The following is a 72089-nucleotide window of genomic DNA, read 5'->3' on the forward strand; positions in this document are numbered from 1 at the left end:
TATAGGGCACGTACAGTGAGCTAGCTCAGAACAAAAGAACTGTGCTTCCTACACAAACGGGGCATATCTAGTTCAACTCAGTTTTGGAAACTGAGTAAAACAGGACCTTCTCTTCAGTCCAATACACTGTACTGGCTGGGAACAGACACGAATGCTATTTGCACTGTATATGGCCAGAATAGCACAAGTGTGCTGTTCTTAACCTGAATGAACACTTGCTGCTAGAACTTGAATCTCAACGTGATTCAACTCCGTTAAGGAAGTTTAATTGAACCCTAGTTGCCATGCAAGAAAAACACTCTGTTTTAGAGAAAACAGCATTCTTGCACTCTACTGTGTTTCCTATAGTGCCCGTACAGTGAGCTAGCTCAGAACAAAAGAACTGTGCTTCCTACACAAACAGGGCATATCTAGTTCAACTCAGTATTGGAAACTGAGTAAAACAGGAGCTTCTCTTCAGTCCAATACACTGTACTGGCTGGGAACAGACGCGAATGCTATTTGCACTGTATATGGCCAGAATAGCACAAGTGTGCTGTTCTTAGCCTGAATGAACACTTGCTGCTAGAACTTGAATCTCAACGTGATTCAACTCCGTTAAGGAAGTTTAATTGAACCCTAGTTGCCATGCAAGAAAAACACTCTGTTTTAGAGAAAACAGCATTCTTGCACTCTACTTTGTTTCCTATAGGGCCCGTACAGTGAGCTAGCTCAGAACAAAAGAACTGTGCTTCCTACACAAACGGGGCATATCTAGTTCAACTCAGTATTGGAAACTGAGTAAAACAGGAGCTTCTCTTCAGTCCAATACACTGTACTGGCTGGGAACAGACGCGAATGCTATTTGCACTGTATATGGCCAGAATAGCACAAGTGTGCTGTTCTTAGCCTGAATGAACACTTGCTGCTAGAACTTGAATCTCAACGTGATTCAACTCCGTTTAGGAAGTTTAATTGAACCCTAGTGTGCCATGAAAGAAAAACACTCTGTTTTAGAGAAAACAGCATTCTTTCACTCTACTTTGTTTCCTATAGGGCCCGTACAGTGAGCTAGCTCAGAACAAAAGAACTGTGCTTCCTACACAAACGGGGCATATCTAGTTCAACTCAGTATTGGAAACTGAGTAAAACAGGAGCTTCTCTTCAGTCCAATACACTGTACTGGCTGGGAACAGACGCGAATGCTATTTGCACTGTATATGGCCAGAATAGCACAAGTGTGCTGTTCTTAGCCTGAATGAACACTTGCTGCTAGAACTTGAATCTCAACGTGATTCAACTCCGTTTAGGAAGTTTAATTGAACCCTAGTGTGCATGCAAGAAAAACACTCTGTTTTAGAGAAAACAGCATTCTTGCACTCTACTGTGTTTCCTATATGGCCCGTACAGTGAGCTAGCTCAGAACAAAAGAACTGTGCTTCCTACACAAACGGGGCATATCTAGTTCAACTCAGTATTGGAAACTGAGTAAAACAGGAGCTTCTCTTCAGTCCAATACACTGTACTGGCTGGGAACAGACGCGAGTGCTATATGCACTGTATATGGCCAGAATAGCACAAGTGTGCTGTTCTTAGCCTGAATGAATACTTGCTGCTAGAACTTGAATCTCAACGTGATTCAACGCCATTTAGGAAGTTTAATTGAACGCGAGTGTGCCATGCAAGAAAAACACTCTGTTTTAGAGAAAACAGCATTCTTGCACTCTACTGTGTTTCCTATAGGGCCCATATAGTGAGCTAGCTCAGAACAAAAGAACTGTGCTTCCTAAACAAACGGGGCATATCTAGTTCACCTCAGTATTGGAAACTGAGTAAAACAGGAGCTTCTCTTCAGTCCAATACACTGTACTGGCTGGGAACAGACGCGAATGCTATTTGCACTGTATATGGCCAGAAAAGCACAAGTGTGCTGTTCTTAGCCTGAATGAACACTTGCTGCTAGAACTTGAATCTCAACGTGATTCAACTCCGTTTAGGAAGTTTAATTGAAACCTAGTGTGCCATGCAAGAAAAACACTCTGTTTTAGAGAAAACAGCATTCTTTCACTCTACTGTGTTTCCTATAGGGCACGTACAGTGAGCTAGCTCAGAACAAAAGAATTGTGCTTCCTACACAAACGGGGCATATCTAGTTCAACTCAGTATTGGAAACTGAGTAAAACAGGAGCTTCTCTTCAGTCCAATACACTGTACTGGCTGGGAGCAGACACGAATGCTATTTGCACTGTATATGGCCAGAATAGCACAAGTGTGCTGTTCTTATCCTGAATGAACACTTGCTGCTAGAACTTGAATCTCAACGTGATTCAACTCCGTTTAGGAAGTTTAATTGAGCCCTAGTGTGCATGCAAGAAAAACACTCTGTTTTAGAGAAAACAGCATTCTTGCACTCTACTGTGTTTCCTATAGGTCCCGTACAGTGAGCTAGCTCAGAACAAAAGAACTGTGCTTCCTACACAAACGGGGCATATCTAGTTCAACTCAGTTTTGGAAACTGAGTAAAACAGGAGCTTCTCTTCAGTCCAATACACTGTACTGGCTGGGAACAGACACGAATGCTATTTGCACTGTATATGGCCAGAATAGCACAAGTGTGCTGTTCTTAACCTGAATGAACACTTGCTGCTAGAACTTGAATCTCAACGTGATTCAACTCCGTTAAGGAAGTTTAATTGAACCCTAGTTGCCATGCAAGAAAAACACTCTGTTTTAGAGAAAACAGCATTCTTGCACTCTACTGTGTTTCCTATAGTGCCCGTACAGTGAGCTAGCTCAGAACAAAAGAACTGTGCTTCCTACACAAACGGGGCATATCTAGTTCAACTCAGTATTGGAAACTGAGTAAAACAGGAGCTTCTCTTCAGTCCAATACACTGTACTGGCTGGGAACAGACGCGAATGCTATTTGCACTGTATATGGCCAGAATAGCACAAGTGTGCTGTTCTTAGCCTGAATGAACACTTGCTGCTAGAACTTGAATCTCAACGTGATTCAACTCCGTTAAGGAAGTTTAATTGAACCCTAGTTGCCATGCAAGAAAAACACTCTGTTTTAGAGAAAACAGCATTCTTGCACTCTACTGTGTTTCCTTTAGGGCCCGTACAGTGAGCTAGCTCAGAACAAAAGAACTGTGCTTCCTACACAAACGGGGCATATCTAGTTCAACTCAGTATTGGAAACTGAGTAAAACAGGAGCTTCTCTTCAGTCCAATACACTGTACTGGCTGGGAACAGACGCGAATGCTATTTGCACTGTATATGGCCAGAAAAGCACAAGTGTGCTGTTCTTAGCCTGAATGAACACTTGCTGCTAGAACTTGAATCTCAACGTGATTCAACTCCGTTTAGGAAGTTTAATTGAAACCTAGTGTGCCATGCAAGAAAAACACTCTGTTTTAGAGAAAACAGCATTCTTTCACTCTACTGTGTTTCCTATAGGGCACGTACTGTGAGCTAGCTCAGAACAAAAGAATTGTGCTTCCTACACAAACGGGGCATATCTAGTTCAACTCAGTATTGGAAACTGAGTAAAACAGGAGCTTCTCTTCAGTGCAATACACTGTACTGGCTGGGAGCAGACACGAACGCTATTTGCACTGTATATGGCCAGAATAGCACAAGTGTGCTGTTCTTATCCTGAATGAACACTTGCTGCTAGAACTTGAATCTCAACGTGATTCAACTCCGTTTAGGTTTAATTGAGCCCTAGTGTGCATGCAAGAAAAACACTCTGTTTTAGAGAAAACAGCATTCTTGCACTCTACTGTGTTTCCTATAGGGCCCGTACAGTGAGCTAGCTCAGAACAAAAGAACTGTGCTTCCTACACAAACGGGGCATATCTAGTTCAACTCAGTTTTGGAAACTGAGTAAAACAGGAGCTTCTCTTCAGTCCAATACACTGTACTGGCTGGGAACAGACACGAATGCTATTTGCACTGTATATGGCCAGAATAGCACAAGTGTGCTGTTCTTAACCTGAATGAACACTTGCTGCTAGAACTTGAATCTCAACGTGATTCAACTCCGTTAAGGAAGTTTAATTGAACCCTACTTGCCATGCAAGAAAAACACTCTGTTTTAGAGAAAACAGCATTCTTGCACTCTACTGTGTTTCCTATAGTGCCCGTACAGTGAGCTAGCTCAGAACAAAAGAACTGTGCTTCCTACACAAACGGGGCATATCTAGATCAACTCAGTATTGGAAACTGAGTAAAACAGGAGCTTCTCTTCAGTCCAATACACTGTAGTGGCTGGGAACAGACGCGAGTGCTATATGCACTGTATATGGCCAGAATAGCACAAGTGTGCTGTTCTTAGCCTGAATGAATACTTGCTGCTAGAACTTGAATCTCAACGTGATTCAACTCCGTTTAGGAAGCTTAATTGAACGCTACTGTGCCATGCAAGAAAAACACTCTGTTTTAGAGAAAACAGCATTCTTGCACTCTACCTTGTTTCCTATAGGGCCCGTATAGTGAGCTAGCTCAGAACAAAAGAACTGTGCTTCCTACACAAACGGGGCATATCTAGTTCACCTCAGTATTGGAAACTGAGTAAAACAGGAGCTTCTCTTCAGTCCAATACACTGTACTGGCTGGGAACAGACGCGAATGCTATTTGCACTGTATATGGCCAGAAAAGCACAAGTGTGCTGTTCTTAGCCTGAATGAACACTTGCTGCTAGAACTTGAATCTCAACGTGATTCAACTCCGTTTAGGAAGTTTAATTGAACCCTAGTGTGCCATGCAAGAAAAACACTCTGTTTTAGAGAAAACAGCATTCTTGCACTTTACTGTGTTTCCTATAGGGCCAGTACAGTGAGCTAGCTCAGAACAAAAGAACTGTGCTTCCTACACAAACGGGGCATATCTAGTTCAACTCAGTATTGGAAACTGAGTAAAACAGGAGCTTCTCTTCAGTCCAATACACTGTACTGGCTGGGAACAGACGCGAATGCTATTTGCACTGTATATGGCCAGAATAGCACAAGTGTGCTGTTCTTAGCTTGAATGAACACTTGCTGCTAGAACTTGAATCTCAACGTGATTCAACTCCGTTTAGGAAGTTTAATTGAACCCTAGTGTGCCATGCAAGAAAAACACTCTGTTTTAGAGAAAACAGCATTCTTTCACTCTACTGTGTTTCCTATAGGGCCCATACAGTGAGCTAGCTCAGAACAAAAGAACTGTGCTTCCTACACAAACGGGGCATATCTAGTTCAACTCAGTATTGGAAACTGAGTAAAACAGGAGCTTCTCTTCAGTCCAATACACTGTACTGGCTGGGAACAGACGCGAGTGCTATATGCACTGTATATGGCCAGAATAGCACAAGTGTGCTGTTCTTAGCCTGAATGAATACTTGCTGCTAGAACTTGAATCTCAACGTGATTCAACGCCGTTTAGGAAGTTTAATTGAACGCGAGTGTGCCATGCAAGAAAAACACTCTGTTTTAGAGAAAACAGCATTCTTGCACTCTACTGTGTTTCCTATAGGGCCCGTATAGTGAGCTAGCTCAGAACAAAAGAACTGTGCTTCCTAAACAAACGGGGCATATCTAGTTCAACTCAGTATTGGAAACTGAGTAAAACAGGAGCTTCTCTTCAGTCCAATACACTGTACTGGCTGGGAACAGACGCGAATGCTATTTGCACTGTATATGGCCATAATAGCACAAGTGTGCTGTTCTTAGCCTGAATGAACACTTGCTGCTAGAACTTGAATCTCAACGTGATTCCACTCCGATTAGGAAGTGTAATTGAACCCTAGTGTGCCATGCAAGAAAAACACTTTGTTTTTTAGAGAAAACAGCATTCTTTCACTCTACTGTGTTTCCTATAGGGCCCGTACAGTGAGCTAGCTCAGAACAAAAGAACTGTGCATCCTACACAAACGGGGCATATCTAGCTCAACTCACTATTGGAAACTGAGTAAAACAGGAGCTTCTCTTCAGTCCAATACACTGTACTGGCTGGGAACAGACGCGAATGCTATTTGCACTGTATATGGCCAGAAAAGCATAAGTGTGCTGTTCTTAGCCTGAATGAACACTTGCTGCTAGAACTTGAATCTCAACGTGATTCAACTCCGTTTAGGAAGTTTAATTGAACCCTAGTGTGCAATGCAAGAAAAACACTGTTTTAGAGAAAACAGCATTCTTTCACTCTACTGTGTTTCCTATAGGGCACGTACTGTGAGCTAGCTCAGAACAAAAGAACTGTGCTTCCTACACAAACGGGGCATATCTAGTTCAACTCAGTATTGGAAACTGAGTAAAACAGGAGCTTCTCTTCAGTCCAATACACTGTACTGGCTGGGAACAGACGCGAATGCTATTTGCACTGTATATGGCCAGAATAGCACAAGTGTGCTGTTCTTAGCCTGAATGAACACTTGCTGCTAGAACTTGAATCTCAACGTGATTCAACTCCGTTTAGGAAGTTTAATTGAACCCTAGTGTGCCATGCAAGAAAAACACTCTGTTTTAGAGAAAACTGCATTCTTGCACTCTACTGTGTGTCTTATAGGGCACGTAGAGTGAGCTAGCTCAGAACAAAAGAACTGTGCTTCCTACACAAACGGGGCATATCTAGTTCAACTCAGTATTGGATACTGAGTAAAACAGGAGCTTCTCATCAGTCCAATACACTGTACTGGCTGGGAACAGACGCGAGTGCTATATGCACTGTATATGGCCAGAATAGCACAAGTGTGCTGTTCTTAGCCTGAATGAATACTTGCTGCTAGAACTTGAATCTCAACGTGATTCAACTCCGTTTAGGAAGCTTAATTGAACGCTAGTGTGCCATGCAAGAAAAACACTCTGTTTTAGAGAAAACAGCATTCTTGCACTCTACCTTGTTTCCTATAGGGCCCGTATAGTGAGCTAGCTCAGAACAAAAGAACTGTGCTTCCTACACAAACGGTGCATATCTAGTTCACCTCAGTATTGGAAACTGAGTAAAACAGGAGCTTCTCTTCAGTCCAATACACTGTACTGGCTGGGAACAGACGCGAATGCTATTTGCACTGTATATGGCCAGAAAAGCACAAGTGTGCTGTTCTTAGCCTGAATGAACACTTGCTGCTAGAACTTGAATCTCAACGTGATTCAACTCCGTTTAGGAAGTTTAATTGAACCCTAGTGTGCCATGCAAGAAAAACACTCTGTTTTAGAGAAAACAGCATTCTTGCACTCTACTGTGTTTCCTATAGGGCCAGTACAGTGAGCTAGCTCAGAACAAAAGAACTGTGCTTCCTACACAAACGGGGCATATCTAGTTCAACTCAGTATTGGAAACTGAGCAAAACAGGAGCTTCTCTTCAGTCCAATACACTTTACTGGCTGGGAACAGACGCGAATGCTATTTGCACTGTATATGGCCAGAAAAGCACAAGTGTGCTGTTCTTAGCCTGAATGAACACTTGCTGCTAGAACTTGAATCTCAACGTGATTCAACTCCGTTTAGGAAGTTTAATTGAACCCTAGTGTGCCATGCAAGAAAAACACTCTGTTTTAGAGAAAACAGCATTCTTTCACTCTACTGTGTTTCCTATAGGGCACGTACAGTGAGCTAGCTCAGAACAAAAGAACTGTGCTTCCTACACAAACGGGGCATATCTAGTTCACCTCAGTATTGGAAACTGAGTAAAACAGGAGCTTCTCTTCAGTCCAATACACTGTACTGGCTGGGAACAGAAGCGAATGCTATTTGCACTGTATATGGCCAGAAAAGCACAAGTGTGCTGTTCTTTTCCTGAATGAACACTTGCTGCTAGAACTTGAATCTCAACGTGATTCAACTCCGTTTAGGAAGTTTAATTGAACCCTAGTGTGCATGCAAGAAAAACACTCTGTTTTAGAGAAAACAGCATTCTTGCACTCTACTGTGTTTCCTATAGGGCCCGTACAGTGAGCTAGCTCAGAACAAAAGAACTGTGCTTCCTACACAAACGGGGCATATCTAGTTCAACTCAGTATTGGAAACTGAGTAAAACAGGAGCTTCTCTTCAGTCCAATACACTGTACTGGCTGGGAACAGACGTGAGTGCTATATGCACTGTATATGGCCAGAATAGCACAAGTGTGCTGTTCTTAGCCTGAATGAATACTTGCTGCTAGAACTTGAATCTCAACGTGATTCAACGCCGTTTAGGAAGTTTAATTGAACGCGAGTGTGCCATGCAAGAAAAACACTCTGTTTTAGAGAAAACAGCATTCTTGCACTCTACTGTGTTTCCTATAGGGCCCATATAGTGAGCTAGCTCAGAACAAAAGAACTGTGCTTCCTAAACAAACGGGGCATATCTAGTTCAACTCAGTATTGGAAACTGAGTAAAACAGGAGCTTCTCTTCAGTCCAATACACTGTACTGGCTGGGAACAGACGCGAATGCTATTTGCACTGTATATGGCCAGAAAAGCACAAGTGTGCTGTTCTTAGCCTGAATGAACACTTGCTGCTAGAACTTGAATCTCAACGTGATTCAACTCCGTTTAGGAAGTTTAATTGAACCCTAGTGTGCCATGCAAGAAAAACAATGTTTTAGAGAAAACAGCATTCTTTCACTCTACTGTGTTTCCTATAGGGCACGTACAGTGAGCTAGCTCAGAACAAAAGAACTGTGCTTCCTACACAAACGGGGCATATCTAGTTCAACTCAGTATTGGAAACTGAGTAAAACAGGAGCTTCTCTTCAGTCCAATACACTGTACTGGCTGGGAACAGACGCGAATGCTATTTGCACTGTATATGGCCAGAATAGCACAAGTGTGCTGTTCTTAGCCTGAATGAACACTTGCTGCTAGAACTTGAATCTCAAAGTGATTCAACTCCGTTTAGGAAGCTTAATTGAAAGCTAGTGTGCCATGCAAGAAAAACACTCTGTTTTAGAGAAAACAGCATTCTTGCACTCTACCTTGTTTCCTATAGGGCCCGTATAGTTTGCTAGCTCAGAACAAAAGAACTGTGCTTCCTACACAAACGGGGCATATCTAGTTCACCTCAGTATTGGAAACTGAGTAAAACAGGAGCTTCTCTTCAGTCCAATACACTGTACTGGCTGGGAACAGACGCGAATGCTATTTGCACTGTATATGGCCAGAAAAGCACAAGTGTGCTGTTCTTAGCCTGAATGAACACTTGCTGCTAGAACTTGAATCTCAACGTGATTCAACTCCGTTTAGGAAGTTTAATTGAACCCTAGTGTGCCATGCAAGAAAAACACTCTGTTTTAGAGAAAACAGCATTCTTGCACTCTACTGTGTTTCCTATAGGGCCAGTACAGTGAGCTAGCTCAGAACAAAAGAACTGTGCTTCCTACACAAACGGGGCATATCTAGTTCAACTCAGTATTGGAAACTGAGTAAAACAGGAGCTTCTCTTCAGTCCAATACACTGTACTGGCTGGGAACAGACGCGAATGCTATTTGCACTGTATATGGCCAGAATAGCACAAGTGTGCTGTTCTTAGCCTGAATGAACACTTGCTGCTAGAACTTGAATCTCAACGTGATTCAACTCCGTTTAGGAAGTTTAATTGAACCCTAGTGTGCCATGCAAGAAAAACACTCTGTTTTAGAGAAAACTGCATTCTTGCACTCTACTGTGTGTCTTATATGGCACGTACAGTGAGCTAGCTCAGAACAAAAGAACTGTGCTTCCTACACAAACGGGGCATATCTAGTTCAACTCAGTATTGGAATCTGAGTAAAACAGGAGCTTCTCTTCAGTCTAATACACTGTACTGGCTGGGAACAGACGCGAATGCTATTTGCACTGTATATGGCCAGAAAAGCACAAGTGTGCTGTTCTTAGCCTGAATGAACACTTGCTGCTAGAACTTGAATCTCAACGTGATTCAACTCCGTTTAGGAAGTTTAATTGAACCCTAGTGTGCCATGCAAGAAAAACACTCTGTTTTAGAGAAAACAGCATTCTTTCACTCTACTGTGTTTCCTATAGGGCACGTACAGTGAGCTAGCTCAGAACAAAAGAACTGTGCTTCCTACACAAACGGGGCATATCTAGTTCAACTCAGTATTGGAAACTGAGTAAAACAGGAGCTTCTCTTCAGTCCAATACACTGTACTGGCTGGGAACAGACGCGAATGCTATTTGCACTGTATATGGCCAGAAAAGCACAAGTGTGCTGTTCTTAGCCTGAATGAACACTTACTGCTAGAACTTGAATCTCAACGTGATTCAACTCCGTTTAGGAAGTTTAATTGTACCCTAGTGTGCCATGCAAGAAAAACACTCTGTTTTAGAGAAAACAGCATTCTTTCACTCTACTGTGTTTCCTATAGGGCACGTACAGTGAGCTAGCTCAGAACAAAAGAACTGTGCTTCCTACACAAACGGGGCATACCTAGTTCAACTCAGTATTGGAAACTGATTAAAACAGGAGCTTCTCTTCAGTCCAATACACTGTACTGGCTGGGAACAGTCGCGAATGCTATTTGCACTGTATATGGCCAGAAAAGCACAAGTGTGCTGTTCTTAGCCTGAATGAACACTTGCTGCTAGAACTTGAATCTCAACGTGATTCAACTCCGTTTAGGAAGTTTAATTGAACCCTAGTGTGCCATGCAAGAAAAACACTCTGTTTTAGAGAAAACAGCATTCTTGCACTCTACTGTGTTTCCTATAGGGCACGTACAGTGAGCTAGCTCAGAACAAAAGAACTGTGCTTCCTACACAAACGGGGCATATCTAGTTCAACTCAGTATTGGAAACTGAGTAAAACAGGAGCTTCTCTTCAGTCCAATACACTGTACTGGCTGGGAACAGACGCGAATGCTATTTGCACTGTATATGGCCAGAAAAGCACAAGTGTGCTGTTCTTAGCCTGAATGAACACTTGCTGCTAGAACTTGAATCTCAACGTGATTCAACTCCGTTTAGGAAGTTTAATTGAACCCTAGTGTGCCATGCAAGAAAAACACTCTGTTTTAGAGAAAACAGCATTCTTTCACTCTACTGTGTTTCCTATAGGGCCAGTACAGTGAGCTAGCTCAGAACAAAAGAACTGTGCTTCCTACACAAACGGGGCATATCTAGTTCAACTCAGTATTGGAAACTGAGTAAAACAGGAGCTTCTCTTCAGTCCAATACACTGTACTGGCTGGGAACAGACGCGAATGCTATTTGCACTGTATATGGCCAGAAAAGCACAAGTGTGCTGTTCTTAGCCTGAATGAACACATGCTGCTAGAACTTGAATCTCAACGTGATTCAACTCCGTTTAGGAAGTTTAATTGAACCCTAGTGTGCCATGCAAGAAAAACAATGTTTTAGAGAAAACAGCATTCTTTCACTCTACTGTGTTTCCTATAGGGCACGTACAGTGAGCTAGCTCAGAACAAAAGAACTGTGCTTCCTACACAAACGGGGCATATCTAGTTCAACTCAGTATTGGAAACTGAGTAAAACAGGAGCTTCTCTTCAGTCCAATACACTGTACTGGCTGGGAACAGACGCGAATGCTATTTGCACTGTATATGGCCAGAATAGCACAAGTGTGCTGTTCTTAGCCTGAATGAACACTTGCTGCTAGAACTTGAATCTCAAAGTGATTCAACTCCGTTTAGGAAGCTTAATTGAAAGCTAGTGTGCCATGCAAGAAAAACACTCTGTTTTAGAGAAAACAGCATTCTTGCACTCTACCTTGTTTCCTATAGGGCCCGTATAGTGAGCTAGCTCAGAACAAAAGAACTGTGCTTCCTACACAAACGGGGCATATCTAGTTCACCTCAGTATTGGAAACTGAGTAAAACAGGAGCTTCTCTTCAGTCCAATACACTGTACTGGCTGGGAACAGACGCGAATGCTATTTGCACTGTATATGGCCAGAAAAGCACAAGTGTGCTGTTCTTAGCCTGAATGAACACTTGCTGCTAGAACTTGAATCTCAACGTGATTCAACTCCGTTTAGGAAGTTTAATTGAACCCTAGTGTGCCATGCAAGAAAAACACTCTGTTTTAGAGAAAACAGCATTCTTGCACTCTACTGTGTTTCCTATAGGGCCAGTACAGTGAGCTAGCTCAGAACAAAAGAACTGTGCTTCCTACACAAACGGGGCATATCTAGTTCAACTCAGTATTGGAAACTGAGTAAAACAGGAGCTTCTCTTCAGTCCAATACACTGTACTGGCTGGGAACAGACGCGAATGCTATTTGCACTGTATATGGCCAGAATAGCACAAGTGTGCTGTTCTTAGCCTGAATGAACACTTGCTGCTAGAACTTGAATCTCAACGTGATTCAACTCCGTTTAGGAAGTTTAATTGAACCCTAGTGTGCCATGCAAGAAAAACACTCTGTTTTAGAGAAAACTGCGTTCTTGCACTCTACTGTGTGTCTTATATGGCACGTACAGTGAGCTAGCTCAGAACAAAAGAACTGTGCTTCCTAAACAAACGGGGCATATCTAGTTCAACTCAGTATTGGAAACTGAGTAAAACAGGAGCTTCTCTTCAGTCCAATACACTGTACTGGCTGGGAACAGACGCGAATGCTATTTGCACTGTATATGGCCAGAAAAGCACAAGTGTGCTGTTCTTAGCCTGAATGAACACTTGCTGCTAGAACTTGAATCTCAACGTGATTCAACTCCGTTTAGGAAGTTTAATTGAACCCTAGTGTGCCATGCAAGAAAAACACTCTGCTTTAGAGAAAACAGCATTCTTTCACTCTACAGTTTTTCCTATAGGGCACGTACAGTGAGCTAGCTCAGAACAAAAGAACTGTGCTTCCTACACAAACGGGGCATATCTAGTTCACCTCAGTATTGGAAACTGAGTAAAACAGGAGCTTCTCTTCAGTCCAATACACTGTACTGGCTGGGAACAGAAGCGAATGCTATTTGCACTGTATATGGCCAGAAAAGCACAAGTGTGCTGTTCTTTTCCTGAATGAACACTTGCTGCTAGAACTTGAATCTCAACGTGATTCAACTCCGTTTAGGAAGTTTAATTGAACCCTAGTGTGCATGCAAGAAAAACACTCTGTTTTAGAGAAAACAGCATTCTTGCACTCTACTGTGTTTCCTATAGGGCCCGTACAGTGAGCTAGCTCAGAAAAAAAGAACTGTGCTTCCTACACAAACGGGGCATATCTAGTTCAACTCAGTATTGGAAACTGAGTAAAACAGGAGCTTCTCTTCAGTCCAATACACTGTACTGGCTGGGAACAGACGTGAGTGCTATATGCACTGTATATGGCCAGAATAGCACAAGTGTGCTGTTCTTAGCCTGAATGAATACTTGCTGCTAGAACTTGAATCTCAACGTGATTCAACGCCGTTTAGGAAGTTTAATTGAACGCGAGTGTGCCATGCAAGAAAAACACTCTGTTTTAGAGAAAACAGCATTCTTGCACTCTACTGTGTTTCCTATAGGGCCCGTATAGTGAGCTAGCTCAGAACAAAAGAACTGTGCTTCCTAAACAAACGGGGCATATCTAGTTCAACTCAGTATTGGAAACTGAGTAAAACAGGAGCTTCTCTTCAGTCCAATACACTGTACTGGCTGGGAACAGACGCGAATGCTATTTGCACTGTATATGGCCAGAAAAGCACAAGTGTGCTGTTCTTAGCCTGAATGAACACTTGCTGCTAGAACTTGAATCTCAACGTGATTCAACTCCGTTTAGGAAGTTTAATTGAACCCTAGTGTGCCATGCAAGAAAAACAATGTTTTAGAGAAAACAGCATTCTTTCACTCTACTGTGTTTCCTACAGGGCACGTACAGTGAGCTAGCTCAGAACAAAAGAACTGTGCTTCCTACACAAACGGGGCATATCTAGTTCAACTCAGTATTGGAAACTGAGTAAAACAGGAGCTTCTCTTCAGTCCAATACACTGTACTGGCTGGGAACAGACGCGAATGCTATTTGCACTGTATATGGCCAGAATAGCACAAGTGTGCTGTTCTTAGCCTGAATGAACACTTGCTGCTAGAACTTGAATCTCAAAGTGATTCAACTCCGTTTAGGAAGCTTAATTGAAAGCTAGTGTGCCATGCAAGAAAAACACTCTGTTTTAGAGAAAACAGCATTCTTGCACTCTACCTTGTTTCCTATAGGGCCCGTATAGTGAGCTAGCTCAGAACAAAAGAACTGTGCTTCCTACACAAACGGGGCATATCTAGTTCACCTCAGTATTGGAAACTGAGTAAAACAGGAGCTTCTCTTCAGTCCAATACACTGTACTGGCTGGGAACAGACGCGAATGCTATTTGCACTGTATATGGCCAGAAAAGCACAAGTGTGCTGTTCTTAGCCTGAATGAACACTTGCTGCTAGAACTTGAATCTCAACGTGATTCAACTCCGTTTAGGAAGTTTAATTGAACCCTAGTGTGCCATGCAAGAAAAACACTCTGTTTTAGAGAAAACAGCATTCTTGCACTCTACTGTGTTTCCTATAGGGCCAGTACAGTGAGCTAGCTCAGAACAAAAGAACTGTGCTTCCTACACAAACGGGGCATATCTAGTTCAACTCAGTATTGGAAACTGAGTAAAACAGGAGCTTCTCTTCAGTCCAATACACTGTACTGGCTGGGAACAGACGCGAATGCTATTTGCACTGTATATGGCCAGAATAGCACAAGTGTGCTGTTCTTAGCCTGAATGAACACTTGCTGCTAGAACTTGAATCTCAACGTGATTCAACTCCGTTTAGGAAGTTTAATTGAACCCTAGTGTGCCATGCAAGAAAAACACTCTGTTTTAGAGAAAACTGCATTCTTGCACTCTACTGTGTGTCTTATATGGCACGTACAGTGAGCTAGCTCAGAACAAAAGAACTGTGCTTCCTAAACAAACGGGGCATATCTAGTTCAACTCAGTATTGGAAACTGAGTAAAACAGGAGCTTCTCTTCAGTCCAATACACTGTACTGGCTGGGAACAGACGCGAATGCTATTTGCACTGTATATGGCCAGAAAAGCACAAGTGTGCTGTTCTTAGCCTGAATGAACACTTGCTGCTAGAACTTGAATCTCAACGTGATTCAACTCCGTTTAGGAAGTTTAATTGAACCCTAGTGTGCCATGCAAGAAAAACACTCTGCTTTAGAGAAAACAGCATTCTTTCACTCTACTGTTTTTCCTATAGGGCACGTACAGTGAGCTAGCTCAGAACAAAAGAACTGTGCTTCCTACACAAACGGGGCATATCTAGTTCAACTCAGTATTGGAAACTGAGTAAAACAGGAGCTTCTCTTCAGTCCAATACACTGTACTGGCTGGGAACAGACGCGAATGCTATTTGCACTGTATATGGCCAGAATAGCACAAGTGTGCTGTTCTTAGCCTGAATGAACACTTGCTGCTAGAACTTGAATCTCAACGTGATTCAACTCCGTTTAGGAAGTTTAATTGAACCCTAGTGTGCCATGCAAGAAAAACACTCTGTTTTAGAGAAAACAGCATTCTTTCACTCTACTGTGTTTCCTATAGGGCACGTACAGTGAGCTAGCTCAGAACAAAAGAACTGTGCTTCCTACACAAACGGGGCATATCTAGTTCAACTCAGTATTGGAATCTGAGTAAAACAGGAGCTTCTCTTCAGTCTAATACACTGTACTGGCTGGGAACAGACGCGAATGCTATTTGCACTGTATATGGCCAGAAAAGCACAAGTGTGCTGTTCTTAGCCTGAATGAACACTTGCTGCTAGAACTTGAATCTCAACGTGATTCAACTCCGTTTAGGAAGTTTAATTGAACCCTAGTGTGCCATGCAAGAAAAACACTCTGTTTTAGAGAAAACAGCATTCTTTCACTCTACTGTGTTTCCTATAGGGCACGTACAGTGAGCTAGCTCAGAACAAAAGAACTGTGCTTCCTACACAAACGGGGCATATCTAGTTCAACTCAGTATTGGAAACTGAGTAAAACAGGAGCTTCTCTTCAGTCCAATACACTGTACTGGCTGGGAACAGACGCGAATGCTATTTGCACTGTATATGGCCAGAAAAGCACAAGTGTGCTGTTCTTAGCCTGAATGAACACTTGCTGCTAGAACTTGAATCTCAACGTGATTCAACTCCGTTTAGGAAGTTTAATTGTACCCTAGTGTGCCATGCAAGAAAAACACTCTGTTTTAGAGAAAACAGCATTCTTTCACTCTACTGTGTTTCCTATACGGCACGTACAGTGAGCTAGCTCAGAACAAAACAACTGTGCTTCCTACACAAACGGGGCATATCTAGTTCAACTCAGTATTGGAAACTGAGTAAAACAGGAGCTTCTCTTCAGTCCAATACACTGTACTGGCTGGGAACAGACGCGAAAGCTATTTGCACTGTATATGGCCAGAAAAGCACAAGTGTGCTGTTCTTAGCCTGAATGAACACTTGCTGCTAGAACTTGAATCTCAACGTGATTCAACTCCGTTTAGGAAGTTTAATTGAACCCTAGTGTGCCATGCAAGAAAAACACTCTGTTTTAGAGAAAACAGCATTCTTTCACTCTACTGTGTTTCCTATAGGGCCCGTACAGTGAGCTAGCTCAGAACAAAAGAACTGTGCTTCCTACACAAACGGGGCATACCTAGTTCAACTCAGTATTGGAAACTGAGTAAAACAGGAGCTTCTCTTCAGTCCAATACACTGTACTGGCTGGGAACAGTCGCGAATGCTATTTGCACTGTATATGGCCAGAAAAGCACAAGTGTGCTGTTCTTAGCCTGAATGAACACTTGCTGCTAGAACTTGAATCTCAACGTGATTCAACTCCGTTTAGGAAGTTTAATTGAACCCTAGTGTGCCATGCAAGAAAAACACTCTGTTTTAGAGAAAACAGCATTCTTGCACTCTACTGTGTTTCCTATAGGGCACGTACAGTGAGCTAGCTCAGAACAAAAGAACTGTGCTTCCTACACAAACGGGGCATATCTAGTTCAACTCAGTATTGGAAACTGAGTAAAACAGGAGCTTCTCTTCAGTCCAATACACTGTACTGGCTGGGAACAGACGCGAATGCTATTTGCACTGTATATGGCCAGAAAAGCACAAGTGTGCTGTTCTTAGCCTGAATGAACACTTGCTGCTAGAACTTGAATCTCAACGTGATTCAACTCCGTTTAGGAAGTTTAATTGAACCCTAGTGTGCCATGCAAGAAAAACACTCTGTTTTAGAGAAAACAGCATTCTTTCACTCTACTGTGTTTCCTATAGGGCCAGTACAGTGAGCTAGCTCAGAACAAAAGAACTGTGCTTCCTACACAAACGGGGCATATCTAGTTCAACTCAGTATTGGAAACTGAGTAAAACAGGAGCTTCTCTTCAGTCCAATACACTGTACTGGCTGGGAACAGACGCGAATGCTATTTGCACTGTATATGGCCAGAAAAGCACAAGTGTGCTGTTCTTAGCCTGAATGAACACTTGCTGCTAGAACTTGAATCTCAACGTGATTCAACTCCGTTTAGGAAGTTTAATTGAACCCTAGTGTGCCATGCAAGAAAAACAATGTTTTAGAGAAAACAGCATTCTTTCACTCTACTGTGTTTCCTATAGGGCACGTACAGTGAGCTAGCTCAGAACAAAAGAACTGTGCTTCCTACACAAACGGGGCATATCTAGTTCAACTCAGTATTGGAAACTGAGTAAAACAGGAGCTTCTCTTCAGTCCAATACACTGTACTGGCTGGGAACAGACGCGAATGCTATTTGCACTGTATATGGCCAGAATAGCACAAGTGTGCTGTTCTTAGCCTGAATGAACACTTGCTGCTAGAACTTGAATCTCAAAGTGATTCAACTCCGTTTAGGAAGCTTAATTGAAAGCTAGTGTGCCATGCAAGAAAAACACTCTGTTTTAGAGAAAACAGCATTCTTGCACTCTACCTTGTTTCCTATAGGGCCCGTATAGTGAGCTAGCTCAGAACAAAAGAACTGTGCTTCCTACACAAACGGGGCATATCTAGTTCACCTCAGTATTGGAAACTGAGTAAAACAGGAGCTTCTCTTCAGTCCAATACACTGTACTGGCTGGGAACAGACGCGAATGCTATTTGCACTGTATATGGCCAGAAAAGCACAAGTGTGCTGTTCTTAGCCTGAATGAACACTTGCTGCTAGAACTTGAATCTCAACGTGATTCAACTCCGTTTAGGAAGTTTAATTGAACCCTAGTGTGCCATGCAAGAAAAACACTCTGTTTTAGAGAAAACAGCATTCTTGCACTCTACTGTGTTTCCTATAGGGCCAGTACAGTGAGCTAGCTCAGAACAAAAGAACTGTGCTTCCTACACAAACGGGGCATATCTAGTTCAACTCAGTATTGGAAACTGAGTAAAACAGGAGCTTCTCTTCAGTCCAATACACTGTACTGGCTGGGAACAGACGCGAATGCTATTTGCACTGTATATGGCCAGAATAGCACAAGTGTGCTGTTCTTAGCCTGAATGAACACTTGCTGCTAGAACTTGAATCTCAACGTGATTCAACTCCGTTTAGGAAGTTTAATTGAACCCTAGTGTGCCATGCAAGAAAAACACTCTGTTTTAGAGAAAACTGCATTCTTGCACTCTACTGTGTGTCTTATATGGCACGTACAGTGAGCTAGCTCAGAACAAAAGAACTGTGCTTCCTAAACAAACGGGGCATATCTAGTTCAACTCAGTATTGGAAACTGAGTAAAACAGGAGCTTCTCTTCAGTCCAATACACTGTACTGGCTGGGAACAGACGCGAATGCTATTTGCACTGTATATGGCCAGAAAAGCACAAGTGTGCTGTTCTTAGCCTGAATGAACACTTGCTGCTAGAACTTGAATCTCAACGTGATTCAACTCCGTTTAGGAAGTTTAATTGAACCCTAGTGTGCCATGCAAGAAAAACACTCTGTTTTAGAGAAAACAGCATTCTTTCACTCTACTGTTTTTCCTATAGGGCACGTACAGTGAGCTAGCTCAGAACAAAAGAACTGTGCTTCCTACACAAACGGGGCATATCTAGTTCAACTCAGTATTGGAAACTGAGTAAAACAGGAGCTTCTCTTCAGTCCAACACACTGTACTGGCTGGGAACAGACGCGAATGCTATTTGCACTGTATATGTCCAGAATAGCACAAGTGTGCTGTTCTTAGCCTGAATGAACACTTGCTGCTAGAACTTGAATCTCAACGTGATTCAACTCCGTTTAGGAAGTTTAATTGAACCCTAGTGTGCCATGCAAGAAAAACACTCTGTTTTAGAGAAAACAGCATTCTTTCACTCTACTGTGTTTCCTATAGGGCACGTACAGTGAGCTAGCTCAGAACAAAAGAACTGTGCTTCCTACACAAACGGGGCATATCTAGTTCAACTCAGTATTGGAAACTGAGTAAAACAGGAGCTTCTCTTCAGTCCAATACACTGTACTGGCTGGGAACAGACGCGAAAGCTATTTGCACTGTATATGGCCAGAAAAGCACAAGTGTGCTGTTCTTAGCCTGAATGAACACTTGCTGCTAGAACTTGAATCTCAACGTGATTCAACTCCGTTTAGGAAGTTTAATTGAACCCTAGTGTGCCATGCAAGAAAAACACTCTGTTTTAGAGAAAACAGCATTCTTTCACTCTACTGTGTTTCCTATAGGGCCCGTACAGTGAGCTAGCTCAGAACAAAAGAACTGTGCTTCCTACACAAACGGGGCATACCTAGTTCAACTCAGTATTGGAAACTGAGTAAAACAGGAGCTTCTCTTCAGTCCAATACACTGTACTGGCTGGGAACAGTCGCGAATGCTATTTGCACTGTATATGGCCAGAAAAGCACAAGTGTGCTGTTCTTAGCCTGAATGAACACTTGCTGCTAGAACTTGAATCTCAACGTGATTCAACTCCGTTTAGGAAGTTTAATTGAACCCTAGTGTGCCATGCAAGAAAAACACTCTGTTTTAGAGAAAACAGCATTCTTGCACTCTACTGTGTTTCCTATAGGGCACGTACAGTGAGCTAGCTCAGAACAAAAGAACTGTGCTTCCTACACAAACGGGGCATATCTAGTTCAACTCAGTATTGGAAACTGAGTAAAACAGGAGCTTCTCTTCAGTCCAATACACTGTACTGGCTGGGAACAGACGCGAATGCTATTTGCACTGTATATGGCCAGAAAAGCACAAGTGTGCTGTTCTTAGCCTGAATGAACACTTGCTGCTAGAACTTGAATCTCAACGTGATTCAACTCCGTTTAGGAAGTTTAATTGAACCCTAGTGTGCCATGCAAGAAAAACACTCTGTTTTAGAGAAAACAGCATTCTTTCACTCTACTGTGTTTCCTATAGGGCCAGTACAGTGAGCTAGCTCAGAACAAAAGAACTGTGCTTCCTACACAAACGGGGCATATCTAGTTCAACTCAGTATTGGAAACTGAGTAAAACAGGAGCTTCTCTTCAGTCCAATACACTGTACTGGCTGGGAACAGACGCGAATGCTATTTGCACTGTATATGGCCAGAAAAGCACAAGTGTGCTGTTCTTAGCCTGAATGAACACTTGCTGCTAGAACTTGAATCTCAACGTGATTCAACTCCGTTTAGGAAGTTTAATTGAACCCTAGTGTGCCATGCAAGAAAAACAATGTTTTAGAGAAAACAGCATTCTTTCACTCTACTGTGTTTCCTATAGGGCACGTACAGTGAGCTAGCTCAGAACAAAAGAACTGTGCTTCCTACACAAACGGGGCATATCTAGTTCAACTCAGTATTGGAAACTGAGTAAAACAGGAGCTTCTCTTCAGTCCAATACACTGTACTGGCTGGGAACAGACGCGAATGCTATTTGCACTGTATATGGCCAGAATAGCACAAGTGTGCTGTTCTTAGCCTGAATGAACACTTGCTGCTAGAACTTGAATCTCAAAGTGATTCAACTCCGTTTAGGAAGCTTAATTGAAAGCTAGTGTGCCATGCAAGAAAAACACTCTGTTTTAGAGAAAACAGCATTCTTGCACTCTACCTTGTTTCCTATAGGGCCCGTATAGTGAGCTAGCTCAGAACAAAAGAACTGTGCTTCCTACACAAACGGGGCATATCTAGTTCACCTCAGTATTGGAAACTGAGTAAAACAGGAGCTTCTCTTCAGTCCAATACACTGTACTGGCTGGGAACAGACGCGAATGCTATTTGCACTGTATATGGCCAGAAAAGCACAAGTGTGCTGTTCTTAGCCTGAATGAACACTTGCTGCTAGAACTTGAATCTCAACGTGATTCAACTCCGTTTAGGAAGTTTAATTGAACCCTAGTGTGCCATGCAAGAAAAACACTCTGTTTTAGAGAAAACAGCATTCTTGCACTCTACTGTGTTTCCTATAGGGCCAGTACAGTGAGCTAGCTCAGAACAAAAGAACTGTGCTTCCTACACAAACGGGGCATATCTAGTTCAACTCAGTATTGGAAACTGAGTAAAACAGGAGCTTCTCTTCAGTCCAATACACTGTACTGGCTGGGAACAGACGCGAATGCTATTTGCACTGTATATGGCCAGAATAGCACAAGTGTGCTGTTCTTAGCCTGAATGAACACTTGCTGCTAGAACTTGAATCTCAACGTGATTCAACTCCGTTTAGGAAGTTTAATTGAACCCTAGTGTGCCATGCAAGAAAAACACTCTGTTTTAGAGAAAACTGCATTCTTGCACTCTACTGTGTGTCTTATATGGCACGTACAGTGAGCTAGCTCAGAACAAAAGAACTGTGCTTCCTAAACAAACGGGGCATATCTAGTTCAACTCAGTATTGGAAACTGAGTAAAACAGGAGCTTCTCTTCAGTCCAATACACTGTACTGGCTGGGAACAGACGCGAATGCTATTTGCACTGTATATGGCCAGAAAAGCACAAGTGTGCTGTTCTTAGCCTGAATGAACACTTGCTGCTAGAACTTGAATCTCAACGTGATTCAACTCCGTTTAGGAAGTTTAATTGAACCCTAGTGTGCCATGCAAGAAAAACACTCTGTTTTAGAGAAAACAGCATTCTTTCACTCTACTGTTTTTCCTATAGGGCACGTACAGTGAGCTAGCTCAGAACAAAAGAACTGTGCTTCCTACACAAACGGGGCATATCTAGTTCAACTCAGTATTGGAAACTGAGTAAAACAGGAGCTTCTCTTCAGTCCAACACACTGTACTGGCTGGGAACAGACGCGAATGCTATTTGCACTGTATATGTCCAGAATAGCACAAGTGTGCTGTTCTTAGCCTGAATGAACACTTGCTGCTAGAACTTGAATCTCAACGTGATTCAACTCCGTTTAGGAAGTTTAATTGAACCCTAGTGTGCCATGCAAGAAAAACACTCTGTTTTAGAGAAAACAGCATTCTTTCACTCTACTGTGTTTCCTATAGGGCACGTACAGTGAGCTAGCTCAGAACAAAAGAACTGTGCTTCCTACACAAACGGGGCATATCTAGTTCAACTCAGTATTGGAATCTGAGTAAAACAGGAGCTTCTCTTCAGTCTAATACACTGTACTGGCTGGGAACAGACGCGAATGCTATTTGCACTGTATATGGCCAGAAAAGCACAAGTGTGCTGTTCTTAGCCTGAATGAACACTTGCTGCTAGAACTTGAATCTCAACGTGATTCAACTCCGTTTAGGAAGTTTAATTGAACCCTAGTGTGCCATGCAAGAAAAACACTCTGTTTTAGAGAAAACAGCATTCTTTCACTCTACTGTGTTTCCTATAGGGCACGTACAGTGAGCTAGCTCAGAACAAAAGAACTGTGCTTCCTACACAAACGGGGCATATCTAGTTCAACTCAGTATTGGAAACTGAGTAAAACAGGAGCTTCTCTTCAGTCCAATACACTGTACTGGCTGGGAACAGACGCGAATGCTATTTGCACTGTATATGGCCAGAAAAGCACAAGTGTGCTGTTCTTAGCCTGAATGAACACTTACTGCTAGAACTTGAATCTCAACGTGATTCAACTCCGTTTAGGAAGTTTAATTGTACCCTAGTGTGCCATGCAAGAAAAACACTCTGTTTTAGAGAAAACAGCATTCTTTCACTCTACTGTGTTTCCTATAGGGCACGTACAGTGAGCTAGCTCAGAACAAAACAACTGTGCTTCCTACACAAACGGGGCATATCTAGTTCAACTCAGTATTGGAAACTGAGTAAAACAGGAGCTTCTCTTCAGTCCAATACACTGTACTGGCTGGGAACAGACGCGAATGCTATTTGCACTGTATATGGCCAGAAAAGCACAAGTGTGCTGTTCTTAGCCTGAATGAACACTTGCTGCTAGAACTTGAATCTCAAAGTGATTCAACTCCGTTTAGGAAGCTTAATTGAAAGCTAGTGTGCCATGCAAGAAAAACACTCTGTTTTAGAGAAAACAGCATTCTTGCACTCTACCTTGTTTCCTATAGTGCCCGTATAGTGAGCTAGCTCAGAACAAAAGAACTGTGCTTCCTACACAAACGGGGCATATCTAGTTCACCTCAGTATTGGAAACTGAGTAAAACAGGAGCTTCTCTTCAGTCCAATACACTGTACTGGCTGGGAACAGACGCGAATGCTATTTGCACTGTATATGGCCAGAAAAGCACAAGTGTGCTGTTCTTAGCCTGAATGAACACTTGCTGCTAGAACTTGAATCTCAACGTGATTCAACTCCGTTTAGGAAGTTTAATTGAACCCTAGTGTGCCATGCAAGAAAAACACTCTGTTTTAGAGAAAACAGCATTCTTGCACTCTACTGTGTTTCCTATAGGGCCAGTACAGTGAGCTAGCTCAGAACAAAAGAACTGTGCTTCCTACACAAACGGGGCATATCTAGTTCAACTCAGTATTGGAAACTGAGTAAAACAGGAGCTTCTCTTCAGTCCAATACACTGTACTGGCTGGGAACAGACGCGAATGCTATTTGCACTGTATATGGCCAGAATAGCACAAGTGTGCTGTTCTTAGCCTGAATGAACACTTGCTGCTAGAACTTGAATCTCAACGTGATTCAACTCCGTTTAGGAAGTTTAATTGAACCCTAGTGTGCCATGCAAGAAAAACACTCTGTTTTAGAGAAAACTGCATTCTTGCACTCTACTGTGTGTCTTATATGGCACGTACAGTGAGCTAGCTCAGAACAAAAGAACTGTGCTTCCTAAACAAACGGGGCATATCTAGTTCAACTCAGTATTGGAAACTGAGTAAAACAGGAGCTTCTCTTCAGTCCAATACACTGTACTGGCTGGGAACAGACGCGAATGCTATTTGCACTGTATATGGCCAGAAAAGCACAAGTGTGCTGTTCTTAGCCTGAATGAACACTTGCTGCTAGAACTTGAATCTCAACGTGATTCAACTCCGTTTAGGAAGTTTAATTGAACCCTAGTGTGCCATGCAAGAAAAACACTCTGCTTTAGAGAAAACAGCATTCTTTCACTCTACTGTTTTTCCTATAGGGCACGTACAGTGAGCTAGCTCAGAACAAAAGAACTGTGCTTCCTACACAAACGGGGCATATCTAGTTCAACTCAGTATTGGAAACTGAGTAAAACAGGAGCTTCTCTTCAGTCCAACACACTGTACTGGCTGGGAACAGACGCGAATGCTATTTGCACTGTATATGTCCAGAATAGCACAAGTGTGCTGTTCTTAGCCTGAATGAACACTTGCTGCTAGAACTTGAATCTCAACGTGATTCAACTCCGTTTAGGAAGTTTAATTGCACCCTAGTGTGCCATGCAAGAAAAACACTCTGTTTTAGAGAAAACAGCATTCTTTCACTCTACTGTGTTTCCTATAGGGCCCGTACAGTGAGCTAGCTCAGAACAAAAGAACTGTGCTTCCTACACAAACGGGGCATACCTAGTTCAACTCAGTATTGGAAACTGAGTAAAACAGGAGCTTCTCTTCAGTCCAATACACTGTACTGCCTGGGAACAGACGCGAATGCTATTTGCACTGTATATGGCCAGAAAAGCACAAGTGTGCTGTTCTTAGCCTGAATGAACACTTGCTGCTAGAACTTGAATCTCAACGTGATTCAACTCCGTTTAGGAAGTTTAATTGAACCCTAGTGTGCCATGCAAGACAAACACTCTGTTTTAGAGAAAACAGCATTCTTGCACTCTACTGTGTTTCCTATAGGGCACGTACAGTGAGCTAGCTCAGAACAAAAGAACTGTGCTTCCTACACAAACGGGGCATATCTAGTTCAACTCAGTATTGGAAACTGAGTAAAACAGGAGCTTCTCTTCAGTCCAATACACTGTACTGGCTGGGAACAGACGCGAATGCTATTTGCACTGTATATGGCCAGAAAAGCACAAGTGTGCTGTTCTTAGCCTGAATGAACACTTGCTGCTAGAACTTGAATCTCAACGTGATTCAACTCCGTTTAGGAAGTTTAATTGAACCCTAGTGTGCCATGCAAGAAAAACACTCTGTTTTAGAGAAAACAGCATTCTTTCACTCTACTGTGTTTCCTATAGGGCCAGTACAGTGAGCTAGCTCAGAACAAAAGAACTGTGCTTCCTACACAAACGGGGCATATCTAGTTCAACTCAGTATTGGAAACTGAGTAAAACAGGAGCTTCTCTTCAGTCCAATACACTGTACTGGCTGGGAACAGACGCGAATGCTATTTGCACTGTATATGGCCAGAAAAGCACAAGTGTGCTGTTCTTAGCCTGAATGAACACTTGCTGCTAGAACTTGAATCTCAACGTGATTCAACTCCGTTTAGGAAGTTTAATTGAACCCTAGTGTGCCATGCAAGAAAAACACTCTGTTTAGAGAAAACAGCATTCTTTCACTCTACTGTGTTTCCTATAGGGCACGTACAGTGAGCTAGCTCAGAACAAAAGAACTGTGCTTCCTACACAAACGGGGCATATCTAGTTCAACTCAGTATTGGAAACTGAGTAAAACAGGAGCTTCTCTTCAGTCCAATACACTGTACTGGCTGGGAACAGACGCGAATGCTATTTGCACTGTATATGGCCAGAATAGCACAAGTGTGCTGTTCTTAGCCTGAATGAACACTTGCTGCTAGAACTTGAATCTCAAAGTGATTCAACTCCGTTTAGGAAGCTTAATTGAAAGCTAGTGTGCCATGCAAGAAAAACACTCTGTTTTAGAGAAAACAGCATTCTTGCACTCTACCTTGTTTCCTATAGGGCCCGTATAGTGAGCTAGCTCAGAACAAAAGAACTGTGCTTCCTACACAAACGGGGCATATCTAGTTCACCTCAGTATTGGAAACTGAGTAAAACAGGAGCTTCTCTTCAGTCCAATACACTGTACTGGCTGGGAACAGACGCGAATGCTATTTGCACTGTATATGGCCAGAAAAGCACAAGTGTGCTGTTCTTAGCCTGAATGAACACTTGCTGCTAGAACTTGAATCTCAACGTGATTCAACTCCGTTTAGGAAGTTTAATTGAACCCTAGTGTGCCATGCAAGAAAAACACTCTGCTTTAGAGAAAACAGCATTCTTTCACTCTACTGTTTTTCCTATAGGGCACGTACAGTGAGCTAGCTCAGAACAAAAGAACTGTGCTTCCTACACAAACGGGGCATATCTAGTTCAACTCAGTATTGGAAACTGAGTAAAACAGGAGCTTCTCTTCAGTCCAATACACTGTACTGGCTGGGAACAGACGCGAATGCTATTTGCACTGTATATGGCCAGAATAGCACAAGTGTACTGTTCTTAGCCTGAATGAACACTTGCTGCTAGAACTTGAATCTCAACGTGATTCAACTCCGTTTAGGAAGTTTAATTGAACCCTAGTGTGCCATGCAAGAAAAACACTCTGTTTTAGAGAAAACAGCATTCTTTCACTCTACTGTGTTTCCTATAGGGCACGTACAGTGAGCTAGCTCAGAACAAAAGAACTGTGCTTCCTACACAAACGGGGCATATCTAGTTCAACTCAGTATTGGAATCTGAGTAAAACAGGAGCTTCTCTTCAGTCCAATACACTGTACTGGCTGTGAATAGACGCGAATGCTATTTGCACTGTATATGGCCAGAAAAGCACAAGTGTGCTGTTGTTAGCCTGAATGAACACTTGCTGCTAGAACTTGAATCTCAACGTGATTTAACTCCGTTTAGGAAGTTTAATTGAACCCTAGTGTGCCATGCAAGAAAAACACTCTGTTTTAGAGAAAACAGCATTCTTTCACTCTACTGTGTTTCCTATAGGGCACGTACAGTGAGCTAGCTCAGAACAAAAGAACTGTGCTTCCTACACAAACGGGGCATATCTAGTTCAACTCAGTATTGGAAACTGAGTAAAACAGGAGCTTCTCTTCAGTCCAATACACTGTACTGGCTGGGAACAGACGCGAATGCTATTTGCACTGTATATGGCCAGAAAAGCACAAGTGTGCTGTTATTAGCCTGAATGAACACTTGCTGCTAGAACTTGAATCTCAACGTGATTCAACTCCGTTTAGGAAGTTTAATTGAACCCTAGTGTGCCATGCAAGAAAAACACTCTGTTTTAGAGAAAACAGCATTCTTTCACTCTACTGTGTTTCCTATAGGGCACGTACAGTGAGCTAGCTCAGAACAAAAGAACTGTGCTTCCTACACAAACGGGGCATATCTAGTTCAACTCAGTATTGGAAACTGAGTAAAACAGGAGCTTCTCTTCAGTCCAATACACTGTACTGGCTGGGAACAGACGCGAATGCTATTTGCACTGTATATGGCCAGAAAAGCACAAGTGTGCTGTTCTTAGCCTGAATGAACACTTACTGCTAGAACTTGAATCTCAACGTGATTCAACTCCGTTTAGGAAGTTTAATTGTACCCTAGTGTGCCATGCAAGAAAAACACTCTGTTTTAGAGAAAACAGCATTCTTTCACTCTACTGTGTTTCCTATAGGGCACGTACAGTGAGCTAGCTCAGAACAAAACAACTGTGCTTCCTACACAAACGGGGCATATCTAGTTCAACTCAGTATTGGAAACTGAGTAAAACAGGAGCTTCTCTTCAGTCCAATACACTGTACTGGCTGGGAACAGACGCGAATGCTATTTGCACTGTATATGGCCAGAAAAGCACAAGTGTGCTGTTCTTAGCCTGAATGAACACTTGCTGCTAGAACTTGAATCTCAACGTGATTCAACTCCGTTTAGGAAGTTTAATTGAACCCTAGTGTGCCATGCAAGAAAAACACTCTGTTTTAGAGAAAACAGCATTCTTTCACTCTACTGTGTTTCCTATAGGGCCCGTACAGTGAGCTAGCTCAGAACAAAAGAACTGTGCTTCCTACACAAACGGGGCATACCTAGTTCAACTCAGTATTGGAAACTGAGTAAAACAGGAGCTTCTCTTCAGTCCAATACACTGTACTGGCTGGGAACAGTCGCGAATGCTATTTGCACTGTATATGGCCAGAAAAGCACAAGTGTGCTGTTCTTAGCCTGAATGAACACTTGCTGCTAGAACTTGAATCTCAACGTGATTCAACTCCGTTTAGGAAGTTTAATTGAACCCTAGTGTGCCATGCAAGAAAAACACTCTGTTTTAGAGAAAACAGCATTCTTGCACTCTACTGTGTTTCCTATAGGGCACGTACAGTGAGCTAGCTCAGAACAAAAGAACTGTGCTTCCTACACAAACGGGGCATATCTAGTTCAACTCAGTATTGGAAACTGAGTAAAACAGGAGCTTCTCTTCAGTCCAATACACTGTACTGGCTGGGAACAGACGCGAATGCTATTTGCACTGTATATGGCCAGAAAAGCACAAGTGTGCTGTTCTTAGCCTGAATGAACACTTGCTGCTAGAACTTGAATCTCAACGTGATTCAACTCCGTTTAGGAAGTTTAATTGAACCCTAGTGTGCCATGCAAGAAAAACACTCTGTTTTAGAGAAAACAGCATTCTTTCACTCTACTGTGTTTCCTATAGGGCCAGTACAGTGAGCTAGCTCAGAACAAAAGAACTGTGCTTCCTACACAAACGGGGCATATCTAGTTCAACTCAGTATTGGAAACTGAGTAAAACAGGAGCTTCTCTTCAGTCCAATACACTGTACTGGCTGGGAACAGACGCGAATGCTATTTGCACTGTATATGGCCAGAAAAGCACAAGTGTGCTGTTCTTAGCCTGAATGAACACTTGCTGCTAGAACTTGAATCTCAACGTGATTCAACTCCGTTTAGGAAGTTTAATTGAACCCTAGTGTGCCATGCAAGAAAAACACTCTGTTTTAGAGAAAACAGCATTCTTTCACTCTACTGTGTTTCCTATAGGGCACGTACAGTGAGCTAGCTCAGAACAAAAGAACTGTGCTTCCTACACAAACGGGGCATATCTAGTTCAACTCAGTATTGGAAACTGAGTAAAACAGGAGCTTCTCTTCAGTCCAATACACTGTACTGGCTAGGAACAGACGCTAATGCTATTTGCACTCTATATGGGCAGAAAAGCACAAGTGTGCTGTTCTTAGCCTGAATGAACACTTGCTGCTAGAACTTGAATCTCAACGTGATTCAACTCCGTTTAGGAAGTTTAATTGAACCCTAGTGTGCCATGCAAGAAAAACACTCTGTTTTAGAGAAAACAGCATTCTTTCACTCTACTGTGTTTCCTATAGGGCACGTACAGTGAGCTAGCTCAGAACAAAAGAACTGTGCTTCCTACACAAACGGGGCATATCTAGTTCAACTCAGTATTGGAAACTGAGTAAAACAGGAGCTTCTCTTCAGTCCAATACACTGTACTGGCTGGGAACAGACGCGAATGCTATTTGCACTGTATATGGCCAGAAATGCACAAGTGTGCTGTTCTTAGCCTGAATGAACACTTGCTGCTAGAACTTGAATCTCAACGTGATTCAACTCCGTTAAGGAAGTTTAATTGAACCCTAGTTGCCATGCAAGAAAAACACTCTGTTTTAGAGAAAACAGCATTCTTTCACTCTACTGTGTTTCCTATAGGGCCCGTACAGTGAGCTAGCTCAGAACAAAAGAACTGTGCTTCCTACACAAACGGAGCATATCTAGTTCAACTCAGTATTGGAAACTGAGTAAAACAGGAGCTTCTCTTCAGTCCAATACACTGTACTGGCTGGGAACAGACGCGAATGCTATTTGCACTGTATATGGCCAGAATAACACAAGGGTGCTGTTCTTAGCCTAAATGAACACTTGCTGCCAGAACGTGAATCTCAACGTGATTCAACTCCGTTTAGGAAGTTTAATTGAACCCTAGTGTGCCATGCAAGAAAAACTCTGTTTTAGAGAAAACAGCATTCTTTCACTCTACTGTGTTTCCTATCGGGCCAGTACAGTGAGCTAGCTCAGAACAAAAGAACTGTGCTTCCTACACAAACGGGGCATATCTAGTTCAACTCAGTATTGGAAACTGAGTAAAACAGGAGCTTCTCTTCAGTCCAATACACTGTACTGGCTGGGAACAGACGCGAATGCTATTTGCACTGTATATGGCCAGAAAAGCACAAGTGTGCTGTTCTTAGCCTGAATGAACACTTGCTGCTAGAACTTGAAGCTCAACGTGATTCAACTCCGTTTAGGAAGTTTAATTGAACCCTAGTGTGCATGCAAGAAAAACACTCTGTTTTAGAGAAAACAGCATTCTTGCACTCTACTGTGTTTCCTATAGGGCCCGTACAGTGAGCTAGCTCAGAACAAAAGAACTGTGCTTCCTACACAAACGGGGCATATCTAGTTCAACTCAGTATTGGAAACTGAGTAAAACAGGAGCTTCTCTTCAGTCCAATACACTGTACTGGCTGGGAACAGACGCGAGTGCTATATGCACTGTATATGGCCAGAATAGCACAAGTGTGCTGTTCTTAGCCTGAATGAATACTTGCTGCTAGAACTTGAACCTCAACGTGATTCAACGCCGTTTAGGAAGTTTAATTGAACGCGAGTGTGCCATGCAAGAAAAACACTCTGTTTTAGAGAAAACAGCATTCTTGCACTCTACTGTGTTTCCTATAGGGCCCATATAGTGAGCTAGCTCAGAACAAAAGAACTGTGCTTCCTAAACAAACGGGGCATATCTAGTTCAACTCAGTATTGGAAACTGAGTAAAACAGGAGCTTCTCTTCAGTCCAATACACTGTACTGGCTGGGAACAGACGCGAATGCTATTTGCACTCTATATGGCCAGAAAAGCACAAGTGTGCTGTTCTTAGCCTGAATGATCACTTGCTGCTAGAACTTGAATCTCAACGTGATTCAACTCCGTTTAGGAAGTTTAATTGAACCCTAGTGTGCCATGCAAGAAAAACACTCTGTTTTAGAGAAAACAGCATTCTTTCACTCTACTGTGTTTCCTATAGGGCACGTACAGTGAGCTACCTCAGAACAAAAGAATTGTGCTTCCTACACAAACGGGGCATATCTAGTTCAACTCAGTATTGGAAACTGAGTAAAACAGGAGCTTCTCTTCAGTGCAATACACTGTACTGGCTGGGAGCAGACACGAATGCTATTTACACTGTATATGGCCAGAATAGCACAAGTGTGCTGTTCTTATCCTGAATGAACACTTGCTGCTAGAACTTGAATCTCAACGTGATTCAACTCCGTTTAGGAAGTTTAATTGAGCCCTAGTGTGCATACAAGAAAAACACTCTGTTTTAGAGAAAACAGCATTCTTGCACTCTACTGTGTTTCCTATAGGGCCCGTACAGTGAGCTAGCTCAGAACAAAAGAACTGTGCTTCCTACACAAACGGGGCATATCTAGTTCAACTCAGTTTTGGAAACTGAGTAAAACAGGAGCTTCTCTTCAGTCCAATACACTGTACTGGCTGGGAACAGACACGAATGCTATTTGCACTGTATATGGCCAGAATAGCACAAGTGTGCTGTTCTTAGCCTGAATGAACACTTGCTGCTAGAACTTGAATCTCAACGTGATTCAACTCCGTTAAGGAAGTTTAATTGAACCCTAGTTGCCATGCAAGAAAAACACTCTGTTTTAGAGAAAACAGCATTCTTGCACTCTACTGTGTTTCCTATAGGGCCCGTACAGTGAGCTAGCTCAGAACAAAAGAACTGTGCTTCCTACACAAACGGGGCATATCTAGATCAACTCAGTATTGGAAACTGAGTAAAACAGGAGCTTCTCTTCAGTCCAATAAACTGTAGTGGCTGGGAACAGACGCGAGTGCTATTTGCACTGTATATGGCCAGAATAGCACAAGTGTGCTGTTCTTAGCCTGAATGAATACTTGCTGCTAGAACTTGAATCTCAACGTGATTCAACTCCGTTTAGGAAGCTTAATTGAACGCTAGTGTGCCATGCAAGAAAAACACTCTGTTTTAGAGAAAACAGCATTCTTGCACTCTACCTTGTTTCCTATAGGGCCCGTATAGTGAGCTAGCTCAGAACAAAAGAACTGTGCTTCCTACACAAACGGGGCATATCTAGTTCACCTCAGTATTGGAAACTGAGTAAAACAGGAGCTTCTCTTCAGTCCAATACACTGTACTGGCTGGGAACAGACGCGAATGCTATTTGCACTGTATATGGCCAGAAAAGCACAAGTGTGCTGTTCTTAGCCTGAATGAACACTTGCTGCTAGAACTTGAATCTCAACGTGATTCAACTCCGTTTAGGAAGTTTAATTGAACCCTAGTGTGCCATGCAAGAAAAACACTCTGTTTTAGAGAAAACAGCATTCTTTCACTCTACTGTGTTTCCTATAGGGCACGTACAGTGAGCTAGCTCAGAACAAAAGAACTGTGCTTCCTACACAAACGGGGCATAACTAGTTCAACTCAGTATTGGAAACTGAGTAAAACAGGAGCTACTCTTCAGTCCAATACACTGTACTGGCTGGGAACAGAAGCGAATGCTATTTGCACTGTATATGGCCAGAAAAGCACAAGTGTGCTGTTCTTATCCTGAATGAACACTTGCTGCTAGAACTTGAATCTCAACGTGATTCAACTCCGTTTAGGAAGTTTAATTGAACCCTAGTGTGCATGCAAGAAAAACACTCTGTTTTAGAGAAAACAGCATTCTTGCACTCTACTGTGTTTCCTATAGGGCCCGTACAGTGAGCTAGCTCAGAACAAAAGAACTGTGCTTCCTACACAAACGGGGCATATCTAGTTCAACTCAGTATTGGAAACTGAGTAAAACAGGAGCTTCTCTTCAGTCCAATACACTGTACTGGCTGGGAACAGACGCGAGTGCTATATGCACTGTATATGGCCAGAATAGCACAAGTGTGCTGTTCTTAGCCTGAATGAATACTTGCTGCTAGAACTTGAATCTCAACGTGATTCAATGCCGTTTAGGAAGTTTAATTGAACGCGAGTGTGCCATGCAAGAAAAACACTCTGTTTTAGAGAAAACAGCATTCTTGCACTCTACTGTGTTTCCTATAGGGCCCGTATAGTGAGCTAGCTCAGAACAAAAGAACTGTGCTTCCTAAACAAACGGGGCATATCTAGTTCAACTCAGTATTGGAAACTGAGTAAAACAGGAGCTTCTCTTCAGTCCAATACACTGTACTGGCTTTGAACAGACGCGAATGCTATTTGCACTCTATATGGCCAGAAAAGCACAAGTGTGCTGTTCTTAGCCTGAATGAACACTTGCTGCTAGAACTTGAATCTCAACGTGATTCAACTCCGTTTAGGAAGTTTAATTGAACCCTAGTGTGCCATGCAAGAAAAACACTCTGTTTTAGAGAAAACAGCATTCTTTCACTCTACTGTGTTTCCTATAGGGCCAGTACAGTGAGCTAGCTCAGAACAAAAGAACTGTGCTTCCTACACAAACGGGGCATATCTAGTTCAACTCAGTATTGGAAACTGAGTAAAACAGGAGCTTCTCTTCAGTGCAATACACTGTACTGGCTGGGAGCAGACACGAATGCTATTTGCACTGTATATGGCCAGAATAGCACAAGTGTGCTGTTCTTATCCTGAATGAACACTTGCTGCTAGAACTTGAATCTCAACGTGATTCAACTCCGTTTAGGAAGTTTAATTGAGCCCTAGTGTGGATGCAAGAAAAACACTCTGTTTTAGAGAAAACAGCATTCTTGCACTCTACTGTGTTTCCTATAGGGCCCGTACAGTGAGCTAGCTCAGAACAAAAGAACTGTGCTTCCTACACAAACGGGGCATATCTAGTTCAACTCAGTATTGGAAACTGAGTAAAACAGGAGCTACTCTTCAGTCCAATACACTGTACTGGCTGGGAACAGAAGCGAATGCTATTTGCACTGTATATGGCCAGAAAAGCACAAGTGTGCTGTTCTTATCCTGAATGAACACTTGCTGCTAGAACTTGAATCTCAACGTGATTCAACTCCGTTTAGGAAGTTTAATTGAACCCTAGTGTGCATGCAAGAAAAACACTCTGTTTTAGAGAAAACAGCATTCTTGCACTCTACTGTGTTTCCTATAGGGCCCGTACAGTGAGCTAGCTCAGAACAAAAGAACTGTGCTTCCTACACAAACGGGGCATATCTAGTTCAACTCAGTATTGGAAACTGAGTAAAACAGGAGCTTCTCTTCAGTCCAATACACTGTACTGGCTGGGAACAGACGCGAGTGCTATATGCACTGTATATGGCCAGAATAGCACAAGTGTGCTGTTCTTAGCCTGAATGAATACTTGCTGCTAGAACTTGAATCTCAACGTGATTCAATGCCGTTTAGGAAGTTTAATTGAACGCGAGTGTGCCATGCAAGAAAAACACTCTGTTTTAGAGAAAACAGCATTCTTGCACTCTACTGTGTTTCCTATAGGGCCCGTATAGTGAGCTAGCTCAGAACAAAAGAACTGTGCTTCCTAAACAAACGGGGCATATCTAGTTCAACTCAGTATTGGAAACTGAGTAAAACAGGAGCTTCTCTTCAGTCCAATACACTGTACTGGCTTTGAACAGACGCGAATGCTATTTGCACTCTATATGGCCAGAAAAGCACAAGTGTGCTGTTCTTAGCCTGAATGAACACTTGCTGCTAGAACTTGAATCTCAACGTGATTCAACTCCGTTTAGGAAGTTTAATTGAACCCTAGTGTGCCATGCAAGAAAAACACTCTGTTTTAGAGAAAACAGCATTCTTTCACTCTACTGTGTTTCCTATAGGGCCAGTACAGTGAGCTAGCTCAGAACAAAAGAACTGTGCTTCCTACACAAACGGGGCATATCTAGTTCAACTCAGTATTGGAAACTGAGTAAAACAGGAGCTTCTCTTCAGTGCAATACACTGTACTGGCTGGGAGCAGACACGAATGCTATTTGCACTGTATATGGCCAGAATAGCACAAGTGTGCTGTTCTTATCCTGAATGAACACTTGCTGCTAGAACTTGAATCTCAACGTGATTCAACTCCGTTTAGGAAGTTTAATTGAGCCCTAGTGTGGATGCAAGAAAAACACTCTGTTTTAGAGAAAACAGCATTCTTGCACTCTACTGTGTTTCCTATAGGGCCCGTACAGTGAGCTAGCTCAGAACAAAAGAACTGTGCTTCCTACACAAACGGTGCATATCTAGTTCAACTCAGTTTTGGAAACTGAGTAAAACAGGAGCTTCTCTTCAGTCCAATACACTGTACTGGCTGGAACAGACACGAATGCTATTTGCACTGTATAAGGCCAGAATAGCACAAGTGTGCTGTTCTTATCCTGAATGAACACTTGCTACTAGAACTTGAATCTCAACGTGATTCAACTCCGTTTAGGAAGTTTAATTGAACCCTAGTGTGCCATGCAAGAAAAACACTCTGTTTTAGAGAAAACAGCATTCTTGCACTCTACTGTGTTTCCTATAGGGCCCGTACAGTGAGCTAGCTCAGAACAAAAGAACTGTGCTTCCTACACAAACAGGGCATATCTAGTTCAACTCAGTATTGGAAACTGAGTAAAACAGGAGCTTCTCTTCAGTCCAATACACTGTACTGGCTGGGAACAGACGCGAATGCTATTTGCACTCTATATGGCCATAATAGCACAAGTGTGCTGTTCTTAGCCTGAATGAACACTTGCTGCTAGAACTTGAATCTCAACGTGATTCCACTCAGATTAGGAAGTGTAATTGAACCCTAGTGTGCCATGCAAGAAAAACACTTTGTTTTTTAGAGAAAACAGCATTCTTTCACTCTACTGTGTTTCCTATAGGGCACGTACAAGTGAGCTAGCTCAGAACAAAAGAACTGTGCTTCCTACACAAACGGGGCATATCTAGTTCAACTCAGTATTGGAAACTGAGTAAAACAGGAGCTTCTCTTCAGTCCAATACACTGTACTGGCTGGGAACAGACGCGAATGCTATTTGCCCTGTTTATGGCCAGAATAGCACAAGTGTGCTGTTCTTAGCCTGAATGAACACTTGCTGCTAGAACTTGAATCTCAACGTGATTCAACTCCGTTAAGGAAGTTTAATTGAACCCTAGTTGCCATGCAAGAAAAACACTCTGTTTTAGAGAAAATAGCATTCTTGCACTCTACTGTGTTTCTTATAGGGCCCGTACAGTGAACTAGCTCAGAACAAAAGAACTGTGCTTCCTACACAAACGGAGCATATCTAGTTCAACTCAGTAATGGAAACTGAGTAAAACAGGAGCTTCTCTTCAGTCCAATACACTGTACTGGCTGGGAACAGACGCGAATGCTATTTGCAATGTATATGGCCAGAAAAGCACAAGTGTGCTGTTCTTAGCCTGAATGAACACTTGCTGCTAGAACTTGAATCTCAACGTGATTCAACTCCGTTTAGGAAGTTTAATTGAACCCTAGTGTGCCATGCAAGAAAAACACTCTGTTTTAGAGAAAACAGCATTCTTGCACTCTACTGTGTTTCCTATAGGGCACGTACAGTGAGCTAGCTCAGAACAAAAGAACTGTGCTTCCTACACAAACGGGGCATATCTAGTTCAACTCAGTATTGGAAACTGAGTAAAACAGGAGCTTCTCTTCAGTCCAATACACTGTACTGGCTGGGAACAGACGCGAATGCTATTTGCACTGTATATGGCCAGAAAAGCACAAGTGTGCTGTTCTTAGCCTGAATGAACACTTGCTGCTAGAACTTGAATCTCAACGTGATTCAACTCCGTTTAGGAAGTTTAATTGAACCCTAGTGTGCCATGGAAGAAAAACACTCTGTTTTAGAGAAAACAGCATTCTTTCACTCTACTGTGTTTCCTATAGGGCCAGTACAGTGAGCTAGCTCAGAACAAAAGAACTGTGCTTCCTACACAAACGGGGCATATCTAGTTCAACTCAGTATTGGAAACTGAGTAAAACAGGAGCTTCTCTTCAGTCCAATACACTGTACTGGCTGGGAACAGACGCGAATGCTATTTGCACTGTATATGGCCAGAAAAGCACAAGTGTGCTGTTCTTAGCCTGAATGAACACTTGCTGCTAGAACTTGAATCTCAACGTGATTCAACTCCGTTTAGGAAGTTTAATTGAACCCTAGTGTGCCATGCAAGAAAAACACTCTGTTTTAGAGAAAACAGCATTCTTTCACTCTACTGTGTTTCCTATAGGGCACGTACAGTGAGCTAGCTCAGAACAAAAGAACTGTGCTTCCTACACAAACGGGGCATATCTAGTTCAACTCAGTATTGGAAACTGAGTAAAACAGGAGCTTCTCTTCAGTCCAATACACTGTACTGGCTGGGAACAGACGCGAATGCTATTTGCACTCTATATGGCCATAATAGCACAAGTGTGCTGTTCTTAGCCTGAATGAACACTTGCTGCTAGAACTTGAATCTCAACGTGATTCCACTCAGATTAGGAAGTGTAATTGAACCCTAGTGTGCCATGCAAGAAAAACACTTTGTTTTTTAGAGAAAACAGCATTCTTTCACTCTACTGTGTTTCCTATAGGGCACGTACAAGTGAGCTAGCTCAGAACAAAAGAACTGTGCTTCCTACACAAACGGGGCATATCTAGTTCAACTCAGTATTGGAAACTGAGTAAAACAGGAGCTTCTCTTCAGTCCAATACACTGTACTGGCTGGGAACAGACGCGAATGCTATTTGCCCTGTTTATGGCCAGAATAGCACAAGTGTGCTGTTCTTAGCCTGAATGAACACTTGCTGCTAGAACTTGAATCTCAACGTGATTCAACTCCGTTAAGGAAGTTTAATTGAACCCTAGTTGCCATGCAAGAAAAACACTCTGTTTTAGAGAAAATAGCATTCTTGCACTCTACTGTGTTTCTTATAGGGCCCGTACAGTGAACTAGCTCAGAACAAAAGAACTGTGCTTCCTACACAAACGGAGCATATCTAGTTCAACTCAGTATTGGAAACTGAGTAAAACAGGAGCTTCTCTTCAGTCCAATACACTGTACTGGCTGGGAACAGACGCGAATGCTATTTGCACTGTATATGGCCAGAAAAGCACAAGTGTGCTGTTCTTAGCCTGAATGAACACTTGCTGCTAGAACTTGAATCTCAACGTGATTCAACTCCGTTTAGGAAGTTTAATTGAACCCTAGTGTGCCATGCAAGAAAAACACTCTGTTTTAGAGAAAACAGCATTCTTGCACTCTACTGTGTTTCCTATAGGGCACGTACAGTGAGCTAGCTCAGAACAAAAGAACTGTGCTTCCTACACAAACGGGGCATATCTAGTTCAACTCAGTATTGGAAACTGAGTAAAACAGGAGCTTCTCTTCAGTCCAATACACTGTACTGGCTGGGAACAGACGCGAATGCTATTTGCACTGTATATGGCCAGAAAAGCACAAGTGTGCTGTTCTTAGCCTGAATGAACACTTGCTGCTAGAACTTGAATCTCAACGTGATTCAACTCCGTTTAGGAAGTTTAATTGAACCCTAGTGTGCCATGCAAGAAAAACACTCTGTTTTAGAGAAAACAGCATTCTTTCACTCTACTGTGTTTCCTATAGGGCCAGTACAGTGAGCTAGCTCAGAACAAAAGAACTGTGCTTCCTACACAAACGGGGCATATCTAGTTCAACTCAGTATTGGAAACTGAGTAAAACAGGAGCTTCTCTTCAGTCCAATACACTGTACTGGCTGGGAACAGACGCGAATGCTATTTGCACTGTATATGGCCAGAAAAGCACAAGTGTGCTGTTCTTAGCCTGAATGAACACTTGCTGCTAGAACTTGAATCTCAACGTGATTCAACTCCGTTTAGGAAGTTTAATTGAACCCTAGTGTGCCATGCAAGAAAAACACTCTGTTTTAGAGAAAACAGCATTCTTTCACTCTACTGTGTTTCCTATAGGGCACGTACAGTGAGCTAGCTCAGAACAAAAGAACTGTGCTTCCTACACAAACGGGGCATATCTAGTTCAACTCAGTATTGGAAACTGAGTAAAACAGGAGCTTCTCTTCAGTCCAATACACTGTACTGGCTAGGAACAGACACGAATGCTATTTGCACTCTATATGGGCAGAAAAGCACAAGTGTGCTGTTCTTAGCCTGAATGAACACTTGCTGCTAGAACTTGAATCTCAACGTGATTCAACTCCGTTTAGGAAGTTTAATTGAACCCTAGTGTGCCATGCAAGAAAAACACTCTGTTTTAGAGAAAACAGCATTCTTTCACTCTACTGTGTTTCCTATAGGGCACGTACAGTGAGCTAGCTCAGAACAAAAGAACTGTGCTTCCTACACAAACGGGGCATATCTAGTTCAACTCAGTATTGGAAACTGAGTAAAACAGGAGCTTCTCTTCAGTCCAATACACTGTACTGGCTGGGAACAGACGCGAATGCTATTTGCACTGTATATGGCCAGAAAAGCACAAGTGTGCTGTTCTTAGCCTGAATGAACACTTGCTGCTAGAACTTGAATCTCAACGTGATTCAACTCCGTTTAGGAAGTTTAATTGAACCCTAGTGTGCCATGCAAGAAAATCACTCTGTTTTAGAGAAAACAGCATTCTTTCACTCTACTGTGTTTCCTATAGGGCACGTACAGTGAGCTAGCTCAGAACAAAAGAACTGTGCTTCCTACACAAACGGGGCATATCTAGTTCAACTCAGTATTGGAAACTGAGTAAAACAGGAGCTTCTCTTCAGTCCAATACACTGTACTGGCTGGGAACAGACGCGAATGCTATTTGCACTGTATATGGCCAGAAAAGCACAAGTGTGCTGTTCTTAGCCTGAATGAACACTTGCTGCTAGAACTTGAATCTCAACGTGATTCAACTCCGTTTAGGAAGTTTAATTGAACCCTAGTGTGCCATGCAAGAAAAACACTCTGTTTTAGAGAAAACAGCATTCTTTCACTCTACTGTGTTTCCTATAGGGCCCGGAAGTAAGCTAGCTCAGAACAAAAGAACTGTGCTTCGTACACAAACGGGGCATATCTAGTTCAACTCAGTATTGGAAACTGAGTAAAACAGGAGCTTCTCTTCAGTCCAATACACTGTACTGGCTGGGAACAGACGCGAATGCTATTTGCACTGTATATGGCCAGAAATGCACAAGTGTGCTGTTCTTAGCCTGAATGAACACTTGCTGCTAGAACTTGAATCTCAACGTGATTCAACTCCGTTAAGGAAGTTTAATTGAACCCTAGTTGCCATGCAAGAAAAACACTCTGTTTTAGAGAAAACAGCATTCTTGCACTCTACTGTGTTTCCTATAGGGCCCGTACAGTGAGCTAGCTCAGAACAAAAGAACTGTGCTTCCTACACAAACGGAGCATATCTAGTTCAACTCAGTATTGGAAACTGAGTAAAACAGGAGCTTCTCTTCAGTCCAATACACTGTACTGGCTAGGAACAGACGCGAATGCTATTTGCACTGTATATGGCCAGAATAACACAAGGTTGCTGTTCTTAGCCTAAATGAACACTTGCTGCCAGAACGTGAATCTCAACGTGATTCAACTCCGTTTAGGAAGTTTAATTGAACCCTAGTGTGCCATGCAAGAAAAACTCTGTTTTAGAGAAAACAGCATTCTTTCACTCTACTGTGTTTCCTATAGGGCCAGTACAGTGAGCTAGCTCAGAACAAAAGAACTGTGCTTCCTACACAAACGGGGCATATCTAGTTCAACTCAGTATTGGAAACTGAGTAAAACAGGAGCTTCTCTTCAGTCCAATACACTGTACTGGCTGGGAACAGACGCGAATGCTATTTGCACTGTATATGGCCAGAAAAGCACAAGTGTGCTGTTCTTAGCCTGAATGAACACTTGCTGCTAGAACTTGAATCTCAACGTGATTCAACTCCGTTTAGGAAGTTTAATTGAACCCTAGTGTGCATGCAAGAAAAACACTCTGTTTTAGAGAAAACAGCATTCTTGCACTCTACTGTGTTTCCTATAGGGCCCGTACAGTGAGCTAGCTCAGAACAAAAGAACTGTGCTTCCTACACAAACGGGGCATATCTAGTTCAACTCAGTATTGGAAACTGAGTAAAACAGGAGCTTCTCTTCAGTCCAATACACTGTACTGGCTGGGAACAGACGCGAGTGCTATATGCACTGTATATGGCCAGAATAGCACAAGTGTGCTGTTCTTAGCCTGAATGAATACTTGCTGCTAGAACTTGAACCTCAACGTGATTCAACGCCGTTTAGGAAGTTTAATTGAACGCGAGTGTGCCATGCAAGAAAAACACTCTGTTTTAGAGAAAACAGCATTCTTGCACTCTACTGTGTTTCCTATAGGGCCCATATAGTGAGCTAGCTCAGAACAAAAGAACTGTGCTTCCTAAACAAACGGGGCATATCTAGTTCAACTCAGTATTGGAAACTGAGTAAAACAGGAGCTTCTCTTCAGTCCAATACACTGTACTGGCTGGGAACAGACGCGAATGCTATTTGCACTCTATATGGCCAGAAAAGCACAAGTGTGCTGTTCTTAGCCTGAATGAACACTTGCTGCTAGAACTTGAATCTCAACGTGATTCAACTCCGTTTAGGAAGTTTAATTGAACCCTAGTGTGCCATGCAAGAAAAACACTCTGTTTTAGAGAAAACAGCATTCTTTCACTCTACTGTGTTTCCTATAGGGCACGTACAGTGAGCTACCTCAGAACAAAAGAATTGTGCTTCCTACACAAACGGGGCATATCTAGTTCAACTCAGTATTGGAAACTGAGTAAAACAGGAGCTTCTCTTCAGTGCAATACACTGTACTGGCTGGGAGCAGACACGAATGCTATTTACACTGTATATGGCCAGAATAGCACAAGTGTGCTGTTCTTATCCTGAATGAACACTTGCTGCTAGAACTTGAATCTCAACGTGATTCAACTCCGTTTAGGAAGTTTAATTGAGCCCTAGTGTGCATGCAAGAAAAACACTCTGTTTTAGAGAAAACAGCATTCTTGCACTCTACTGTGTTTCCTATAGGGCCCGTACAGTGAGCTAGCTCAGAACAAAAGAACTGTGCTTCCTACACAAACGGGGCATATCTAGTTCAACTCAGTTTTGGAAACTGAGTAAAACAGGAGCTTCTCTTCAGTCCAATACACTGTACTGGCTGGGAACAGACACGAATGCTATTTGCACTGTATATGGCCAGAATAGCACAAGTGTGCTGTTCTTAGCCTGAATGAACACTTGCTGCTAGAACTTGAATCTCAACGTGATTCAACTCCGTTAAGGAAGTTTAATTGAACCCTAGTGTGCCATGCAAGAAAAACACTCTGTTTTAGAGAAAACAGCATTCTTGCACTCTACTGTGTTTCCCATAGGGCCCGTACAGTGAGCTAGCTCAGAACAAAAGAACTGTGCTTCCTACACAAACGGGGCATATCTAGATCAACTCAGTATTGGAAACTGAGTAAAACAGGAGCTTCTCTTCAGTCCAATAAACTGTAGTGGCTGGGAACAGACGCGAGTGCTATTTGCACTGTATATGGCCAGAATAGCACAAGTGTGCTGTTCTTAGCCTGAATGAATACTTGCTGCTAGAACTTGAATCTCAACGTGATTCAACTCCGTTTAGGAAGCTTAATTGAACGCTAGTGTGCCATGCAAGAAAAACACTCTGTTTTAGAGAAAACAGCATTCTTGCACTCTACCTTGTTTCCTATAGGGCCCGTATAGTGAGCTAGCTCAGAACAAAAGAACTGTGCTTCCTACACAAACGGGGCATATCTAGTTCACCTCAGTATTGGAAACTGAGTAAAACAGGAGCTTCTCTTCAGTCCAATACACTGTACTGGCTGGGAACAGACGCGAATGCTATTTGCACTGTATATGGCCAGAAAAGCACAAGTGTGCTGTTCTTAGCCTGAATGAACACTTGCTTCTAGAACTTGAATCTCAACGTGATTCAACTCCGTTTAGGAAGTTTAATTGAACCCTAGTGTGCCATGCAAGAAAAACACTCTGTTTTAGAGAAAACAGCATTCTTTCACTCTACTGTGTTTCCTATAGGGCACGTACAGTGAGCTAGCTCAGAACAAAAGAACTGTGCTTCCTACACAAACGGGGCATATCTAGTTCAACTCAGTATTGGAAACTGAGTAAAACAGGAGCTACTCTTCAGTCCAATACACTGTACTGGCTGGGAACAGAAGCGAATGCTATTTGCACTGTATATGGCCAGAAAAGCACAAGTGTGCTGTTCTTATCCTGAATGAACACTTGCTGCTAGAACTTCAATCTCAACGTGATTCAACTCCGTTTAGGAAGTTTAATTGAACCCTAGTGTGCATGCAAGAAAAACACTCTGTTTTAGAGAAAACAGCATTCTTGCACTCTACTGTGTTTCCTATAGGGCCCGTACAGTGAGCTAGCTCAGAACAAAAGAACTGTGCTTCCTACACAAACGGGGCATATCTAGTTCAACTCAGTATTGGAAACTGAGTAAAACAGGAGCTTCTCTTCAGTCCAATACACTGTACTGGCTGGGAACAGACGCGAGTGCTATATGCACTGTATATGGCCAGAATAGCACAAGTGTGCTGTTCTTAGCCTGAATGAATACTTGCTGCTAGAACTTGAACCTCAACGTGATTCAACGCCGTTTAGGAAGTTTAATTGAACGCGAGTGTGCCATGCAAGAAAAACACTCTGTTTTAGAGAAAACAGCATTCTTGCACTCTACTGTGTTTCCTATAGGGCCCATATAGTGAGCTAGCTCAGAACAAAAGAACTGTGCTTCCTAAACAAACGGGGCATATCTAGTTCAACTCAGTATTGGAAACTGAGTAAAACAGGAGCTTCTCTTCAGTCCAATACACTGTACTGGCTGGGAACAGACGCGAATGCTATTTGCACTCTATATGGCCAGAAAAGCACAAGTGTGCTGTTCTTAGCCTGAATGAACACTTGCTGCTAGAACTTGAATCTCAACGTGATTCAACTCCGTTTAGGAAGTTTAATTGAACCCTAGTGTGCCATGCAAGAAAAACACTCTGTTTTAGAGAAAACAGCATTCTTTCACTCTACTGTGTTTCCTATAGGGCACGTACAGTGAGCTACCTCAGAACAAAAGAATTGTGCTTCCTACACAAACGGGGCATATCTAGTTCAACTCAGTATTGGAAACTGAGTAAAACAGGAGCTTCTCTTCAGTGCAATACACTGTACTGGCTGGGAGCAGACACGAATGCTATTTACACTGTATATGGCCAGAATAGCACAAGTGTGCTGTTCTTATCCTGAATGAACACTTGCTGCTAGAACTTGAATCTCAACGTGATTCAACTCCGTTTAGGAAGTTTAATTGAGCCCTAGTGTGCATGCAAGAAAAACACTCTGTTTTAGAGAAAACAGCATTCTTGCACTCTACTGTGTTTCCTATAGGGCCCGTACAGTGAGCTAGCTCAGAACAAAAGAACTGTGCTTCCTACACAAACGGGGCATATCTAGTTCAACTCAGTTTTGGAAACTGAGTAAAACAGGAGCTTCTCTTCAGTCCAATACACTGTACTGGCTGGGAACAGACACGAATGCTATTTGCACTGTATATGGCCAGAATAGCACAAGTGTGCTGTTCTTAGCCTGAATGAACACTTGCTGCTAGAACTTGAATCTCAACGTGATTCAACTCCGTTAAGGAAGTTTAATTGAACCCTAGTTGCCATGCAAGAAAAACACTCTGTTTTAGAGAAAACAGCATTCTTGCACTCTACTGTGTTTCCCATAGGGCCCGTACAGTGAGCTAGCTCAGAACAAAAGAACTGTGCTTCCTACACAAACGGGGCATATCTAGATCAACTCAGTATTGGAAACTGAGTAAAACAGGAGCTTCTCTTCAGTCCAATAAACTGTAGTGGCTGGGAACAGACGCGAGTGCTATTTGCACTGTATATGGCCAGAATAGCACAAGTGTGCTGTTCTTAGCCTGAATGAATACTTGCTGCTAGAACTTGAATCTCAACGTGATTCAACTCCGTTTAGGAAGCTTAATTGAACGCTAGTGTGCCATGCAAGAAAAACACTCTGTTTTAGAGAAAACAGCATTCTTGCACTCTACCTTGTTTCCTATAGGGCCCGTATAGTGAGCTAGCTCAGAACAAAAGAACTGTGCTTCCTACACAAACGGGGCATATCTAGTTCACCTCAGTATTGGAAACTGAGTAAAACAGGAGCTTCTCTTCAGTCCAATACACTGTACTGGCTGGGAACAGACGCGAATGCTATTTGCACTGTATATGGCCAGAAAAGCACAAGTGTGCTGTTCTTAGCCTGAATGAACACTTGCTGCTAGAACTTGAATCTCAACGTGATTCAACTCCGTTTAGGAAGTTTAATTGAACCCTAGTGTGCCATGCAAGAAAAACACTCTGTTTTAGAGAAAACAGCATTCTTTCACTCTACTGTGTTTCCTATAGGGCACGTACAGTGAGCTAGCTCAGAACAAAAGAACTGTGCTTCCTACACAAACGGGGCATATCTAGTTCAACTCAGTATTGGAAACTGAGTAAAACAGGAGCTACTCTTCAGTCCAATACACTGTACTGGCTGGGAACAGAAGCGAATGCTATTTGCACTGTATATGGCCAGAAAAGCACAAGTGTGCTGTTCTTATCCTGAATGAACACTTGCTGCTAGAACTTCAATCTCAACGTGATTCAACTCCGTTTAGGAAGTTTAATTGAACCCTAGTGTGCATGCAAGAAAAACACTCTGTTTTAGAGAAAACAGCATTCTTGCACTCTACTGTGTTTCCTATAGGGCCCGTACAGTGAGCTAGCTCAGAACAAAAGAACTGTGCTTCCTACACAAACGGGGCATATCTAGTTCAACTCAGTATTGGAAACTGAGTAAAACAGGAGCTTCTCTTCAGTCCAATACACTGTACTGGCTGGGAACAGACGCGAGTGCTATATGCACTGTATATGGCCAGAATAGCACAAGTGTGCTGTTCTTAGCCTGAATGAATACTTGCTGCTAGAACTTGAATCTCAACGTGATTCAATGCCGTTTAGGAAGTTTAATTGAACGCGAGTGTGCCATGCAAGAAAAACACTCTGTTTTAGAGAAAACAGCATTCTTGCACTCTACTGTGTTTCCTATAGGGCCCGTATAGTGAGCTAGCTCAGAACAAAAGAACTGTGCTTCCTAAACAAACGGGGCATATCTAGTTCAACTCAGTATTGGAAACTGAGTAAAACAGGAGCTTCTCTTCAGTCCAATACACTGTACTGGCTTTGAACAGACGCGAATGCTATTTGCACTCTATATGGCCAGAAAAGCACAAGTGTGCTGTACTTAGCCTGAATGAACACTTGCTGCTAGAACTTGAATCTCAACGTGATTCAACTCCGTTTAGGAAGTTTAATTGAACCCTAGTGTGCCATGCAAGAAAAACACTCTGTTTTAGAGAAAACAGCATTCTTTCACTCTACTGTGTTTCCTATAGGGCCAGTACAGTGAGCTAGCTCAGAACAAAAGAACTGTGCTTCCTACACAAACGGGGCATATCTAGTTCAACTCAGTATTGGAAACTGAGTAAAACAGGAGCTTCTCTTCAGTGCAATACACTGTACTGGCTGGGAGCAGACACGAATGCTATTTGCACTGTATATGGCCAGAATAGCACAAGTGTGCTGTTCTTATCCTGAATGAACACTTGCTGCTAGAACTTGAATCTCAACGTGATTCAACTCCGTTTAGGAAGTTTAATTGAGCCCTAGTGTGGATGCAAGAAAAACACTCTGTTTTAGAGAAAACAGCATTCTTGCACTCTACTGTGTTTCCTATAGGGCCCGTACAGTGAGCTAGCTCAGAAAAAAAGAACTGTGCTTCCTACACAAACGGTGCATATCTAGTTCAACTCAGTTTTGGAAACTGAGTAAAAGAGGAGCTTCTCTTCAGTCCAAACACTGTACTGGCTGGGAACAGACGCGAATGCTATTTGCACTGTATAAGGCCAGAATAGCACAAGTGTGCTGTTCTTATCCTGAATGAACACTTGCTACTAGAACTTGAATCTCAACGTGATTCAACTCCGTTTAGGAAGTTTAATTGAACCCTAGTGTGCCATGCAAGAAAAACACTCTGTTTTAGAGAAAACAGCATTCTTGCACTCTACTGTGTTTCCTATAGGGCCCGTACAGTGAGCTAGCTCAGAACAAAAGAACTGTGCTTCCTACACAAACAGGGCATATCTAGTTCAACTCAGTATTGGAAACTGAGTAAAACAGGAGCTTCTCTTCAGTCCAATACACTGTACTGGCTGGGAACAGACGCGAATGCTATTTGCACTCTATATGGCCATAATAGCACAAGTGTGCTGTTCTTAGCCTGAATGAACACTTGCTGCTAGAACTTGAATCTCAACGTGATTCCACTCAGATTAGGAAGTGTAATTGAACCCTAGTGTGCCATGCAAGAAAAACACTTTGTTTTTTAGAGAAAACAGCATTCTTTCACTCTACTGTGTTTCCTATAGGGCACATACAAGTGAGCTAGCTCAGAACAAAAGAACTGTGCTTCCTACACAAACGGGGCATATCTAGTTCAACTCAGTATTGGAAACTGAGTAAAACAGGAGCTTCTCTTCAGTCCAATACACTGTACTGGCTGGGAACAGACGCGAATGCTATTTGCCCTGTTTATGGCCAGAATAGCACAAGTGTGCTGTTCTTAGCCTGAATGAACACTTGCTGCTAGAACTTGAATCTCAACGTGATTCAACTCCGTTAAGGAAGTTTAATTGAACCCTAGTTGCCATGCAAGAAAAACACTCTGTTTTAGAGAAAATAGCATTCTTGCACTCTACTGTGTTTCTTATAGGGCCCGTACAGTGAACTAGCTCAGAACAAAAGAACTGTGCTTCCTACACAAACGGAGCATATCTAGTTCAACTCAGTATTGGAAACTGAGTAAAACAGGAGCTTCTCTTCAGTCCAATACACTGTACTGGCTGGGAACAGACGCGAATGCTATTTGCACTGTATATGGCCAAAATAACACAAGGGTGCTGTTCTTAGCCTAAATGAACACTTGCTGCCAGAACGTGAATCTCAACGTGATTCAACTCCGTTTAGGAAGTTTAATTGAACCCTAGTGTGCCATGCAAGAAAAACTCTGTTTTAGAGAAAACAGCATTCTTGCACTCTTGTGTTTCCTATGGGGCCCGTACAGTGAGCTAGCTCAGGACAAAAGAACTGTGCTTCCTACACAAACGGAGCATATCAACTTCAACTCAGTATTGGAAACTGAGTAAAACAGTAGCCTCTCTTCAGTCCAATACACTGTACTGGCTGGGAACAGACGCGAATGCTATTTGCACTGTATATGGCCAGAATAGCACAAGTGTGCTGTTCTTAGCCTGAATGAACACTTGCTGCTAGAACTTGAATCTCAACGTGATTCAACTCCGTTTAGGAAGTTTAATTGAACCCTAGTGTGCCATGCAAGAAAAACACTCTGTTTTAGAGAAAACTGCATTCTTGCACTCTACTGTGTGTCTTATATGGCACGTACAGTGAGCTAGCTCAGAACAAAAGAACTGTGCTTCCTAAACAAACGGGGCATATCTAGTTCAACTCAGTATTGGAAACTGAGTAAAACAGGAGCTTCTCTTCAGTCCAATACACTGTACTGGCTGGGAACAGACGCGAATGCTATTTGCACTGTATATGGCCAGAAAAGCACAAGTGTGCTGTTCTTAGCCTGAATGAACACTTGCTGCTAGAACTTGAATCTCAACGTGATTCAACTCCGTTTAGGAAGTTTAATTGAACCCTAGTGTGCCATGCAAGAAAAACACTCTGCTTTAGAGAAAACAGCATTCTTTCACTCTACTGTGTTTCCTATAGGGCACGTACAGTGAGCTAGCTCAGAACAAAAGAACTGTGCTTCCTACACAAACGGGGCATATCTAGTTCAACTCAGTATTGGAAACTGAGTAAAACAGGAGCTTCTCTTCAGTCCAATACACTGTACTGGCTGGGAACAGACGCGAATGCTCTTTGCACTGTATATGGCCAGAATAGCACAAGTGTACTGTTCTTAGCCTGAATGAACACTTGCTGCTAGAACTTGAATCTCAACGTGATTCAACTCCGTTTAGGAAGTTTAATTGAACCCTAGTGTGCCATGCAAGAAAAACACTCTGTTTTAGAGAAAACAGCATTCTTTCACTCTACTGTGTTTCCTATAGGGCACGTACAGTGAGCTAGCTCAGAACAAAAGAACTGTGCTTCCTACACAAACGGGGCATATCTAGTTCAACTCAGTATTGGAATCTGAGTAAAACAGGAGCTTCTCTTCAGTCTAATACACTGTACTGGCTGGGAACAGACGCGAATGCTATTTGCACTGTATATGGCCAGAAAAGCACAAGTGTGCTGTTCTTAGCCTGAATGAACACTTGCTGCTAGAACTTGAATCTCAACGTGATTCAACTCCGTTTAGGAAGTTTAATTGAACCCTAGTGTGCCATGCAAGAAAAACACTCTGTTTTAGAGAAAACAGCATTCTTTCACTCTACTGTGTTTCCTATAGGGCACGTACAGTGAGCTAGCTCAGAACAAAAGAACTGTGCTTCCTACACAAACGGGGCATATCTAGTTCAACTCAGTATTGGAAACTGAGTAAAACAGGAGCTTCTCTTCAGTCCAATACACTGTACTGGCTGGGAACAGACGCGAATGCTATTTGCACTGTATATGGCCAGAAAAGCACAAGTGTGCTGTTCTTAGCCTGAATGAACACTTACTGCTAGAACTTGAATCTCAACGTGATTCAACTCCGTTTAGGAAGTTTAATTGAACCCTAGTGTGCCATGCAAGAAAAACACTCTGTTTTAGAGAAAACAGCATTCTTTCACTCTACTGTGTTTCCTATAGGGCACGTACAGTGAGCTAGCTCAGGTCAAAACAACTGTGCTTCCTACACAAACGGGGCATATCTAGTTCTATTCAGTATTGGAAACTGAGTAAAACAGGAGCTTCTCTTCAGTCCAATACACTGTACTGGCTGGGAACAGACGCGAATGCTATTTGCACTGTATATGGCCAGAAAAGCACAAGTGTGCTGTTCTTAGCCTGAATGAACACTTGCTGCTAGAACTTGAATCTCAACGTGATTCAACTCCGTTTAGGAAGTTTAATTGAACCCTAGTGTGCCATGCAAGAAAAACACTCTGTTTTAGAGAAAACAGCATTCTTTCACTCTACTGTGTTTCCTATAGGGCCCGTACAGTGAGCTAGCTCAGAACAAAAGAACTGTGTTTCCTACACAAACGGGGCATGTCTAGTTCAACTCAGTATTGGAAACTGAGTAAAACAGGAGCTTCTCTTCAGTCCAATACACTGTACTGGCTGGGAACAGTCGCGAATGCTATTTGCACTGTATATGGCCAGAAAAGCACAAGTGTGCTGTTCTTAGCCTGAATGAACACTTGCTGCTAGAACTTGAATCTCAACGTGATTCAACTCCGTTTAGGAAGTTTAATTGAACCCTAGTGTGCCATGCAAGAAAAACACTCTGTTTTAGAGAAAACAGCATTCTTTCACTCTACTGTGTTTCCTATAGGGCACGTACAGTTAGCTAGCTCAGAACAAAAGAACTGTGCTTCCTACACAAACGGGGCATATCTAGTTCAACTCAGTATTGGAAACTGAGTAAAACAGGAGCTTCTCTTCAGTCCAATACACTGTACTGGCTGGGTCAGACGCGAATGCTATTTGCACTGTATATGGCCAGAATACCACAAGTGTGCTGTTCTTAGCCTGAATGAACACTTGCTGCTAGAACTTGAATCTCAACGTGATTCAACTCCGTTTAGGAAGTTTAATTGAACCCTAGTGTGCCATGCAAGAAAAACACTCTGTTTTAGAGAAAACAGCATTCTTTCACTCTACTGTGTTTCCTATAGGGCACGTACAGTGAGCTAGCTCAGAACAAAAGAACTGTGCTTCCTACACAAACGGGGCATATCTAGTTCAACTCAGTATTGGAAACTGAGTAAAACAGGAGCTTCTCTTCAGTCCAATACACTGTACTGGCTAGGAACAGACACGAATGCTATTTGCACTCTATATGGGCAGAATAGCACAAGTGTGCTGTTCTTATCCTGAATGAACACTTGCTGCTAGAACTTGAATCTCAACGTGATTCAACTCCGTTTAGGAAGTTTAATTGAACCCTAGTGTGCCATGCAAGAAAAACACTCTGTTTTAGAGAAAACAGCATTCTTGCACTCTACTGTGTTTCCTATAGGGCACGTACAGTGAGCTAGCTCAGAACAAAAGAACTGTGCTTCCTACACAAACGGGGCATATCTAGTTCAACTCAGTATTGGAAACTGAGTAAAACAGGAGCTTCTCTTCAGTCCAATACACTGTACTGGCTGGGAACAGACGCGAATGCTATTTGCACTGTATATGGCCAGAAAAGCACAAGAGTGCTGTTCTTAGCCTGAATGAACACTTGCTGCTAGAACTTGAATCTCAACGTGATTCAACTCCGTTTAGGAAGTTTAATTGAACCCTAGTGTGCCATGCAAGAAAAACACTCTGTTTTAGAGAAAACAGCATTCTTTCACTCTACTGTGTTTCCTATAGGGCCAGTACAGTGAGCTAGCTCAGAACAAAAGAACTGTGCTTCCTACACAAACGGGGCATATCTAGTTCAACTCAGTATTGGAAACTGAGTAAAACAGGAGCTTCTCTTCAGTCCAATACACTGTACTGGCTAGGAACAGACACGAATGCTATTTGCACTCTATATGGGCAGAAAAGCACAAGTGTGCTGTTCTTAGCCTGAATGAACACTTGCTGCTAGAACTTGAATCTCAACGTGATTCAACTCCGTTTAGGAAGTTTAATTGAACCCTAGTGTGCCATGCAAGAAAAACACTCTGTTTTAGAGAAAACAGCATTCTTTCACTCTACTGTGTTTCCTATAGGGCACGTACAGTGAGCTAGCTCAGAACAAAAGAACTGTGCTTCCTACACAAACGGGGCATATCTAGTTCAACTCAGTATTGGAAACTGAGTAAAACAGGAGCTTCTCTTCAGTCCAATACACTGTACTGGCTGGGAACAGACGCGAATGCTATTTGCACTGTATATGGCCAGAAAAGCACAAGTGTGCTGTTCTTAGCCTGAATGAACACTTGCTGCTAGAACTTGAATCTCAACGTGATTCAACTCCGTTTAGGACGTTTAATTGAACCCTAGTGTGCCATGCAAGAAAAACACTCTGTTTTAGAGAAAACAGCATTCTTGCACTCTACTGTGTTTCCTATAGGGCCCGTACAGTGAGCTAGCTCAGAACAAAAGAACTGTGCTTCCTACACAAACGGTGCATATCTAGTTCAACTCAGTTTTGGAAACTGAGTAAAACAGGAGCTTCTCTTCAGTCCAATACACTGTACTGGCTGGGAATAGACACGAATGCTATTTGCACTGTATAAGGCCAGAATAGCACAAGTGTGCTGTTCTTATCCTGAATGAACACTTGCTGCTAGAACTTGAATCTCAACGTGATTCAACTCCGTTTAGGAAGTTTAATTGAACCCTAGTGTGCCATGCAAGAAAAACACTCTGTTTTAGAGAAAACAGCATTCTTGCACTCTACTGTGTTTCCTATAGGGCCCGTACAGTGAGCTAGCTCAGAACAAAAGAACTGTGCTTCCTACACAAACAGGGCATATCTAGTTCAACTCAGTATTGGAAACTGAGTAAAACAGGAGCTTCTCTTCAGTCCAATACACTGTACTGGCTGTGAACAGACGCGAATGCTATTTGCACTGTATATGGCCATAATAGCACAAGTGTGCTGTTCTTAGCCTGAATGAACACTTGCTGCTAGAACTTGAATCTCAACGTGATTCCACTCAGATTAGGAAGTGTAATTGAACCCTAGTGTGCCATGCAAGAAAAACACTTTGTTTTTTAGAGAAAACAGCATTCTTTCACTCTACTGTGTTTCCTATAGGGCACGTACAGTGAGCTAGCTCAGAACAAAAGAACTGTGCTTCCTACACAAACGGGGCATATCTAGTTCAACTCAGTATTGGAAACTGAGTAAAACAGGAGCTTCTCTTCAGTCCAATACACTGTACTGGCTGGGAACAGACGCGAATGCTATTTGCCCTGTTTATGGCCAGAATAGCACAAGTGTGCTGTTCTTAGCCTGAATGAACACTTGCTGCTAGAACTTGAATCTCAATGTGATTCAACTCCGTTAAGGAAGTTTAATTGAACCCTAGTGTGCCATGCAAGAAAAACACTCTGTTTTAGAGAAAATAGCATTCTTGCACTCTACTGTGTTTCTTATAGGGCCCGTACAGTGAACTAGCTCAGAACAAAAGAACTGTGCTTCCTACACAAACGGAGCATATCTAGTTCAACTCAGTATTGGAAACTGAGTAAAACAGGAGCTTCTCTTCAGTTCAATACACTGTACTGGCTGGGAACAGACGCGAATGCTATTTGCACTGTATATGGCCAGAATAACACAAGGGTGCTGTTCTTAGCCTAAATGAACACTTGCTGCCAGAACGTGAATCTCAACGTGATTCAACTCCGTTTAGGAAGTTTAATTGAACCCTAGTGTGCCATGCAAGAAAAACTCTGTTTTAGAGAAAACAGCATTCTTGCACTCTTCTGTGTTTCCTATGGGGCCCGTACAGTGAGCTAGCTCAGGACAAAAGAACTGTGCTTCCTACACAAACGGAGCATATCTACTTCAACTCAGTATTGGAAACTGAGTAAAACAGTAGCCTCTCTTCAGTCCAATACACTGTACTGGCTGGGAACAGACGCGAATGCTATTTGCACTGTATATGGCCAGAATAGCACAAGTGTGCTGTTCTTAGCCTGAATGAACACTTGCTGCTAGAACTTGAATCTCAACGTGATTCAACTCCGTTTAGGAAGTTTAATTGAACCCTAGTGTGCCATGCAAGAAAAACACTCTGTTTTAGAGAAAACAGCATTCTTTCACTCTACTGTGTTTCCTATAGGGCACGTACAGTGAGCTACCTCAGAACAAAAGAATTGTGCTTCCTACACAAACGGGGCATATCTAGTTCAACTCAGTATTGGAAACTGAGTAAAACAGGAGCTTCTCTTCAGTGCAATACACTGTACTGGCTGGGAGCAGACACGAATGCTATTTACACTGTATATGGCCAGAATAGCACAAGTGTGCTGTTCTTATCCTGAATGAACACTTGCTGCTAGAACTTGAATCTCAACGTGATTCAACTCCGTTTAGGAAGTTTAATTGAGCCCTAGTGTGCATGCAAGAAAAACACTCTGTTTTAGAGAAAACAGCATTCTTGCACTCTACTGTGTTTCCTATAGGGCCCGTACAGTGAGCTAGCTCAGAACAAAAGAACTGTGCTTCCTACACAAACGGGGCATATCTAGTTCAACTCAGTTTTGGAAACTGAGTAAAACAGGAGCTTCTCTTCAGTCCAATACACTGTACTGGCTGGGAACAGACACGAATGCTATTTGCACTGTATATGGCCAGAATAGCACAAGTGTGCTGTTCTTAGCCTGAATGAACACTTGCTGCTAGAACTTGAATCTCAACGTGATTCAACTCCGTTAAGGAAGTTTAATTGAACCCTAGTTGCCATGCAAGAAAAACACTCTGTTTTAGAGAAAACAGCATTCTTGCACTCTACTGTGTTTCCCATAGGGCCCGTACAGTGAGCTAGCTCAGAACAAAAGAACTGTGCTTCCTACACAAACGGGGCATATCTAGATCAACTCAGTATTGGAAACTGAGTAAAACAGGAGCTTCTCTTCAGTCCAATAAACTGTAGTGGCTGGGAACAGACGCGAGTGCTATTTGCACTGTATATGGCCAGAATAGCACAAGTGTGCTGTTCTTAGCCTGAATGAATACTTGCTGCTAGAACTTGAATCTCAACGTGATTCAACTCCGTTTAGGAAGCTTAATTGAACGCTAGTGTGCCATGCAAGAAAAACACTCTGTTTTAGAGAAAACAGCATTCTTGCACTCTACCTTGTTTCCTATAGGGCCCGTATAGTGAGCTAGCTCAGAACAAAAGAACTGTGCTTCCTACACAAACGGGGCATATCTAGTTCACCTCAGTATTGGAAACTGAGTAAAACAGGAGCTTCTCTTCAGTCCAATACACTGTACTGGCTGGGAACAGACGCGAATGCTATTTGCACTGTATATGGCCAGAAAAGCACAAGTGTGCTGTTCTTAGCCTGAATGAACACTTGCTGCTAGAACTTGAATCTCAACGTGATTCAACTCCGTTTAGGAAGTTTAATTGAACCCTAGTGTGCCATGCAAGAAAAACACTCTGTTTTAGAGAAAACAGCATTCTTTCACTCTACTGTGTTTCCTATAGGGCACGTACAGTGAGCTAGCTCAGAACAAAAGAACTGTGCTTCCTACACAAACGGGGCATATCTAGTTCAACTCAGTATTGGAAACTGAGTAAAACAGGAGCTACTCTTCAGTCCAATACACTGTACTGGCTGGGAACAGAAGCGAATGCTATTTGCACTGTATATGGCCAGAAAAGCACAAGTGTGCTGTTCTTATCCTGAATGAACACTTGCTGCTAGAACTTCAATCTCAACGTGATTCAACTCCGTTTAGGAAGTTTAATTGAACCCTAGTGTGCATGCAAGAAAAACACTCTGTTTTAGAGAAAACAGCATTCTTGCACTCTACTGTGTTTCCTATAGGGCCCGTACAGTGAGCTAGCTCAGAACAAAAGAACTGTGCTTCCTACACAAACGGGGCATATCTAGTTCAACTCAGTATTGGAAACTGAGTAAAACAGGAGCTTCTCTTCAGTCCAATACACTGTACTGGCTGGGAACAGACGCGAGTGCTATATGCACTGTATATGGCCAGAATAGCACAAGTGTGCTGTTCTTAGCCTGAATGAATACTTGCTGCTAGAACTTGAATCTCAACGTGATTCAATGCCGTTTAGGAAGTTTAATTGAACGCGAGTGTGCCATGCAAGAAAAACACTCTGTTTTAGAGAAAACAGCATTCTTGCACTCTACTGTGTTTCCTATAGGGCCCGTATAGTGAGCTAGCTCAGAACAAAAGAACTGTGCTTCCTAAACAAACGGGGCATATCTAGTTCAACTCAGTATTGGAAACTGAGTAAAACAGGAGCTTCTCTTCAGTCCAATACACTGTACTGGCTTTGAACAGACGCGAATGCTATTTGCACTCTATATGGCCAGAAAAGCACAAGTGTGCTGTACTTAGCCTGAATGAACACTTGCTGCTAGAACTTGAATCTCAACGTGATTCAACTCCGTTTAGGAAGTTTAATTGAACCCTAGTGTGCCATGCAAGAAAAACACTCTGTTTTAGAGAAAACAGCATTCTTTCACTCTACTGTGTTTCCTATAGGGCCAGTACAGTGAGCTAGCTCAGAACAAAAGAACTGTGCTTCCTACACAAACGGGGCATATCTAGTTCAACTCAGTATTGGAAACTGAGTAAAACAGGAGCTTCTCTTCAGTGCAATACACTGTACTGGCTGGGAGCAGACACGAATGCTATTTGCACTGTATATGGCCAGAATAGCACAAGTGTGCTGTTCTTATCCTGAATGAACACTTGCTGCTAGAACTTGAATCTCAACGTGATTCAACTCCGTTTAGGAAGTTTAATTGAGCCCTAGTGTGGATGCAAGAAAAACACTCTGTTTTAGAGAAAACAGCATTCTTGCACTCTACTGTGTTTCCTATAGGGCCCGTACAGTGAGCTAGCTCAGAAAAAAAGAACTGTGCTTCCTACACAAACGGTGCATATCTAGTTCAACTCAGTTTTGGAAACTGAGTAAAAGAGGAGCTTCTCTTCAGTCCAAACACTGTACTGGCTGGGAACAGACGCGAATGCTATTTGCACTGTATAAGGCCAGAATAGCACAAGTGTGCTGTTCTTATCCTGAATGAACACTTGCTACTAGAACTTGAATCTCAACGTGATTCAACTCCGTTTAGGAAGTTTAATTGAACCCTAGTGTGCCATGCAAGAAAAACACTCTGTTTTAGAGAAAACAGCATTCTTGCACTCTACTGTGTTTCCTATAGGGCCCGTACAGTGAGCTAGCTCAGAACAAAAGAACTGTGCTTCCTACACAAACAGGGCATATCTAGTTCAACTCAGTATTGGAAACTGAGTAAAACAGGAGCTTCTCTTCAGTCCAATACACTGTACTGGCTGGGAACAGACGCGAATGCTATTTGCACTCTATATGGCCATAATAGCACAAGTGTGCTGTTCTTAGCCTGAATGAACACTTGCTGCTAGAACTTGAATCTCAACGTGATTCCACTCAGATTAGGAAGTGTAATTGAACCCTAGTGTGCCATGCAAGAAAAACACTTTGTTTTTTAGAGAAAACAGCATTCTTTCACTCTACTGTGTTTCCTATAGGGCACATACAAGTGAGCTAGCTCAGAACAAAAGAACTGTGCTTCCTACACAAACGGGGCATATCTAGTTCAACTCAGTATTGGAAACTGAGTAAAACAGGAGCTTCTCTTCAGTCCAATACACTGTACTGGCTGGGAACAGACGCGAATGCTATTTGCCCTGTTTATGGCCAGAATAGCACAAGTGTGCTGTTCTTAGCCTGAATGAACACTTGCTGCTAGAACTTGAATCTCAACGTGATTCAACTCCGTTAAGGAAGTTTAATTGAACCCTAGTTGCCATGCAAGAAAAACACTCTGTTTTAGAGAAAATAGCATTCTTGCACTCTACTGTGTTTCTTATAGGGCCCGTACAGTGAACTAGCTCAGAACAAAAGAACTGTGCTTCCTACACAAACGGAGCATATCTAGTTCAACTCAGTATTGGAAACTGAGTAAAACAGGAGCTTCTCTTCAGTCCAATACACTGTACTGGCTGGGAACAGACGCGAATGCTATTTGCACTGTATATGGCCAAAATAACACAAGGGTGCTGTTCTTAGCCTAAATGAACACTTGCTGCCAGAACGTGAATCTCAACGTGATTCAACTCCGTTTAGGAAGTTTAATTGAACCCTAGTGTGCCATGCAAGAAAAACTCTGTTTTAGAGAAAACAGCATTCTTGCACTCTTGTGTTTCCTATGGGGCCCGTACAGTGAGCTAGCTCAGGACAAAAGAACTGTGCTTCCTACACAAACGGAGCATATCAACTTCAACTCAGTATTGGAAACTGAGTAAAACAGTAGCCTCTCTTCAGTCCAATACACTGTACTGGCTGGGAACAGACGCGAATGCTATTTGCACTGTATATGGCCAGAATAGCACAAGTGTGCTGTTCTTAGCCTGAATGAACACTTGCTGCTAGAACTTGAATCTCAACGTGATTCAACTCCGTTTAGGAAGTTTAATTGAACCCTAGTGTGCCATGCAAGAAAAACACTCTGTTTTAGAGAAAACTGCATTCTTGCACTCTACTGTGTGTCTTATATGGCACGTACAGTGAGCTAGCTCAGAACAAAAGAACTGTGCTTCCTAAACAAACGGGGCATATCTAGTTCAACTCAGTATTGGAAACTGAGTAAAACAGGAGCTTCTCTTCAGTCCAATACACTGTACTGGCTGGGAACAGACGCGAATGCTATTTGCACTGTATATGGCCAGAAAAGCACAAGTGTGCTGTTCTTAGCCTGAATGAACACTTGCTGCTAGAACTTGAATCTCAACGTGATTCAACTCCGTTTAGGAAGTTTAATTGAACCCTAGTGTGCCATGCAAGAAAAACACTCTGCTTTAGAGAAAACAGCATTCTTTCACTCTACTGTGTTTCCTATAGGGCACGTACAGTGAGCTAGCTCAGAACAAAAGAACTGTGCTTCCTACACAAACGGGGCATATCTAGTTCAACTCAGTATTGGAAACTGAGTAAAACAGGAGCTTCTCTTCAGTCCAATACACTGTACTGGCTGGGAACAGACGCGAATGCTCTTTGCACTGTATATGGCCAGAATAGCACAAGTGTACTGTTCTTAGCCTGAATGAACACTTGCTGCTAGAACTTGAATCTCAACGTGATTCAACTCCGTTTAGGAAGTTTAATTGAACCCTAGTGTGCCATGCAAGAAAAACACTCTGTTTTAGAGAAAACAGCATTCTTTCACTCTACTGTGTTTCCTATAGGGCACGTACAGTGAGCTAGCTCAGAACAAAAGAACTGTGCTTCCTACACAAACGGGGCATATCTAGTTCAACTCAGTATTGGAATCTGAGTAAAACAGGAGCTTCTCTTCAGTCTAATACACTGTACTGGCTGGGAACAGACGCGAATGCTATTTGCACTGTATATGGCCAGAAAAGCACAAGTGTGCTGTTCTTAGCCTGAATGAACACTTGCTGCTAGAACTTGAATCTCAACGTGATTCAACTCCGTTTAGGAAGTTTAATTGAACCCTAGTGTGCCATGCAAGAAAAACACTCTGTTTTAGAGAAAACAGCATTCTTTCACTCTACTGTGTTTCCTATAGGGCACGTACAGTGAGCTAGCTCAGAACAAAAGAACTGTGCTTCCTACACAAACGGGGCATATCTAGTTCAACTCAGTATTGGAAACTGAGTAAAACAGGAGCTTCTCTTCAGTCCAATACACTGTACTGGCTGGGAACAGACGCGAATGCTATTTGCACTGTATATGGCCAGAAAAGCACAAGTGTGCTGTTCTTAGCCTGAATGAACACTTACTGCTAGAACTTGAATCTCAACGTGATTCAACTCCGTTTAGGAAGTTTAATTGAACCCTAGTGTGCCATGCAAGAAAAACACTCTGTTTTAGAGAAAACAGCATTCTTTCACTCTACTGTGTTTCCTATAGGGCACGTACAGTGAGCTAGCTCAGGTCAAAACAACTGTGCTTCCTACACAAACGGGGCATATCTAGTTCTATTCAGTATTGGAAACTGAGTAAAACAGGAGCTTCTCTTCAGTCCAATACACTGTACTGGCTGGGAACAGACGCGAATGCTATTTGCACTGTATATGGCCAGAAAAGCACAAGTGTGCTGTTCTTAGCCTGAATGAACACTTGCTGCTAGAACTTGAATCTCAACGTGATTCAACTCCGTTTAGGAAGTTTAATTGAACCCTAGTGTGCCATGCAAGAAAAACACTCTGTTTTAGAGAAAACAGCATTCTTTCACTCTACTGTGTTTCCTATAGGGCCCGTACAGTGAGCTAGCTCAGAACAAAAGAACTGTGTTTCCTACACAAACGGGGCATGTCTAGTTCAACTCAGTATTGGAAACTGAGTAAAACAGGAGCTTCTCTTCAGTCCAATACACTGTACTGGCTGGGAACAGTCGCGAATGCTATTTGCACTGTATATGGCCAGAAAAGCACAAGTGTGCTGTTCTTAGCCTGAATGAACACTTGCTGCTAGAACTTGAATCTCAACGTGATTCAACTCCGTTTAGGAAGTTTAATTGAACCCTAGTGTGCCATGCAAGAAAAACACTCTGTTTTAGAGAAAACAGCATTCTTTCACTCTACTGTGTTTCCTATAGGGCACGTACAGTTAGCTAGCTCAGAACAAAAGAACTGTGCTTCCTACACAAACGGGGCATATCTAGTTCAACTCAGTATTGGAAACTGAGTAAAACAGGAGCTTCTCTTCAGTCCAATACACTGTACTGGCTGGGTCAGACGCGAATGCTATTTGCACTGTATATGGCCAGAATACCACAAGTGTGCTGTTCTTAGCCTGAATGAACACTTGCTGCTAGAACTTGAATCTCAACGTGATTCAACTCCGTTTAGGAAGTTTAATTGAACCCTAGTGTGCCATGCAAGAAAAACACTCTGTTTTAGAGAAAACAGCATTCTTTCACTCTACTGTGTTTCCTATAGGGCACGTACAGTGAGCTAGCTCAGAACAAAAGAACTGTGCTTCCTACACAAACGGGGCATATCTAGTTCAACTCAGTATTGGAAACTGAGTAAAACAGGAGCTTCTCTTCAGTCCAATACACTGTACTGGCTAGGAACAGACACGAATGCTATTTGCACTCTATATGGGCAGAATAGCACAAGTGTGCTGTTCTTATCCTGAATGAACACTTGCTGCTAGAACTTGAATCTCAACGTGATTCAACTCCGTTTAGGAAGTTTAATTGAACCCTAGTGTGCCATGCAAGAAAAACACTCTGTTTTAGAGAAAACAGCATTCTTGCACTCTACTGTGTTTCCTATAGGGCACGTACAGTGAGCTAGCTCAGAACAAAAGAACTGTGCTTCCTACACAAACGGGGCATATCTAGTTCAACTCAGTATTGGAAACTGAGTAAAACAGGAGCTTCTCTTCAGTCCAATACACTGTACTGGCTGGGAACAGACGCGAATGCTATTTGCACTGTATATGGCCAGAAAAGCACAAGAGTGCTGTTCTTAGCCTGAATGAACACTTGCTGCTAGAACTTGAATCTCAACGTGATTCAACTCCGTTTAGGAAGTTTAATTGAACCCTAGTGTGCCATGCAAGAAAAACACTCTGTTTTAGAGAAAACAGCATTCTTTCACTCTACTGTGTTTCCTATAGGGCCAGTACAGTGAGCTAGCTCAGAACAAAAGAACTGTGCTTCCTACACAAACGGGGCATATCTAGTTCAACTCAGTATTGGAAACTGAGTAAAACAGGAGCTTCTCTTCAGTCCAATACACTGTACTGGCTAGGAACAGACACGAATGCTATTTGCACTCTATATGGGCAGAAAAGCACAAGTGTGCTGTTCTTAGCCTGAATGAACACTTGCTGCTAGAACTTGAATCTCAACGTGATTCAACTCCGTTTAGGAAGTTTAATTGAACCCTAGTGTGCCATGCAAGAAAAACACTCTGTTTTAGAGAAAACAGCATTCTTTCACTCTACTGTGTTTCCTATAGGGCACGTACAGTGAGCTAGCTCAGAACAAAAGAACTGTGCTTCCTACACAAACGGGGCATATCTAGTTCAACTCAGTATTGGAAACTGAGTAAAACAGGAGCTTCTCTTCAGTCCAATACACTGTACTGGCTGGGAACAGACGCGAATGCTATTTGCACTGTATATGGCCAGAAAAGCACAAGTGTGCTGTTCTTAGCCTGAATGAACACTTGCTGCTAGAACTTGAATCTCAACGTGATTCAACTCCGTTTAGGACGTTTAATTGAACCCTAGTGTGCCATGCAAGAAAAACACTCTGTTTTAGAGAAAACAGCATTCTTGCACTCTACTGTGTTTCCTATAGGGCCCGTACAGTGAGCTAGCTCAGAACAAAAGAACTGTGCTTCCTACACAAACGGTGCATATCTAGTTCAACTCAGTTTTGGAAACTGAGTAAAACAGGAGCTTCTCTTCAGTCCAATACACTGTACTGGCTGGGAATAGACACGAATGCTATTTGCACTGTATAAGGCCAGAATAGCACAAGTGTGCTGTTCTTATCCTGAATGAACACTTGCTGCTAGAACTTGAATCTCAACGTGATTCAACTCCGTTTAGGAAGTTTAATTGAACCCTAGTGTGCCATGCAAGAAAAACACTCTGTTTTAGAGAAAACAGCATTCTTGCACTCTACTGTGTTTCCTATAGGGCCCGTACAGTGAGCTAGCTCAGAACAAAAGAACTGTGCTTCCTACACAAACAGGGCATATCTAGTTCAACTCAGTATTGGAAACTGAGTAAAACAGGAGCTTCTCTTCAGTCCAATACACTGTACTGGCTGTGAACAGACGCGAATGCTATTTGCACTGTATATGGCCATAATAGCACAAGTGTGCTGTTCTTAGCCTGAATGAACACTTGCTGCTAGAACTTGAATCTCAACGTGATTCCACTCAGATTAGGAAGTGTAATTGAACCCTAGTGTGCCATGCAAGAAAAACACTTTGTTTTTTAGAGAAAACAGCATTCTTTCACTCTACTGTGTTTCCTATAGGGCACGTACAGTGAGCTAGCTCAGAACAAAAGAACTGTGCTTCCTACACAAACGGGGCATATCTAGTTCAACTCAGTATTGGAAACTGAGTAAAACAGGAGCTTCTCTTCAGTCCAATACACTGTACTGGCTGGGAACAGACGCGAATGCTATTTGCCCTGTTTATGGCCAGAATAGCACAAGTGTGCTGTTCTTAGCCTGAATGAACACTTGCTGCTAGAACTTGAATCTCAATGTGATTCAACTCCGTTAAGGAAGTTTAATTGAACCCTAGTGTGCCATGCAAGAAAAACACTCTGTTTTAGAGAAAATAGCATTCTTGCACTCTACTGTGTTTCTTATAGGGCCCGTACAGTGAACTAGCTCAGAACAAAAGAACTGTGCTTCCTACACAAACGGAGCATATCTAGTTCAACTCAGTATTGGAAACTGAGTAAAACAGGAGCTTCTCTTCAGTTCAATACACTGTACTGGCTGGGAACAGACGCGAATGCTATTTGCACTGTATATGGCCAGAATAACACAAGGGTGCTGTTCTTAGCCTAAATGAACACTTGCTGCCAGAACGTGAATCTCAACGTGATTCAACTCCGTTTAGGAAGTTTAATTGAACCCTAGTGTGCCATGCAAGAAAAACTCTGTTTTAGAGAAAACAGCATTCTTGCACTCTTCTGTGTTTCCTATGGGGCCCGTACAGTGAGCTAGCTCAGGACAAAAGAACTGTGCTTCCTACACAAACGGAGCATATCTACTTCAACTCAGTATTGGAAACTGAGTAAAACAGTAGCCTCTCTTCAGTCCAATACACTGTACTGGCTGGGAACAGACGCGAATGCTATTTGCACTGTATATGGCCAGAATAGCACAAGTGTGCTGTTCTTAGCCTGAATGAACACTTGCTGCTAGAACTTGAATCTCAACGTGATTCAACTCCGTTTAGGAAGTTTAATTGAACCCTAGTGTGCCATGCAAGAAAAACACTCTGTTTTAGAGAAAACTGCATTCTTGCACTCTACTGTGTGTCTTATATGGCACGTACAGTGAGCTAGCTCAGAACAAAAGAACTGTGCTTCCTAAACAAACGGGGCATATCTAGTTCAACTCAGTATTGGAAACTGAGTAAAACAGGAGCTTCTCTTCAGTCCAATACACTGTACTGGCTGGGAACAGACGCGAATGCTATTTGCACTGTATATGGCCAGAAAAGCACAAGTGTGCTGTTCTTAGCCTGAATGAACACTTGCTGCTAGAACTTGAATCTCAACGTGATTCAACTCCGTTTAGGAAGTTTAATTGAACCCTAGTGTGCCATGCAAGAAAAACACTCTGCTTTAGAGAAAACAGCATTCTTTCACTCTACTGTGTTTCCTATAGGGCACGTACAGTGAGCTAGCTCAAAACAAAAGAACTGTGCTTCCTACACAAACGGGGCATATCTAGTTCAACTCAGTATTGGAAACTGAGTAAAACAGGAGCTTCTCTTCAGTCCAATACACTGTACTGGCTGGGAACAGACGCGAATGCTATTTGCACTGTATATGGCCAGAATAGCACAAGTGTACTGTTCTTAGCCTGAATGAACACTTGCTGCTAGAACTTGAATCTCAACGTGATTCAACTCTGTTTAGGAAGTTTAATTGAACCCTAGTGTGCCATGCAAGAAAAACACTCTGTTTTAGAGAAAACAGCATTCTTTCACTCTACTGTGTTTCCTATAGGGCACGTACAGTGAGCTAGCTCAGAACAAAAGAACTGTGCTTCCTACACAAACGGGGCATATCTAGTTCAACTCAGTATTGGAAACTGAGTAAAACAGGAGCTTCTCTTCAGTCCAATACACTGTACTGGCTGGGAACAGACGCGAATTCTACTTGCACTGTATATGGCCAGAAAAGCACAAGTGTGCTGTTCTTAGCCTGAATGAACACTTACTGCTAGAACTTGAATCTCAACGTGATTCAACTCCGTTTAGGAAGTTTAATTGAACCCTAGTGTGCCATGCAAGAAAAACACTCTGTTTTAGAGAAAACAGCATTCTTTCACTCTACTGTGTTTCCTATAGGGCACGTACAGTGAGCTAGCTCAGAACAAAACAACTGTGCTTCCTACACAAACAGGGCATATCTAGTTCAACTCAGTATTGGAAACTGAGTAAAACAGGAGCTTCTCTTCAGTCCAATACACTGTACTGGCTGGGAACAGACGCGAATGCTATTTGCACTGTATATGGCCAGAAAAGCACAAGTGTGCTGTTCTTAGCCTGAATGAACACTTGCTGCTAGAACTTGAATCTCAACGTGATTCAACTCCGTTTAGGAAGTTTAATTGAACCCTAGTGTGCCATGCAAGAAAAACACTCTGTTTTAGAGAAAACAGCATTCTTTCACTCTACTGTGTTTCCTATAGGGCCCGTACAGTGAGCTAGCTCAGAACAAAAGAACTGTGTTTCCTACACAAACGGGGCATACCTAGTTCAACTCAGTATTGGAAACTGAGTAAAACAGAGGCTTCTCTTCAGTCCAATACACTGTACTGGCTGGGAACAGTCGCGAATGCTATTTGCACTGTATATGGCCAGAAAAGCACAAGTGTGCTGTTCTTAGCCTGAATGAACACTTGCTGCTAGAACTTGAATCTCAACGTGATTCAACTCCGTTTAGGAAGTTTAATTGAACCCTAGTGTGCCATGCAAGAAAAACACTCTGTTTTAGAGAAAACAGCATTCTTTCACTCTACTGTGTTTCCTATAGGGCACGTACAGTTAGCTAGCTCAGAACAAAAGAACTGTGCTTCCTACACAAACGGGGCATATCTAGTTCAACTCAGTATTGGAAACTGAGTAAAACAGGAGCTTCTCTTCAGTCCAATACACTGTACTGGCTGGGTCAGACGCGAATGCTATTTGCACTGTATATGGCCAGAATAGCACAAGTGTGCTGTTCTTAGCCTGAATGAACACTTGCTGCTAGAACTTGAATCTCAACGTGATTCAACTCCGTTTAGGAAGTTTAATTGAACCCTAGTGTGCCATGCAAGAAAAACACTCTGTTTTAGAGAAAACAGCATTCTTTCACTCTACTGTGTTTCCTATAGGGCACGTACAGTGAGCTAGCTCAGAACAAAAGAACTGTGCTTCCTACACAAACGGGGCATATCTAGTTCAACTCAGTATTGGAAACTGAGTAAAACAGGAGCTTCTCTTCAGTCCAATACACTGTACTGGCTAGGAACAGACACGAATGCTATTTGCACTCTATATGGGCAGAATAGCACAAGTGTGCTGTTCTTAGCCTGAATGAACACTTGCTGCTAGAACTTGAATCTCAAAGTGATTCAACTCCGTTTAGGAAGTTTAATTGAACCCTAGTGTGCCATGCAAGAAAAACACTCTGTTTTAGAGAAAACAGCATTCTTGCACTCTACTGTGTTTCCTATAGGGCACGTACAGTGAGCTAGCTCAGAACAAAAGAACTGTGCTTCCTACACAAACGGGGCATATCTAGTTCAACTCAGTATTGGAAACTGAGTAAAACAGGAGCTTCTCTTCAGTCCAATACACTGTACTGGCTGGGAACAGACGCGAATGCTATTTGCACTGTATATGGCCAGAAAAGCACAAGTGTGCTGTTCTTAGCCTGAATGAACACTTGCTGCTAGAACTTGAATCTCAACGTGATTCAACTCCGTTTAGGAAGTTTAATTGAACCCTAGTGTGCCATGCAAGAAAAACACTCTGTTTTAGAGAAAACAGCATTCTTTCACTCTACTGTGTTTCCTATAGGGCCAGTACAGTGAGCTAGCTCAGAACAAAAGAACTGTGCTTCCTACACAAACGGGGCATATCTAGTTCAACTCAGTATTGGAAACTGAGTAAAACAGGAGCTTCTCTTCAGTCCAATACACTGTACTGGCTGGGAACAGACGCGAATGCTATTTGCACTGTATATGGCCAGAAAAGCACAAGTGTGCTGTTCTTAGCCTGAATGAACACTTGCTGCTAGAACTTGAATCTCAACGTGATTCAACTCCGTTTAGGAAGTTTAATTGAACCCTAGTGTGCCATGCAAGAAAAACACTCTGTTTTAGAGAAAACAGCATTCTTTCACTCTACTGTGTTTCCTATAGGGCACGTACAGTGAGCTAGCTCAGAACAAAAGAACTGTGCTTCCTACACAAACGGGGCATATCTAGTTCAACTCAGTATTGGAAACTGAGTAAAACAGGAGCTTCTCTTCAGTCCAATACACTGTACTGGCTAGGAACAGACACGAATGCTATTTGCACTCTATATGGGCAGAAAAGCACAAGTGTGCTGTTCTTAGCCTGAATGAACACTTGCTGCTAGAACTTGAATCTCAACGTGATTCAACTCCGTTTAGGAAGTTTAATTGAACCCTAGTGTGCCATGCAAGAAAAACACTCTGTTTTAGAGAAAACAGCATTCTTTCACTCTACTGTGTTTCCTATAGGGCACGTACAGTGAGCTAGCTCAGAACAAAAGAACTGTGCTTCCTACACAAACGGGGCATATCTAGTTCAACTCAGTATTGGAAACTGAGTAAAACAGGAGCTTCTCTTCAGTCCAATACACTGTACTGGCTGGGAACAGACGCGAATGCTATTTGCACTGTATATGGCCAGAAAAGCACAAGTGTGCTGTTCTTAGCCTGAATGAACACTTGCTGCTAGAACTTGAATCTCAACGTGATTCAACTCCGTTTAGGAAGTTTAATTGAACCCTAGTGTGCCATGCAAGAAAATCACTCTGTTTTAGAGAAAACAGCATTCTTTCACTCTACTGTGTTTCCTATAGGGCACGTACAGTGAGCTAGCTCAGAACAAAAGAACTGTGCTTACTACACAAACGGGGCATATCTAGTTCAACTCAGTATTGGAAACTGAGTAAAACAGGAGCTTCTCTTCAGTCCAATACACTGTACTGGCTGGGAACAGACGCGAATGCTATTTGCACTGTATATGGCCAGAAAAGCACAAGGGTGCTGTTCTTAGCCTGAATGAACACTTGCTGCTAGAACTTGAATCTCAACGTGATTCAACTCCGTTTAGGAAGTTTAATTGAACCCTAGTGTGCCATGCAAGAAAAACACTCTGTTTTAGAGAAAACAGCATTCTTTCACTCTACTGTGTTTCCTATAGGGCCCGGAAGTAAGCTAGCTCAGAACAAAAGAACTGTGCTTCCTACACAAACGTGGCATATCTAGTTCAACTCAGTATTGGAAACTGAGTAAAACAGGAGCTTCTCTTCAGTCCAATACACTGTACTGGCTGGGAACAGACGCGAATGCTATTTGCACTGTATATGGCCAGAAATGCACAAGTGTGCTGTTCTTAGCCTGAATGAACACTTGCTGCTAGAACTTGAATCTCAACGTGATTCAACTCCGTTAAGGAAGTTTAATTGAACCCTAGTTGCCATGCAAGAAAAACACTCTGTTTTAGAGAAAACAGCATTCTTGCACTCTACTGTGTTTCCTATAGGGCCCATACAGTGAGCTAGCTCAGAACAAAAGAACTGTGCTTCCTACACAAACGGAGCATATCTAGTTCAACTCAGTATTGGAAACTGAGTAAAACAGGAGCTTCTCTTCAGTCCAATACACTGTACTGGCTGGGAACAGACGCGAATGCTATTTGCACTGTATATGGCCAGAAAAGCACAAGTGTGCTGTTCTTAGCCTGAATGAACACTTACTGCTAGAACTTGAATCTCAACGTGATTCAACTCCGTTTAAGAAGTTTAATTGAACCCTAGTGTGCCATGCAAGAAAAACACTCTGTTTTAGAGAAAACAGCATTCTTTCACTCTACTGTGTTTCCTATAGGGCACGTACAGTGAGCTAGCTCAGAACAAAACAACTGTGCTTCCTACACAAACGGGGCATATCTAGTTCAACTCAGTATTGGAAACTGAGTAAAACAGGAGCTTCTCTTCAGTCCAATACACTGTACTGGCTGGGAACAGACGCGAATGCTATTTGCACTGTATATGGCCAGAAAAGCACAAGTGTGCTGTTCTTAGCCTGAATGAACACTTGCTGCTAGAACTTGAATCTCAACGTGATTCAACTCCGTTTAGGAAGTTTAATTGAACCCTAGTGTGCCATGCAAGAAAAACACTCTGTTTTAGAGAAAACAGCATTCTTTCACTCTACTGTGTTTCCTATAGGGCACGTACAGTGAGCTAGCTCAGAACAAAAGAACTGTGCTTCCTACACAAACGGGGCATACCTAGTTCAACTCAGTATTGGAAACTGAGTAAAACAGGAGCTTCTCTTCAGTCCAATACACTGTACTGGCTGGGAACAGTCGCGAATGCTATTTGCACTGTATATGGCCAGAAAAGCACAAGTGTGCTGTTCTTAGCCTGAATGAACACTTGCTGCTAGAACTTGAATCTCAACGTGATTCAACTCCGTTTAGGAAGTTTAATTGAACCCTAGTGTGCCATGCAAGAAAAACACTCTGTTTTAGAGAAAACAGCATTCTTTCACTCTACTATGTTTCCTATAGGGCACGTACAGTTAGCTAGCTCAGAACAAAAGAACTGTGCTTCCTACACAAACGGGGCATATCTAGTTCAACTCAGTATTGGAAACTGAGTAAAACAGGAGCTTCTCTTCAGTCCAATACACTGTACTGGCTGGGAACAGACGCGAATGCTATTTGCACTGTATATGGCCAGAATAGCACAAGTGTGCTGTTCTTAGCCTGAATGAACACTTACTGCTAGAACTTGAATCTCAACGTGATTCAACTCCGTTTAGGAAGTTTAATTGAACCCTAGTGTGCCATGCAAGAAAAACACTCTGTTTTAGAGAAAACAGCATTCTTTCACTCTACTGTGTTTCCTATAGGGCACGTACAGTGAGCTAGCTCAGAACAAAACAACTGTGCTTCCTACACAAACGGGGCATATCTAGTTCAACTCAGTATTGGAAACTGAGTAAAACAGGAGCTTCTCTTCAGTCCAATACACTGTACTGGCTGGGAACAGACGCGAATGCTATTTGCACTGTATATGGCCAGAAAAGCACAAGTGTGCTGTTCTTAGCCTGAATGAACACTTGCTGCTAGAACTTGAATCTCAACGTGATTCAACTCCGTTTAGGAAGTTTAATTGAACCCTAGTGTGCCATGCAAGAAAAACACTCTGTTTTAGAGAAAACAGCATTCTTTCACTCTACTGTGTTTCCTATAGGGCACGTACAGTGAGCTAGCTCAGAACAAAAGAACTGTGCTTCCTACACAAACGGGGCATACCTAGTTCAACTCAGTATTGGAAACTGAGTAAAACAGGAGCTTCTCTTCAGTCCAATACACTGTACTGGCTGGGAACAGTCGCGAATGCTATTTGCACTGTATATGGCCAGAAAAGCACAAGTGTGCTGTTCTTAGCCTGAATGAACACTTGCTGCTAGAACTTGAATCTCAACGTGATTCAACTCCGTTTAGGAAGTTTAATTGAACCCTAGTGTGCCATGCAAGAAAAACACTCTGTTTTAGAGAAAACAGCATTCTTTCACTCTACTGTGTTTCCTATAGGGCACGTACAGTTAGCTAGCTCAGAACAAAAGAACTGTGCTTCCTACACAAACGGGGCATATCTAGTTCAACTCAGTATTGGAAACTGAGTAAAACAGGAGCTTCTCTTCAGTCCAATACACTGTACTGGCTGGGAACAGACGCGAATGCTATTTGCACTGTATATGGCCAGAATAGCACAAGTGTGCTGTTCTTAGCCTGAATGAACACTTGCTGCTAGAACTTGAATCTCAACGTGATTCAACTCCGTTTAGGAAGTTTAATTGAACCCTAGTGTGCCATGCAAGAAAAACACTCTGTTTTAGAGAAAACAGCATTCTTTCACTCTACTGTGTTTCCTATAGGGCACGTACAGTGAGCTAGCTCAGAACAAAAGAACTGTGCTTCCTACACAAACGGGGCATATCTAGTTCAACTCAGTATTGGAAACTGAGTAAAACAGGAGCTTCTCTTCAGTCCAATACACTGTACTGGCTAGGAACAGACACGAATGCTATTTGCACTCTATATGGGCAGAAAAGCACAAGTGTGCTGTTCTTAGCCTGAATGAACACTTGCTGCTAGAACTTGAATCTCAACGTGATTCAACTCCGTTTAGGAAGTTTAATTGAACCCTAGTGTGCCATGCAAGAAAAACACTCTGTTTTAGAGAAAACAGCATTCTTGCACTCTACTGTGTTTCCTATAGGGCACGTACAGTGAGCTAGCTCAGAACAAAAGAACTGTGCTTCCTACACAAACGGGGCATATCTAGTTCAACTCAGTATTGGAAACTGAGTAAAACAGGAGCTTCTCTTCAGTCCAATACACTGTACTGGCTGGGAACAGACGCGAATGCTATTTGCACTGTATATGGCCAGAAAAGCACAAGTGTGCTGTTCTTAGCCTGAATGAACACTTGCTGCTAGAACCTGAATCTCAACGTGATTCAACTCCGTTTAGGAAGTTTAATTGAACCCTAGTGTGCCATGCAAGAAAAACACTCTGTTTTAGAGAAAACAGCATTCTTTCACTCTACTGTGTTTCCTATAGGGCCAGTACAGTGAGCTAGCTCAGAACAAAAGAACTGTGCTTCCTACACAAACGGGGCATATCTAGTTCAACTCAGTATTGGAAACTGAGTAAAACAGGAGCTTCTCTTCAGTCCAATACACTGTACTGGCTGGGAACAGACGCGAATGCTATTTGCACTGTATATGGCCAGAAAAGCACAAGTGTGCTGTTCTTAGCCTGAATGAACACTTGCTGCTAGAACTTGAATCTCAACGTGATTCAAC

This window comes from Peromyscus maniculatus, chromosome 22 (genome assembly GCF_049852395.1).
Source record: "Peromyscus maniculatus bairdii isolate BWxNUB_F1_BW_parent chromosome 22, HU_Pman_BW_mat_3.1, whole genome shotgun sequence".
NCBI classification, from domain to species: domain Eukaryota; kingdom Metazoa; phylum Chordata; class Mammalia; order Rodentia; family Cricetidae; genus Peromyscus; species Peromyscus maniculatus.